The sequence below is a fragment of the Ahaetulla prasina genome, chromosome 2, assembly GCF_028640845.1.
Source record: "Ahaetulla prasina isolate Xishuangbanna chromosome 2, ASM2864084v1, whole genome shotgun sequence".
In the NCBI taxonomy this organism is placed as follows: Eukaryota; Metazoa; Chordata; class Lepidosauria; order Squamata; family Colubridae; genus Ahaetulla; species Ahaetulla prasina.
Window position 1 is genome coordinate 18,281,679 of NC_080540.1, and position 72,089 is coordinate 18,353,767.

Sequence of the window (72,089 nt, forward strand, 5' to 3'; positions counted from 1 at the left end):
AGGGGCTGCGCACAGTGGAAGCACATTTAAAAAAACGTAGAGTGGTTGCACAAAGCAGTGGTACTTTGCAGTGGCTGCGCTGTAAAAAAACCTGTGGAGCAGCTGTGCATAGCAGCGGCGCTTTAAAAAAAAACTTGGAGAGTGGCTACTACACCAGATGTGTAAAACTCAATTTCATTGAGGGCCGCATTAGGTTTGTGTCAGGGGGGTCCATCCGGGGGGGCCAAGGTGGGCATGGCCAGCTCAACATCACTCATGAAGGGGGTGCCTGTGGCGGCCAGAGTGCTCTGCCAGAGAAAATGGGCTCCCAAGCTCCCTCTTCGGCTGCAACAGCCTCCTGTAACCCCTTTTTGCTGTTGTGAAAACGGAGCTTGGGAGCCATCTTATTAGAGAGTAATATAAACAGGAAATGGATCACAAGAACAATGGAGATGAATCCTAGAGTGGCAATGTGATACAGGAAACAACTACAATAGAGAGGAATGACAGAGCAGCATATAAGGTAGACCTTTATTTTTATTTAATTATTTATTCTGTCACATCATACAAAAAGATTATATAGTATATAAACATATATATGAGTAGGTGTTAGGAGGTATAAGCATATATATATATATATAGGAAGAAGAAAAGAAAAACAATAGGACAGGAACGGGGGTGGTGGGTCGCACACCCATAATTCTATACGCCCCGCCCCCGTGCATGATCCCCCCGCTCCCCCTCTCGCTCTTGGCACGTGATGGCCCGGTAGGCCCATTTTTCTCTCCCACCTGGCTCCAGAGCCTCTCTATGAGTCCGGGGAGGGTGAAAACAGCATTCCCCATCACCCCCCCCCGGCCCTCCTATAATAATAACTTTATAAAAGATGCCCTGTATAAAAAGTGGGCAGTACAAAATAGAGCTTTACAAGCCATAGCAGAAGGAAAAAGAAACACAGGTTCAAAGACTGACAGATACAAAGTTATGGAGCAGCCTATTTAGAGCCTGTTCCAAAAACTGAGTGGGCCTCTAGTAATAAAAGAAGTGCATCTCAAAGTGAAGCAACCAGGTTTAGCGTGAGCAATCTTGCAGACTAAGGTGAAGAATCTGAGTTTCCATAAGGCACCTGGAGCAAAGCAAACAAAAACATTCATAGAGTCAGTGAAGATATTAACAGTTTTGTCTCTGGCAATACATCAAACATGAATTAAGGCAGTGAATTAAACTGCTTGGGCTCCCAAGAAAAATAGCTGCCTATCAACTGATTTTTGCTGGGGCACATTTTGTTTAAGTAAAGTAAAGGCATCACTTTACTTAAGGCTAAGAAGCAGAATTTGATTTTTCGAGAAAAACACAATAAACAGCAAATCATGTAAGTCTGAGGTTTAATGGATTATACCCTTCTTCTATAAATTTGCTAGGAAATATTTCTTCCTTGTAGTTTTTAATTTTTGTCAGGCTCCATTATTCCAACTGCTTTCAAAGGATTCACACTGTGCCTTTTACTTTCAAAGGAAGAAACCTGAAGAGATATCTCCCATTGGATCAATATACCTGCCCATGGAATCATTTATTTATTGAACAAATGTATACAGCCACCAAACATACAGATAGTTGACTCCAGGTGGCTTACAACATAAAACATAAAAAAAAAACCTACCTTACCCCCAAGATTCAAATAATTTAACAACCAGTTCTTTGCCCTAATGACCGGCTGGGGCACTTGTGATGGTTTAGGGGTTGAGGGGCACTTGTGATGGTTTAGAGAAGGCTGGGAGGGGTGATCCAGTGTGAGCACCTGGGTGGTGCTGGGACACGGGGGGCAGCCAAACTGCCTCTTCAGTTTTAGGCTGGAGTCCAGGAACAGAGGCAAGAGAGAGGTCAAAATGGGAAGCCCCTGCCCACTGCTGCCTTCTCATTGCCCTGCAGTGGCGTCCCATTTTCACATACCCCCTCGCTGTTGCAGTTCATGCAATTCTAACCCTAGGTCCTCGAAATAACACCAGGGTCACTACATCCACTCTTAATTTCCTAAGGCAGTCCAGAAATTACTCAGAAGGACCCAAAGTAAGTTAATAGCAATCAGGGGTGTTCAGTGCTATAGAATGCTGGGGAAATGTGGAGGGGGGGGGAGTTGGGGAACATAGGATTCTCTTACAGAAAATGTTTGGATCAATTTTTTTTGCAGATGTAGCGGTGTTTATTGGTGCAGCTCCCTGCGTTGGCCGTGGCACCACCATCCCAATACGCACAGTCTGCTCCATTTCCCGTGACTTTCAACCTGCAACCGAAGCAGAAAGTAGGCAGTGGGGAGTATTTCTCACCTAGCAGCACCAAAGGGGTTCTGAGCTTACGGTTCATCTAGCTGAGCCTTCCCTTCCAAAGATGATTTTATTTATTTATTTATTTTTATTTATAACTTAATTTCTATACCGCCCTTCTCCCCAAGGACTCAGGGCCATATTAAAATACAGAAAATAAATAACAAATTTAAAAAGAATTTAAAAACCAATATTTAGTAGGCCAAATCAACTAAAACGGTCTTAGACCGACATAAAACCCCTTAAAATTACAATTAAAATACACTTAGGCTAGTCCCGCTCAATGAAATAGTGCTAGTCCCACTCAATGAAATAGTAAAGTCTTCAGTTCCCGTTTGAAGGTCCGGAGGTCGTGGAGTTGGCGTAACCCCGGAGGCAGCTCATTCCAAAGGGCCAGTGCTGCCACAGAGAGTGTTGTGTCTCGCTCGCTCCCCCCTCTTAAGGGAGTCCCTCTTAAGGGACTCCCCCCTCTTAAGGGAGTCCCTCTTAACTCCTGCCGAACGCTGAGGAATGTCCTGGCATGTCTCCAGCCCCCAGTCCTGGCACCATGCCCCGACAGGCCGAGCAAGACGAATGGCCTGACATGCCTCCAGCCCTGGCTCCATGCCCAGACAAACGGAGCAATTAGACCCATCCCCCTCCCCCACAGCATGTGAAGCTGAGGAATGTGAATTGCCAACAGCTGGAGCCTGGAGAGATCCACGCTTCTGGAGAATGGAGAGGCGATGTCAGCAAAAGGAAGGGAGGGGCAGGCCTGGATAAGTGCTGAGTCATGGAGCCACACCCCATGGCCTATATAAAGGATCTGTTTTCTGGCATTCTCTGAGTCAGGCAAAGTCTAACTTGGATTGCTGAAGTCACATCCTGGTCTCCTGCCTGCCCTGAGAACTCTGACAGAACTTTGGCAAAGCTGCAGAGGCTTTGCAGCCACGCTTGATATGGACTTCCCCGACCCGGCCGTCAGAGGAGTGGGACACGACAGAGAAGGCTGTCCCCCTGGGGGCCGCCAACTGACATTGTTTGGTCAACGGCACCCTGAGAAGGCCCCGTCTGTGGGAGCGCACAGGTCGTTGGGAGGCTGTCGGTGGCAGAAGGCGGTCTCGTAGATATCCCGGTCCTAAACCATGGAGCGCTTTAAAGGTGGTCACTAACACCTTGAAGTGCACCCGGAAGGCTACTGGCAGCCAGTGCAGGCCACGCAGGATAGGTGTTATATGGGAGCAACGCAGTGCTCCCTCTATCACCCGTGCAGCCGCATTCTGGACTAGCTGGAGCCTCCTGGTGCTCTTCAAGGGGAGCCCCATGTAGAGAGCATTGCAATAGTCCAGGTGGGAAGTAACAAGGGCGTGAGTGACCGTGCGTAAGGAGACCGGTCAAGGAAGGGGCGCAACTGGCGAATCAGGTGAACCTGATAAAATGCTCCCCTGGCGACGGCCGTCAAATGTTCTTCTAAAGACAGCCGATCGTCCAGGAGAATGCCCAAGTTGCGCACCCTCCCCTTGGGGGCCAATACTTCACCCCCAACAGTCAGCGAAGGCGTAAGCTGACTGTACCGGGACACCGGAACTCACAGCCACTCTGTCTTGGAGGGGTTGAGCTGGAGCCTGTTCCTCCCCATCCAGACCCGCACGGCTTCAAGACACCGGACCATCACCTCGACGGCTTCGTTGGGGTGGTTCGGGGTGGAAATGTACAGCCGAGTATCGTCAGCGTACAGATGGTATTCCACTCCGAAACCACGGATAACCTCACCCAGCGGGTTCATATAGATGTTGAACAGGAGAGGCGAGAGAACCGACCCCTGAGGCACCCCACAAGTGAGGCACCTTGAGGTCGATCTCTGCCCCCCAGCCAACACCGTCTACGAACGGTCAGAGAGATAGAAGGAGAACCACCGATAAACGGTGCCCCTCACTCCCAATCCCTCCAACCGCCGCAGCAGGATACCATGGTCGATGGTATCAAAAGCCGCCGAGAGATCTAAAAGAACCAGGACAGAGGAACATCCCCTGTCCAGAGCTCTTTTTTGCAGATTGCCTCCCAATTCCTCTATTTGGAAATGTTGACTGTACAGTATATCTACATCCCAGGAGCTCAGCATTCAGGACTCAGTTCCAAAGGGAATTCTGACTATGCTCCTTGTACAGGAAGTCCTTGACTTGCAACCACAATTTGGACTGGAATGTCCATTGCTAAGCAAAGCAGTTCTTAAGAGAGTGGTGCTCAATTTTATAACCTTTTCTTGCCACTGTTGTTAAGTGAATCATTGTATTTGTTACGTGAATCAAATTATTTTAAGTGTATCCAGCTTTCCTTGTTGACTTTGCTTCTTGGAAAGGTCACAAATAGCAATCGCATGATCCCAGGAGGCTGCAACCATTGTAGCTGCTTTGCCAGCTAACGTGGGCCCCGCCAGGGTGATATAGAAGCCATCAACTGGTGGGTTTGATTTTTGCCACTAGGGAGGTCAAGGTTTATTGGGTTTAGTATTGTTTTATTTCTGTAAACTGCCCAGACTCACCATGAGGGGTGGCCACATACTTTTTCCAAATCATTAAATACATGCCGACTGCCAAGCACCCAAATTTTGATCAGGTGATCATGGAGATTCCCTGATGGCTTAACTGCAAAGATTGATTGTAAGTCATTTTTTTCACTTCCATCGTAACTCTGAACAGTCGATTAACCAATGGTTGTAAATTGAGGAGTACCCACAATGCATTTTGAGTTACACTAGCAGGGCCAAATCTTTTTAGAGGGCAACGCCTGAATGGTGGCAGACAGGAGGCTCTTCCTAAGATCAGTCCTGAGTGGGGAGATCCTCAATGGAGGCATTTAAAATTTCATTCAGCTCTTGCTAGCTGAAAGGAAAAGAGGAAGACTCACGTGGAATTTTCTCCATCTAGCCATTTCCAGAGCTGATCCAGTTCTTTCTTGAGGCCGATCCAAAAGACACCGCCTCTTATGAACTTCTTCACAAAATCCTTTAAAAGCAAAAACTGTGCCTGTTAGAACCTTGCATTGCTAGTTTCCCATCTGAATTTCTGAACTTACACACACGCTGAAGAGACTAAAACTATCGTTCGAAAAGTAATTATCCCTAATAAAACATAGCCAGTAGTTCCTTTGGCGTGGGGCAAAATGGGAGACCTTAATGTTTTTTTAAAGTAAAATTTAAACCTTTTGTAGAAGGTAAAATTCTGGTTTTCCTAGAATGGATCTTGACAATGGTTACAATTTTACCGTTGGCTTCCTGATTCTATCTCTCTTCTGAAATTCACATCTATTAAGCATTTGGGGATAGTTATCGGATGTTTCTAAGTTTCTAACCAGGAAAAAACGAAAGAAGCAGATGACAGTGACATTTATTTCAATGATAGTCTTGGATTTTTAATTTTCTGCTTTGTGAAACTGGCAGTTTTGGGGAACTGGAAAAAATTAAAAGGATTTTGATGTTTTTGTTCAGAAAGGCATCTAAGGAGATTTTTTTTTAATAATATAAGGAGAAAATCCTGCCACTTTTTCATGTTGCATGCACCATCAATAAAGCAACATTACTTCTATGGTGGCCAGTTACATTACTCACCATCTCCTCCTCTGTAATTTTGGCCAGAGAAGCATTATGTGACATACAGATGTTCTGACTCTCATTCCAGTTCTTTTCCTCGTCTGAAAATTTGTAGCAGTGTCCCTGGTGTCCAATCCAATCAGGTGGACATTTAATGGCATCCTTTTGGCAGTTTAACCTAGAAACTAAGGTTCCTAGAAAAAAGAGAAAGATGGAAAGAGTAAACATTATTTTTTATCAAGTCACGTTCTTATCGGTAGGATGGGATCCTCTTGCTGAATTAAAATCTGATAGTGAGTTCTAAGAAAACCCATCTGGATAAGAAACCCCAGGTTCTAGCAGTTTTAATGGCCTCCATCCTGTAATCCTCTGATTAAGAGAAATAATGGATCTGAGCAGCGATTTGCATGCTGGATTTGAATCCAAGAAACCAGATGCAAAGCCACCTATTCAGCCATGAATCCCTTTGTAGGATTTTCCATTAATTTGGTCAACCTGTCTCACATTTGGTCCACCTACTTCACATTTTCTGCTTCTGGCGGGAAATCGTTACATAAAGAAATGCATGTTTATTTGATTTTTCAAACACCAAGACTTGCTCCAAACGTAGGAACTGAGTTACGTGTATTGGATGAAACAGGATTACAGTACCTAAAAACCAGGGCAAGGCCAACTCTGTTTCTGAGCCAATTGCAGAAGTCCTTCAGTTTCATGAAGTCACGTGAGGAGAAACAGCATTTCAAGGGGACAGTATTAGGGTCGGGATTACTTACCCAGGCCAAAGGCAGAGCAAAAGACGAGGCCAGAAAAGACAATTCCAATTATTGCCTTTTTGCCTTGACAGGAAGCTGGCAATAATCTCTGTTTGATTGTCTTGAAAGGTACTGCATAAAAGAAAAAAAGAAGAGAAAGATTTATCAGCATTCATCAATCTGATGAAAGGAAACTGAGCTACAATGTTCTCATTGAGGAAATAAAACTGCTTAGGGAGTTCTTACCTCGAATCCTTCCTTTCTTCCTCCTTCTTCTCCCTCTCCGTGATGGATCTGAAGGAATTCTTGTAGGTAAAGATGATGCTCCAGAGCATACTTGTGTTTCATCTGGTTCAATTAAGAACAGAAGGTTGAAACATAAAACAAAGTCAGGTCTGGTGAAGCAGGATGGGGTATGCTACACTTCCCATCAGCTAAAAAGTGTGACTGGCAGGAAGTAGAAGAGGGGCTTTCTCTCCTGTAGCCCCTGCCTTGTGGGCTATTCTCCCTCAGAGATTACAATGGTCCCAACCCGGTTCTCCTTTCACAGGACATGAAAAAGTTGGCCCCATTTTGTTGGCTTTCCTGTTTTATTAGTTCTTGACTGCTGTTTGCATTTATTTTCTGGATGTTTCTACTCTTTTTCTTTTAATGGTTCTATAATTTTAGAATTATAATCCACCCAGAGTCACTTGATTGCTATAAAAATTTAATAAATTAATAAAATTGATGGTGCAGCAGAAAAACTACATGAATGTCTGCACAAAGGGTGGGATAAAACCGGCCTGACATTCAACTGCTTAAGACAAATTGCACACAGTCCAGGAAGCAAATAAATTTTCCTCTTCTCCTTTTTGGAGCATCCTGGACAAGGAATATTCCGAGAGTTCATAAGTAAAATCTGTATTTTTTGCATGTTTGGAGCAAGACTTCCTGCTCTCTCCTGTCTCCCGCTCTCTACAATACATTTATTGTAAATGATGTCTTAAAGCTTACTAGGGTGACTCCATAGGTCTAAAATCACATTTGCTTCTTTATTTCTGTCTCTTGAAACATTAAAATTCAGAGTTTTTCAAAGTTTTCGTATAACTTACCATCAGCGATGCGCTCAAGTTGGCAGAAATGATCTGAACAGTGACTTACAACCCACCTGGCAGCAATTACTTTTAAAAGTTTTATAAATAGTTCAAGTTTTATAAGCATTATACCTTTTCCAAGTTTTTCATATAATGCAAATACAAGCAATGGAATACAATCCAAGCAGTGTCTTAAGCTTTAAAAGAGCTGATTTTAACAAGCTCAGAGAAAGCCTGAGAAAAATTCCAGGGATGAAAATCCTACAGGGGAAAAAAGTCAGGAAGCTTGAGAAACTCTGAATAAATATGATCATAAAAGCCCAGTCCAACACAATACCACTCAAAAAGAAAAAGAAGAAATCCAAGAATAACAGCATGATTGCGCAAAGATCTCCCCAATAAACTGAAAGACAAAAAAGGACAAGTACAACGAATGGAAAGGACACATATCTACGGCAGAATATCAGCAGATACCCCGAATCTGCAAAGATTAAGTCAGGAAAGATAAGGCTCTGAATGAACAAAGACTTGCCACAAAAGTCAAAGATAATTTTAAAAAAGTTCTTTCAACATACAAATAACAAGAAAACAGTCAGTCCACTAAGGAGTGAGGAGGGCAAGGAATTAACAGGCAGTAGAAAGAAAGCAGACCTGGTAAACTCATTCTTTGCATCAGTCTTCATAAAAAAGAAACTATAATCCAACCTACCAAAAACGTAACTGTAAAAGACAGACTAGAAATGAAACGGTAAGATCATGTCTGATCTTGATGAATATAAATCACTAGGACCTGATGGATTACATCCCAGAGTTCTGCAGGAGCTGGCTGATGTTATCTCAGAACCATTGTATCATATCTTTCAAAAATCCTGGAGCACAGGGGAAGTACCCAAGGAGTGGAAAAGGTCTGATGTGGTTCCCATCTTCAAAAAAGGGGAAAAAAACAGACGCAGGAAACTACAGACCAATATCAATACCTCAGAAGAGAGTGGAAAATTAATAATTATAATAAAAAAAATAGATCTGCGAACATTTAGAAACAAAGTTATAACTATGAGCCAGCAAGGGTTTGTTAAAAACAAATCATGGCAAACCAATCTTATTTCTTTCTTTAACAAAGTGACTAAATTACCAATAGTAAACCAGTTAAATGCTGTGGAGATAGTATAGACTTCAGCAAGGCATTCGACAAAGTAAGCCGCAACCTATTTATTGGTAAGCTAGAGAAATGTGGGATAGATGGCATCACCATCAGGACGGATTTGTAACTGGCTGACAAATCATACTCAATGAATACTCCTTAATGGGTCTACGTCTACATGGAGGGAGGTAAGCAGTGGGATACCTCAAGGTTCTGTCTTAGGGCCGGTACTCTTCAATACATTGACTTAGATGAGGGGAAGAAGGGGAACTCATCTAAGTTGCAGATAACACTAAGCTGGCAGAATAGTCAACACCACAGAAGACAAGCCCAGGATCCCAAAAGATCTTGACGGACTTGAACAATGGGCCCGATCTGACAACATGAAATGTGGAGAAAAGCAAGGTTTTGCACCTGGGCAGGAAAAACCAAAGGTACAAGTACAGATTAGGCAAAACCTATTGCCTTATACACTGTAAGCCGCCCTGAGTCTTCGGAGAAGGGCGGGATATAAATGTAAATAAATATAAAACAACAACCCTGGCTCAAAAACCAAACCTGTGAGGAGAACCTTGGTGTCTTAGTGAATGATCACTTAAATATGAACCAGCAGGATGCTAAAAAAACCTAATACAATCCTTGGTTGTATAAACAGGGTCAAAATTATAGAGCCTTAGTAAGACCACACCAGGAACACAGCATCCAGTTTTGGTCAACACAAAAAAGATGTTGAGACTTTGGAAAAAGTGCAAGGAAGAGCAACTAAGAAGAGTCTGGAAACAAAACATGAAGAACAGTTGCAGGAATTGAGCATGGCCAGTCTAGCGAAAAGAAGGACCAAGAGTGACAGGATAGCAGTATTCCAATATTTGAGGGGCTGTCACAAAGAAGAAGGGGTCTACTTATTTTCCAAACCACCAGAGGGCAGGACAAGAATCAATGGATGGAAACTGAACAAAGGAAGAAGCAATCTGGAATTAAGGAGAAGCTTCCTAATAGTGAAGACAATTAACCAGTGGAACAGCTTGCTTTCAGAAGTTGTAAATGCTTCATCACTTTTTAAGAAAAGACTGGACAGCCACCTGTCTGAAATGGTATAGGGCTTCCTGTTTGAGCTGGGGGTTGGACTAGAAGACCTCTAAAATCCCTTCCAGTTCTATTCTGATGCTTATTCTGAAAGTCCAGTTAGGGACAGGACATATGTTTTGGATTGCTCCGTATACTCTGGTGGTCGTGGCTTGGATATTTCAATCCCTCATTTGGGTGAGTGGCTTCCAGATCTTGATTTTGTTATTAATACCTGGTTCTTTTTCCTGTTCAGATGCAGATCCATTGGGACGAAGGAGCACCGATTGATTCTCTACATCCATATTCAGCATTCCTGGAGTTGTATGATCTGGAATTGGAAACGGGACTGTCACAAGAAGGAAGCCCAAGATGCTTACAGAAGCTGGCAAATCATTACTAATTTCAAAGAATCTCTTTTTATATGTAGGACACAGCCACTTAAAAAGCATGCAGCAGAAAATAATTTGGAAATAAAAAAAACTTTGCATGACATCAGTGGGCAATCTTTTGGTAGAGAAGCAACAAAATGAAGATCTTGATATTGTTATTAATACCTGGTCCTTTTTCCTGTTCAGATGCAGATCCATTGGGAAGAGGGGGCACCAATTGATTTTCTACATCCATATTCAGCATTCCTGGAGTTGTATAATCTGGAATTGGAATTGGAAATAGAATAGAATAGAATTCTTTATTGGCCAAGTGTGATTGGACACACAAGGAATCTGTCTTGGTGTGTATGCTCTCAGTGTACATAAAAAGACAAGATACATTCGTCAAAAATCATAAGGTATAACACTTAATAATAGTCACAGGGTACAAATAAGCAATCAGGAAACAATCAATATCAATATAAATCGTAAGGATAAAAGCAACAAAGTTACTCATGCAGTCATAAGTGGGAGAAGATGGGTGATAGGAACGATGAGAACACTAATAGCAATAGTATCACTGGACTACTGGAAATGTAGACAGACCCAAGGAATGTATTATCATATGTGATGGACATGTGCAGTAGCAAAAAAATATTGGATAAGAATAAGGAAGTGGCTTGAGGAGATAACCCAACAACAAATAGAACTGAAACCGGAATTATTCCTATTAGGCATACTCACAGAAAATTATGATAAAAAAATGCAATACTTAATATTACATGTCATAACTGCAGCCAGAATTATGTATGCACAAAACCAGAAAAATAATACTATACCATGAGAGGAAAGTGTGATAGGAAAAGTGCTAGAGTGCTTTGAGATGGATAGACTGACAAAAGAAATAAAAGATAAAGGAGAAACGGATTATTATTTGGTATGTAACGAATGGTATAAATAGCTAGGTGATAGATGCAAAAGCTAAGAAAATATCAAAGAAAGAAAACTTAGGAGTTAGAAAATAGTAATAAATCTATATAAATATATACGACACAAAATGTATGTTTATAAATTAATATATTAATATGTTAATATGTATAAAGGATAAAGGAACCACATGTATAGATATATAGATGTAAGAGGGAAAAATGGATACACAGTGGATGTATAACGATGCGGAAATGTTGCAAAGAGGAAAATGGTAAAAAAAAATTAAAAACTGTTTAATAAAAATTATGTTAAAAAATTATATAAAAAAAAGAACGCGAGATCTAAAGAAAACAGCTTCACACCAACATCTTTAGCTCTGGAGATCTTCCAAAGTGAGTGATTGGTGATGGGTGGGGAGGAGCATGCAGTGGCCTACCAAAGCAGGCAGCCCTCCCCCCAATGGAAGAATGAGGGGTGGGAATAGGCAAGGAGCAGTTTGCAGGTTGGTCATAAAGCCAAACAACTACTGTGATGCTTTGGGACCTGTTCTAAGTACTTTTGGCAGGGATGTCATAACTTTGAACGGTCACTGTGAACTGTTATATACAGGTAGGCCTGTAGTTTATACTATATAATCTTTTTGTATGATGTTGTGACAAAATAAATAAATAAAATAAATAAATAAATAGTTACATTACTATGCCAATTTCTATTACTATTATCAGGTAGATTTTATAAAAACAGTAAGAAATATAGTTTTCCCTAAAACAACTAATATGGAAGGCCGCATAGCCCGTTTCAACAGCGTCCTCCACTCAAATCTTCCGATACAAAGAAATCCTTAGCCTGAATTGCTTACTAGAAACTGGAGTCCTTTCCCAAATAATAATTGCACTCCTCCAAAGTTGCAAAGGTTGAGTAAGGAGCAGCCATTCCCTGCTCCCTCCGCTCCGATCACCAGGCTGCAAGGGAGGGAAGAAACCCACCTGCTCTCCGCTTCCTCCCCAGCCCCAAATACTCTACCTGGAGAGCTCTAGGCCAGCCCCAGCTGCTCTTCACCCCAACAATTACCACCCTTTTCTTCCGCTCAACTAGTTGGCCAAACGTCTCATAAAATCTGTTTTCAGATCATGAAAACAGCAGAGATGGTGGAGTGGCTATCTTTTACAAAAAAATCACTGAACCTAAAAAATATTCAAGTTGCACATAAACTTTCTCTTCCTGAAACTATTGTATGCGACCTGTCCATTAACACCACACTTGGATTCTTACTATGCTACAGAGCCTCTGACTATACATCGCTCACGCAAATATGTTAACCTCACTGCTAACATGGGCTACCTCTTGCCCATATCCTCTCATCTTCCTGGGTGACCTAAATCTACCTTTTATTAACTGGATAACAAATGAATGTACAACTGAACCAATCCATACTACACTATATACAATGCTGTTACAGACCTAGGTCTTGAACAACTAGTAACTAACAATACAAGACTCAACAACTGCCTTAACATCTTTTTCAATAACGCAAACTCAATTTATGGACTACAAATAAAAGAACCCTTTTCCAACACTGACCACTGCATGATAGACTTTTGTCTCAATATAAGCCCTCACATAAATCGTCATAATAATAGTACTCCTAACTACAATTTCAAAAAAGCCAACTATGACCTTACAAACAACGACCTCTCATCTCTTGATTGGCAAAATCTGTTCTCAACCTGTATCACTGCTGAAGACCACTATAGGGTTTTCCTACTTGAAATCAATAGAATCATCAAACTATACGTACCACAAATCACCACCAAAATAAAATAAAAAAATTACCCATATCAATAAAAAAGCTTCAATAAAAAAAAATCCCTCTGGAGAAGAAACAAAAAGGGCCGTGTAACAAACTTCAAAAACCGCTACAGAAATATTTGCAACCAAATAAAAATTGAATGCACCATTTACCACACAAAACAAGATGACGACTTTCTGCGCACAAATTCCAATCGTGCTTTTTATATAATTTTGTGAACAATAAACTTAAAGAATCAAGATCCATCCCACCACTAAAAGAATCTAACGGCAAAGAATGTAATGATGAAACAGTTAAAGAAACCTCTTTAACACATTCTTTGGCTCAGTCTTAGTTAACAGTGATGGCACATATCCGACATTCCCCAATCGTATGAACAATGATTACAACGACTTAACACATATAGACTTCACAGACGATAATGTTGAAAAAGCTCTTTGCAAACTGAAACCATCTTTATATATTGGGCCTGATGGACTATGTGCATACTTCTTAAAAAAACTTTCCACTAATATAGCAGAACCCCTAAGCATAATCTTTGATAAAGCTTTCACAACTGGTTCCCTTCCCAAACTTTGGTCTCTAGCCAGTCATCCCTATCTTCAAAAAAGGAGATCCCAGCCTAGTTGAAAATTACAGACCAATCTCTCTATGCTGCGTCACCTGCAAAGTAATAGAATCTATCATCAACCAATCCATTACCCTCCACCTAGAAACAAACAACCTACTATCTAATAAACAATTTGGTTTCAGAAAAAAATTATCATGTAACTTATAACTTCTCCACTGCAAAAACATATGGACTACTAATCTTGATCAAAGCAAAGCAATAGATGCAATCTGCATAGACTTCTGCAAAGCTTTTGACTCAGTAGTACACGATAAACTTCTCCCAAAACTAAAATCCTACGGCATTTCAGGGCCTCTTCACAATTGGATAACTGCTTTCCTATCAAACAGACAACAAGTGGTCAAAATTGGCAATGCTCTATCAAATCCTGTTCCTGTCAAAAGTGGCATTCCTCAAGGCAGCGTTCTTGGACCAACACTCTTCATACTATACATAAATGATCTCTGTGACCATATCTCAAGTTATTGTGTTTTCTTTGCTGACAATGTCAAACTATTTAACACCACCACCAATACTACTACCCTTCAAAAAGACCTTGACTTTGTATCCGATTGGTCTAAAACTTGGCAACTCCAAATCTCAACCAGCAAATGCTCAGTCTTACATATTGGAAAAAAGAACCTAAATACTAAGTACAAGCTTGATGGACATTACTTTACTGATGACCCCCACCCTGTAAAAGACCTTGGAGTTTTCATATCAAATCATCTAAGTGCCAAAGCCCACTGCAACTACATAGCAAAAAAGGCTCTAAGAGTTGTAAACCTAATTTTGCGTAGCTTCTTTTCCAAAAACTCTACACTACTAACCAGAGCATACAAAACATTTGCCAGGCCTATTCTTGAATACAGCTCGCCTGTCTGGAACCCATACCAGATCTCTGACATTAATACAATTGAACGCATCCAGAAATATTTTACAAGAAGGGTTCTCCGCTCCTCTGAAAATAACAAAATACCTTATACCACCAGACTTGAAATCCTGGGATTAGAAAATTTAGAACTCTGCCGACTCCGACAAGACCTGTGTTTTACACACAGAATCATCTATTGCAATGTCCTTCCTGTTAAAGACTACTTCAGCTTCAATTGCAATAATACAAGAGCAAACAATAGATTCAAACTTAATGTTAACCGCTTCAATCTTGATTGCAGAAAATATGACTTCAGTAACAGAGTTGTTAATCCTTGGAATAAACTACCTGACTCTGTGGTCTCTTCCCAAAATCCCCAAAGCTTTAACCAAAAACTGTCTACCATTGACCTCACCTCATTCCTAAGAGGACCTCACCCCATTCCTAAGAGGACTATAAGGGGCATGCGTAAGTGCACAAAAGTGCCTACCGTTCCTGTCCTATTGCTTTCTTTCATTATATGTGCTTGTATATAATGTTGTGACAAAAATAAATAAATAAAAAAAAGATGGGCTTTAATGGAAGTGGCCTATGGCTTTAAGCACAGCAATTGCTTTCAGGAGAGAAGAGGAAGGGGGGCAAGGGGGAGGGACAGAGACCACCTGGGCTTTTTTTCTTTACTATCTACACTTACAGGGACTTGGATGGAAAGACACCTGCTACTTCTACCAGTGTCCTAACTTTCCAGCAAAGAGTTTCTTTATCTCCTCTCTTGAAAGTCTGTCACAAATGGCACACAGCAGTGATGGCGAACCATTTAAGCAGAGGGCCCAAACCAGAAGGGGCACACATGCACACCAGAAACCCGACGACCAGCTGGCTGTGCTGGGGAGACGGCGCCTGTGCCCACAGAGGGGGGGGGTCTGTGTGCCACCTCTGGCATGCCTGCCATAGGTTCACCATCACGGGTATAGTTTCCTGCTTGAGCAGGAGGTTGGACTAGATGACCTACAAGGTCCCTTCTAACTTTGTTATTCTAATGCTAAGGCTCCACTTTTCTTGACTTCTCTCCAGTAGTGGGATTCTGCTGGTTCTAGGCGGTTCGGTCGAACCATTTGTTAAATTGCTGGCTCGCCCCGCCCCTCACCCCTTACTGGCCTCAGAGCACACCAAACCGAACCATTTGTTAAACCGAAACATTTGCCCCCCCCATCCCTCCCACCCACCCCACATCCCACGGCTGGCTTGCTTACCATGCTTTGCCACCAACACCATTTCCGTGCTTCCTGGAGCTTCCCGCTTGCCTCTGAATGCAGGCTGAGAAGCCACATGGCCATGCTAGCTGGGAGAGCACTGTCTCCCCCCTGGCCGGGAACCACACAGCCATGTGGTTCCTGGCCAGGGGGGAAGAGAGCTGTCGTGTCCCACTCCTCCGCTGACGGCCGGGTCGGGGAAGTCCATATCAAGCGTGCCTCTGCAGCTCTGCCAAAGTCCTTTCAGATTTCTCAGGCAGGCAGGAATCCAAGGTGTGACTTCAGCAATCCAGATTAGACTTTGCCTGACTCAGAGAATGCCAGAAAGCAGATCCTTTATATAGGCCATGGGGTTTGGCTCCATGACTCAGCACTTATCCAGGCCTGCCCCTCCCTTCCTTTTGCTGACGTCGCCTCTCCATTCTCCAGAAGCGTGGATCTCTCCAGCCTCCAGCTGTTGGTAATTCCAGCCCAGCTGTTGGTAATTCCAGCTCGTGACTGGCTTCATATTCCTCAGGCTCACATGCTGTGGGGGAGGGGTTTAATTGCTCCGCTTGTCCGGGCATGGTGCCAGGACTGGAGGCTGGAGGCATGCCAGGACATTCCTCTGTAATAGCAGTGTCTGGCAGGAGGTGAGAAGGGCCCGGCTGTGGAGAAGGGGGCGAGCGAGGCACAACAAGAGCACTCTCCCAGCTAGCACGGCCCCACTAGTAGGACATGTACCCCACTGGTCAGGAGGCTACTCACCTGCCTGGCCAGTGTCAGAAGTGAAGCAGGAAGAAAAATTTCAGGCAAGTATTCTCCTCCTTCTCAACTTCAAGCAAACAGGCACATGCACCTCATGGCGCCAGGATCTTCTGCGAGGAGGGAACGCACCATCTCCTCCCAGAAGATCCCGGCACTGTGAGATGTGTGCATGTTCTCTGTGTGTTTCAGGCTGAGAAGGAGACAACTTGTGTTGTGACTCCAGCCCCCGAACCTAGCCCCATGCCCAAAAGTGACTCCGAGTGAGGGGCAAGGGCCAGTAAGGCTTACCTCGGGAGCTCTGATTCCTTTAGCCCGGCTCCAGGAGCCAGAACCAGACCAGTCGGAGGACGTAATGACGTCATCCCGATTCCTCCCTTCCCCAGGCTACGCCTTCAGACCCAGCTGATAATAATAATAATCAAGCTTGGATCGACCCGCGCTTCAGAAGATTAGAGAAGCGGCGTCCACAGGATATATAAGGAGCTTTGGGACTTTTTGTGTCCTCCTCGCCTCCGTCTGAATGATGGCTCAATTAGCCGGCTCTTATCAGCTCTGGCAGCAAAAGAATCAGTGTCTGCCAAGAGCCCTCGATAGCTGCCAAGACGCTGGTGAGTCACAACCTTCAGCTCTAGTCAATCCGTGGATTTGCCTGATACAAAGAGACACACCAGCTCTTGCTGTCTTTTATATCCTGTGGGGTGTGGCTCCATGACTCAGCACTTCCTAGGCCTGCCCCTCCCCTGTTTCTGTCGTTCCCTTCTCTCCTGCCTACGAAACCTGGGATTGAGCCAAGCCTGATTGCTGTCAGCTGGGTCTGCAGGTGTGGCCTGGGGGGGGAGAAGTGTCAGGAGAAGGAGGCCTCGCTATCTCTTTCACTTGGCCTGCTTCTGGCTCCTGGAGCTGATCCAGGGAGGCCGGTGCTTCCGAGGTAAGTCCTGACGGCCCTTCTCCCTCACTGTCCAAATCACTTTCTGGCAGTAGGCCTGGCTCTGAGTCACTTTCTGGCAGCAGGCCTGGCTCCAAGACACTCTCGGGCATGGGGCCAGGTTCGGGGGCGGGAGCCACAACAGGACTGCTCTCATTCCACGGGAAGCAAAAATTAGCTGAACTGTTTCAAAGAGAGCTGAAAGTCTTACTCTCATTTGTTTGAACTTTGGCAGGCAGTTGCGATTTCTCTGCCAGGACTGATAAGAGCCATGAATCCACTAGCTGAAGGCCAGCTCCTTGCTCCAAAGTGGGAAGGAGACAGAACAACTTGCCTGAATTTTTCCTGCCTTGGAAGCCACCCTTAAATAGCAAGGACAGGCTGTGGCAGCTGACTTCTGAGCAGCTTCGACCGGCCCGAAAAACAAGTTAGTGACGTCGGCGACGGGTCAGGAGAATGGTGGGACATGTCAGGACAGCGCCAGCCTGAAGCTCGTCAGCAGGCTGGGTCTGACTGTGAGCGGCAATGAGTTGCCAGCAGCTAGCAAAGATTTGGAGATTCATACAGATTGCTGGCTTCTTGTATTATCTTTCTGGCTCAATATCCTAAATATTCTGCATCAAAAGCGAGGTTAGTCGCCCAGCATTCTGGTCAGAGATTTTTTGGGATGGGCTTCAAAAACAGCTTTCTTTTTACCGTCATAACTAAGAACGGCAATGGCACCGGCACCACACCAGCAAGCAATGGGGTGCACAGTCACCGGAAGTCCCATCTTGATCTTCACCCTGGTTGGCGGCCGCGTGGCCAGCGAATAGCTTGAATCGGGTGGGCAGCGAGGCGTGTGTCAATCGCCTCAGCCTGCCGCCCACCCAGCAGGACTGTCCTGCAGCCGCCTCCCACCCATGCAGTGCCAGCCTACCCTACCCCATCTGGAGAAAGAGTGATTAGGGCAAAGAAGCTATGTCACATGACCACCTGGCCATGCCCACCTGGTCACATGAAAGAGGGAGTCAGAAAATGATGAAGGAGAGGAAGAGAGATGAAGGATGGAAGGGGGAGAAAGATGAAGAGAAAGGGGGGATGAAAGATGGAGAAAGGGAGGGAAGGCGAAAGAGATTAAGGAGAGAAAGATGGAGAGAAAGATGAAGGAGAGAAAGAGAGATGAAGGATAGAAGGGGGAGAAAGATGAAGAAGAGAAAGGGCGAGAAGGAGAGAAAGAGGGGGGAGAAAGATGGAGAGAAAGAGAGGGAAGGAGAAAGAGATTAAGGAGAGAAAGAGAGAAAGGGGGAGAAAAATGAAGGAGAAAAAGAGAGGGAGGGAGAAAGATTAAGGAGAGAAAGAGAGAAAGGGGGAGAAAGAGATGGAGAGAAAGAGAGGGAGAAAGATGAAGGAGAGAAAGAGGGAGGGAAATGGATTTGTTCTGGTAATTGGTTTAACAAGCATGGCACTGAAAAAGTGACTTATGACTGTTTTTCACACTTACGAACATTGCAGCAAACTGTCATTAGGGCAAAGAAGCTATGTCATATGACCACCTGGCCACGCCCACCTAGTCACATGAAGCACCGCAGTTGTGAAATGAGTGACATAGTTATTAAAAATGCTGCAATGGGCATAAATGATGACCGGTCATAAGTGTGAGGACTGGTCAAAAGTGCGAGAACCTGTCAGAAATCCCTTTTTTAGCCCTCTCGATAGTCCCTATGTGCATAGGGACTACCCAGAGGGCTGAAAAAAAAGATTTCTGACAGGTTCTCACACTTTTGACCAGACCTCGCATTTATGACCATCTTCACATTTATGCCCATTGCAGCATTCTTAATCGTGTCACTCATTTCACAACTGCTTCTCTTCCCCACGGTTACAACATAGGGTGCAAACATAGGGATTACCTGGCCCACGACTCGACTGAAGAGCTAGTTGCGGCCTGGGAACGGGCCGCGGCCGGAGCTTTGGACCGTGTCGTGCCTTTGCGGCCTCTGACCCGGCGTCGGTCTCAACCAGCTCCTTGGTTCTCCGAGGAGCTGAGGGAGATGAAGCGCCGGAGAAGACGCCTAGAGAGTGCCTGGAGATCCAGCCGCTCTGAGGCTGACCGGACACTAGTTAGGTCCTATAGTAGGACCTACCTAGTGGCAATGAGGGCTGGCGTTCCTACGTTTCCTCCCTCATTGCGTCGGCAGATAACCGCCCGGCCGCCCTGTTTCGGGTGACCCGCTCGCTCCTTCAACAGGAGGGGTGGGAGGACCCCCTACAAGGGCATGCCGAGGAGTTTAACGGTTATCTATACGACAAAATCGTTCAGCTTCGGGACGGATTGGATCAAAATTGGGTAGATCCAGGCGAGGGTTCCGAGACCCGTCTTGTTGAGGTGGTTTGGGATGACTTTGATCCTGTGACTCCCGAGGACATGGACAGGTTGCTGGGTAGGCTGAACGCCACCACATGTTTACTGGATCCGTGCCCCTCCTGGTTAGTACTGGCTACTCAGGAGGTGACACGAGGCTGGCTCCAGGGGATTACAAATGCTTCTTTGCGGGAGGGGTCTTTCCGGCCTTGAAAGAGGCGGTGGTGAGACCCTCCTCAAGAAGCCTTCCTGGACCCAGCTGTTTTAGGAACTACCGGCCAGTCTCCAATCTTCGCTTCACGGCGAAGGTTGTAGAGAGTGTGGTGGCATGTCAGCTACCCCAGTACCTGGATGAAGCTGTCTATCTAGACCTGCTCCAGTCCGGCTTCCAGCCCGGATACAGTACGGAGACAGCTTTGGTCGCACTGGTGGATGATCTCTGGAGGGCCAGGATAGGGGTTATTCCTCTGCCCTGGTCCTATTAGACCTCTCAGCGGCTTTTGATACCATCGACCATGGTATCCTGCTGCGCCGGTTGGAGGGGTTGGGAGTGGAGGCACCGTTTATCGGTGGTTCTCCTCCTACCTCTCTGATCGGACGAGACGGTGTTGACAGGGGGCAGAGATCGACCCAAGGTGCCTCATGTGTGGGGTGCCGCAGGGGTCGATTCTCTCACCCCTCCTGTTCAACATCTATATGAAGCCGCTGGGTGAGATCATCAGTGGCTTTGGAGTGAGATACCAACTGTACGCTGATGATACCCAGCTGTACTTTTCCACCCCGGGCCACCCCAGTGAAGCTGTCGAAGTGCTGTCCCGGTGTCTGGAAGCCGTACGGGTCTGGATGGGGAGGAACAGGCTCAAACTTAATCCCTCCAAGACGGAGTGGCTGTGGATGCCGGCACCTCGGTACAGTCAGCTGCAGATGCGGCTGTCTGTCGGGGGTGAATTATTGGCCCCGATGGAGAAGGTGCGCAACTTGGGCGTGCTCCTGGATGGTCGGTTGTCCTTTGAAGACCATTTGGCGACCGTCTCCAGGAGAGCATTTTATCAGGGTCGCCTGATCCGCCAGTTGCGCCCTTCCTGGACCGGGATGCCTTATGCACAGTCACTCATGCTCTCGTTACCTCTCGCCTGGACTACTGCAATGCTCTCTACATGGGGCTCCCTTGAAGAGCACCGGAGACTTCAGCTAGTTCAGAAGCGGCTCGCGGGTTATTGAGGGAGCGCCTCGGAGCTCCCACATAACACCTATCCTCGCAGACTGCACTGGCTACCTGTTGTTTTCCGGTGCGCTTCAAGGTATTGGTTACCACCTTTAAAGCGCCCATGGCTTAGGACCGGCTATCTACGGGACCGTCTACTGCCGGCTTCTATCTCCCATCGTCCGATGCGTTCCCACAGAGAGGGACTCTCAGGGTGCCGTCAGCCAAACAGTGTCGACTGGCGGCCCCAGGGGAGGGCCTTCTCTGTGGGGCTCCACCCTGTGGAACGAACTTCCCCTCGGACTTCGACAATTACCTGACCTTAGGACCTTTCGCCGCGAACTTAAAACTTATTTATTTCGTATGGCTGGACTAGCCTGATTTTTATTTTTATTGGATGGGTTTTTAAAATTTTGTGATTTTATGGGGGAGTATGTTTTTTAACATTTTGGGCATTTAAATTAGTTTTTTAAGGGATGTTTTTAATTATTGTGTGTATTTATATTTTATCTGCCTGTTCACCGCCCTGAGTCCTTCGGGAGAAGGGCAGTATACAAATTAAAATATTATTATTATTATTATTATTAAAATGTAAAATGTGAGGACAGTTGTAAGTCTCTCAAAAGTGCAAGGACAAGTCAAAAATAACTTTTTCAGCCCTCTGAGTAGTTCCTCTGCACATAGGGACTATCGAGAGGGCTAAAAAAAGGGATTTCTGACAGGTTCTCGTACTTTTGACCAGTCCTCATATTTATGACCGGTCATCATTTATGCCTGTTGCAGCATTTTGTGCATAGGGACTACTCAGTGGGCTGAAAAAGTTGTTTTTGACCTGTCCTCACACTTTTGAGCAGTCCTCACACCTACAACTGTCTTCACATTTTACATTTTGCGCCCTATCTTGTAACCGTGGTGAAGAGAAGCAGTTGTGAAATGAGTGACATGGTTGTTAAAAATGCTGCAACGGGCATAAATGTGAGGATGGTCATAAGTGCGAGGACCGGTCATAAGTGCGAGGACTGCTCAGAAATGACTTTTTTAGCCCTCTGAGTAGTTTTTGTGCCCATAGCTATGGCTACCCAGTCACATGACCATCGAGCCACGCCCACAAAATAAGCCACGCCCACAGAACCGGTAGCAAAAAAATTAGAACCCACCCCTGCCCTGCACACACCGATTGCTCCCATCACCGATTGCTGACTTACCTTTCTAAGAGCACCAGAGCTTAAGAGGTCGTGCACTGCTGGACTGCGCGGCAGAAGCGGCCGTCTTTTGTTGGGAGACTCTGGTAACGCTCGATAAAGAAACACGAAAACTCGATAAAGAAACACGAAAACTCGATAAAGAAACACGAAACACAAACCTCCGTATGACTCTCGGCTTCCTGTCCTTTCTGAGCAGCCGGAGGGAAGCGGCCTAGCGGAACGAACTTCTGCCGGCTTCTGGCAGGTTGCTTCCAAGCCTCTCCCTCTACAGCGTCATAACACGCCCCTGTTCCTTTCCTGGGCGGGAGCTCTGGATCCGATTTCAGCCGGGGAAGCGCTTCGGTTGCCATTTCCCCCGCCTCCTCCTGCATTATAAATCGTAACACTGCCAAGTTTTCCTCTGTAGCGATATGGCCGGCAGGGGTAGAACGAGAGAGAGAGAATACAGAATTTTTCTGAAGAATCGTTTAAGACCCTGGCTTTTTCCCCCCTTTCTTCCCTACGTACAAGTATATTTATGGAGATTTAGCTGGGAACAACAGCTACTGGGTAAAGCCCCCAGTAGAAAGCTTCTTTTTTCCTCCTGTCTTAAAAGTCTCCATTTTCCTTCTTCCTTCTCCACCGCCACCCGCTCCAGCCTTTCCTCCACCCCCTGCTGCCCTTCCTCCCTTCCCTTCCTCCAGCCTTTCCCCGAGAGAGAGGGAAGAAGAGGAGAGGAAGATGGGGAGACCCTCGTGCAGAGAGAAGCGCCCTTCCTTCTGCCCCACTGGGGCACCCCGTCTCTCTCTTCCTGGCCCCTTGGCCGGCCACCGACTCCCGTCTTACCTTTTCCCGAGACCTCCGGAGCTCAGGATGTCGTTTCCTCCCCACCCCCCCGAGAAGACAGCGAAGTTGGTTCCCTTTCCTCTCTCCAGCGAAAAACTTTCCCTGCCTTCCTAAGGACGTGGGAGAAATAGTTGCTCTCGCTGCGTGGATACTTGCTTTCCAGCCGACCGTCTCTGCTGCTTCTTTAGAGCGCCACCCGCCTTTCTGGGCCGTGGTGAAAATATTCATGAGTTTGTGGGGAAAGTGGGGGACGAACAAGAGCGGATAATTACTAACCCAACGCTCAGTTTAGGTTGCCTTCAGCTATTTTCCCCGCCTCCTTCCGGCTGCTTCTACCCTCGCCTCTTGTTTGTAAAGCTGGGCTACCTGTAAGCTTCATAGCTTTAGGGTCTGCCTGACTTGGGTGGATTAAAAACCACTAAGCACAGAATCCTACAGGAGATTTGCTTCAGTGGCAGAGCTTGTGCCTTTAAAGAGAGAGAATGCACACCAAAGGGTTTTTCTTTCTCTCTTTAACTATGAACAGGTATATTTATAGGGCTTTAGAGAGAAAAACAACCACCATTTATTTTATACCAGCGTGTCCAAACTTCCCAGGAGAAAACTTTTCTTTGTCCTGTTTCTCAAGGTCTCCCAATTACCTCTTCCCCCCAGAGCTATTTTTCTGGCACCCCAAATCCTTCCTTCCTCCTTTTCCCTTCCTCTCTTCTGTAGAAAGTTAGCACCCAGGCCCCTCCTAAAAGAATGAAATATTTTAGGAAATATTAAAAAGGCAGAATATTATATTTCCCTATGTAGGAATTTAGCACCCACCCCCTCCTAGAAGAATGAAATATTTTAGAAAATATTTAAAAGGCAGAATATATTTCCCTGGATGAGAAATGGAGAAACATGTTTTAAAGACAAAGCAACTCCCCCCCCACCTTTGTCAATGGGCCATTAAGGCCTGAGCCAGTCCATTGTCTACATGACAAAGATAGGATTAGCCCCTACCCATCTAGCAACAGAATCTTACCACATGGCAAGGCTCAGGCAAGCTTGAGGGACAACCTACAAGGCTAGCTAAGACTCCCACCCCCTGGGAGTCTGACAACCAATCAGGATACTCTTCCTGTGCCCCAGAAAGTTCAAAGCTCAGAAAAAGCATAAAACCAGGGAGCACACAGGATCTCATCCCTTTTTTCTGTTCAGGATCTTGTTGGAAGAAATATCCATCTGGGTTCAGTTCCAAGTGGGGACAAAGACACTGGAAACATGGAGGCTGCTTGGAAAGATGGTTTAATGGTGGTCAGGATCACATGGCTTGAGTTCCTGAACAGAAAAGGCCGAGATCCTGTGTGCTCCCTGGTTTTATGCTTTTTCTGAGCTTTGAACTTTCTGGGGCACAGGAAGAGTACCCTGATTGGCTGTCAGACTCCCAGGGGGTGGGGGTCTTAGCTAGCCTTGTAGGTTGTCCCTCAAGCTTGCCTGAGCCTTGCCATGTGGTGAGTTTCTGTTTTATTGTGTTGCAAATGACGGTCATTGACAAAGGTGGGGGGATTGAGTGAGCTTGGCTGAAGCCTTAATTGCCCATTGACAAAGGTGGGGAGAATGAGTTTCTACCTCTGACCCATTGACAAAAGTGGAGGTTGGCAGGAAGTTGCAGGGAGCTGCTTTGTCTTTAAAACATGTTTCTCCATTTCTCATCCAGGGAAATATATTCTGCCTTTTAAAATATTTTCTAAAATATTTCATTCTTCTAGGAGGGGGGTGGGTGCTAAATTCCTACAATCTCAAGCCATGTGATCCTGACCACCATTAAACCATCTTTCCCAGCAGCCTCCATGTTTCCAGTGTCTTTGTCCCCACTTGGAACTGAACCCAGATGGATATTTCTTCCAACACCTACATGAGAAAAGAGAGACATGTTTTAAAGACAAAGCCGCTCCCTGTCCCCCCTCTTCAGCTCCAGGGTGATGAGATTAAGACATGGCCTTCAGGACATTATGGGATTAGCCCTCTACCCATGTAGCAACAGAACTCACCACATGGCAGCTTCTCTCCCTCCCTCTTGTGCAAACGTTCATGTATTTTTTTTCTGCTGCACTGTCTATTTTATTTATTTCTTCAATTCCTATAGTTGCCCTACTCAATCAAGTGACTCTAAAATTAACTCTAAAATTATAGAACCATTAAAATAATTAGAAACAATAAAACCTCCAGAAAATAAATAGAAACAGCAGTCAAGATAGTTAATCAACTAATAGAAAAGTCAGGAAATGGAGCCCTTAACCTATTCTGAGCTCCAGGCTGAGTTACCTAGCCAGATTTTAATGCCTTGTGAAAGGCCAACAGAGTTGAGGCCATTCTAATTTAGGTGCAAGAATAGCCACAAGGCAGGGATTACAGCAGAGAAAGTCTATCTTCTAGTGGCTGATGGGAAGTACAGCATACCCAATCGTGGTTGCCCAGACTTGACTTTATTTTAAGTTTTAATCTTCTGTTTAACTGTACCAGATGAATTGCAAATATAGTCTGGAACATTACCTTTATTTACATAAATGCCTCCAGATCCATCATGGACATTGAGGAATAAAAAAAAACATATGGATCCAAACATCATTGAAATAAGTCATCTGCTTCTTTCATTTTTTACTGCTTAGACACTTGAAATCGTAACAATCCCCAAATGTTTAAACCATGTGAATTTCAGAGGCTAGAATCAGGAACCCAAAAGTAAAATTTTAGTCATTTTAGCTTATATGTAAATTCAGATATTCAGCTGGGAATCTTAACAATGCAACATTCTAACATGCAGCATTTTTTAAAGGCTATTGTGATGATGTTCACAAGACATCACATCTTTTGGATCAGCCTCAAGAGAGAACCAGATCAGCCCTGGAAGTGGCTAGAAGGAGAAAACTCAACGTGAGTCTTCCTCTTTTCCTTTCAGTGACAACAGTGGAAAGTAAAATGCTTCCACTGAAGCTCTTCCCCAGCTCAGGACTGATCTTAGAAAGAGCCTCCTGGCTGCCAGCATTCAGGCGTTTCCCCCTAAAAAGATTTGGCCCTGCTAATGTAACTCAAAATGCATTATGTGTAGTCCTCAACTTACAGCAATTCATGTAGCAATGATTTAAAATTTTAACACACTGAAAAAAATGACTTTTGATTGATCTTCCCCGTACAACCATTACAACATTCCCATAATTACATGATCAAAATTTGGGTACTTGGCAACTGGCATGTATTTATTTATTTCTTCAATTCCTATAGTTGCCCTACTCAATCAAGTGACTCTAAAATTATAGAACCATTAAAATAATTAGAAACAATAAAACCTCCAGAAAATAAATAGAAACAGCAGTCAAGATAGTTAATCAACTAATAGAAAAGTCTGGAAATGGAGCCCTTAACCTATTCTGAGCTCCAGGCTGAGTCGGACGGTGAGGAGAGGAAGGAGTCTTCCACACGGGAGGCCGGAGAAAGAAGACCGGGGTGACTGCGAGTTGTGGAGGGCAACACCAACGACAACAATGCAAATTTAAGGATGCGGTGTCGGTGCGAAAGGAAGGGCACATAGCACAGGCCTGTCGAGCACCCCAACCTTCCCGCCAAAATTCAAACCGGCCAATCAGGCGGAAGCGGCAGACGGCCCCGATTGGTCAGTTTAAAAAGGCGCGAAGTTGAATCAGACTGTCGTGAGAGTGGGTCACGCATCAACACGCCTAGAAAAAAATCTTTACAAAGGCAAAGATTGAGGGGTGCCGTGCCGATTGGAGGTGGACACGGCTCATCGATCACGATCATGTCCTGGGACACTCTCGTGAGCCTTACCCGCCATCATAAGCGCAAGCTGCAACCACAGAAATTAAAGGTACAAGACTACCAAGGAATCGCATCCCTGTTCGAGGGGTAACGTCCGTCACGTCGAGTATGGACAATACAAGAAAACTCTGCCCATCACCATCGTCGATGGGACCCTGCCAAGCTTATTGGGACTGGACTGGTTCCGAGCATTGGGCATGGGGTGACTGGAATCTTCAGAAACGAAGTCAACCTCAAAGACGCACTCATGAAGGAGTTTGGGGACGTTTTCAAAGACTGCCTGGGCAAGTACAAGGGACCCCTATCTCATTTAACTTAGACCCACAAGTTGCCCCTATCCATTTAAAGGCTAGGAGGGTCCCGTTAGCCCTAAAGCCCAGGATTGACCGGGAACTGGACAACTAGTAAACCAGGGAATTCTAGTGCCAGTTGACCATGCTAATGGGAGACCCTATAGTCACCCCAGTCAAACCGGATGGGTCGGTCCGGATTTGCGCTGACTACAAGGCAACGCCAACAAAGCGTTGCAAAGAGTCTTACCCGTTCGGTGGTACAGCACTTACTGCACTCAATGGGGCAAGGGCAAGTTTTGCCAAGCTAGACTTGGCCCAAGCCTATCAACAGCTGCCGTAGATAGCAGCACAGCGAGCGCAGACAATTGTGACTCACAGAGGGCTTTTAAGTGTACCCGGTTACAGTTTGGGGTTAGTGTGGCTCCAGGGTTATTTCAGAACCTAATGGAGCGCTATTGCAGGACTACCAGGGTGGTACCATACTTTGACGATGTACTGGTATCCGCTGAGAATCTAGAGGAATTAGGGTAAGGCTGCGAAAAGTTTTGGGCATTTTCCGGTCTGCCGGTCTCACAGTTAAACTGAACAAATGCCAGATCGGGGTTGAATCTGTGGAATTCTGGGCTACGGATAGACAGGGAAGGATTCACCCACTGAAAGCAAGGTACGGGCCATCAGGAAGGCCCCGGTTCCAAAGAACAAAAACCGGAGTTACAGGCATTCTTAGGTCTGGTCAACTTCTGTGTATTCTTAAAAATAAGGCAACAAGCGAACCGCTGCATAAATTACTAGCAAAGACGGCTGCATGGTCTTGGGGAAAGGCGGAAGCTAGGGCATTGAAGGGTAAAGAATCTCCTATCTATGATAGCCTCCTTATCAATACAATGGCACGCTATTAGTAGTGTTAAGCTACGATGCATCTCCCTATGGGTGGGGCTGTGCTCAGCCACAGGTTGCCAAATGGCACAGAAGCCCCTATTGCATACTACTCCCGAACCATGTCATCAACTGAAAGGAATTATAGCCAGCTTGATAAGGAAGCCTTGGCTATAGTCTCAGTAAAGAAATTCCATGAATATGTATTTGGTCGTGATTTTGAAATCATCACGGACCATAGACCTTTCTAGGCCTGTTGGCAGGCGACCATGCGCCCGTGGCACTTTCGCCCAGACTGACCCGATGGACTATCTTCCTGGCAGCGTATTACAAATTACTACACCGGCCGGGAAGGAATTAGGCATGCAGGCGCCTGAGCAGATGCCCGTTACCAGAGACTATCGAAGACCCCACTCCGGGATACCAGTTCTGCTAATTGACTCTTTGGACTCTGGCCCAGTCACATCCAAGGAGGTGGCTCGGGCTTCGACAAGGACATTACAATAAGGACTGTAATTGGTTGGGTACACAGGTTGGCCCTGCGCCGGAGCGTTTCAAAGAATTTAAAAAAACGGGGAACTCTCAGCCCAAGGGGTGCCTGCTATGGGGGATCGAGTGGTGATCCCGGAGAAATTGAGGAAAAGGTATTGGAACTCCTTCACGAAGGCCACCCAGGGATCGTCAGAATGAAGGTTTAGCGAGAAGCTATGTGTGGTGGCCATTAATGGACACGGAAATTGCTGAAAGGGTAGGAAATGCCAGGCCTGCCAGGAATCCAGACCACTACCCCCAACGGCCCCGATTCGGGAGTGGAGAGACCCCAGGGCCCTTGGTCTAGGATCCATATCGATTTTGCCGTCCTTCACGGCCAAACCTTTCTGGTAGTAGTCGATGCCTACTCCAAATGGCTGGAAATCATCTCATGAGATCCATGACAGCCGAGGCCATGATTTCAGTCCCACGGCACCTATTGTAACGCACGGGCTGCCCGACACGTTAGTCTCTGATAATGGCCCGCAATTCAAACCCAGTTTGAAGGATATTTGGCAGAAGAGGGCATCCGGCATGTCCTCTCGGCGCCTTTCCACCCTGCACGAATGGCCTTGCAGAACGTTCCGTTCGAGCGCAAAGAAGCATTGTCCAGAATCAGGCCAGGCGATTGGCAAACAAAATCGATACCTTCCTGGCAGTCCAACACAGAACCCCTGTGTCACAACTGGCAGAAGCCCGGCAGAGCTATTAATGGGTCGGAAGCTCAGGTGCCCACTAGACCGCTTAAACCCAAACTACACACCAGACGGTTACAAAGGGGTACAAGGTAAAACAAGAGGGATGGCAGTAGGCAACCTAGTGTGGGCACACAACTACAGCGAGGGTCCGACCTGGGTAACAGGAAAATCCTAGAGATAACAGGACCAAAATCATATCTAGTTGAGATAGAGGATGGCCGGTATGGAAGCGCCACATAGACCAGATAAGGAAACGCATAACCGTAAATCAGAAACAGGCCCTGACTACCCATGTTTGAATCCACAGCTGACTCAAACCCGTGGCAAACGCGAGACTTATCTGAGTTCCAGAAGGTCCAGCGACACCAACCGCCCATCCTGAAGACAGCGGGGACGACTCTACAATAATCCAGGGCGGATGGCTAGAGGAGGAGCTGAGAGGAACAAACAGTCCCTCCGGTCAGCTCGACTCACTCCCAGAAAGTGAATTGCGCAGGTCCGAAAGAGTCAGGAGACGCCCAGTCTACCTGCGTGATTACGTAGAAAAATAAGATGCTAATTTTATGCAAATATTGGTAAAGTGTTTTCTGGGAGGGAAGGAGTGTAATGTATCTTTAAAAGTTTTGGCGGAAAATAGCACGTTGCTGATTGGTTGAAGCCTCCGGCTAAACTGTATATAAAGAGAGGTTCTTCCCAGCACTGGCTGCTGGGTTCACCATATAGTAAAGAGCTGTTGTCACTATCCTGGTCTCCTGCCTCGTTATTGCCCGAATCTAACAGAGGCCATTCTAATTTAGGTGCAAGAATAGCCACAAGGCAGGGATTACAGCAGAGAAAGTCTATCTTCTAGTGGCTGATGGGAAGTACAGCATACCCAATCGTGGTTGCCCAGACTTGACTTTATTTTAAGTTTTAATCTTCTGTTTAACTGTACCAGATGAATTGCAAATATAGTCTGGAACATTACCTTTATTTACATAAATGCCTCCAGATCCATCATGGACATTGAGGAATAAAAAAAAACATATGGATCCAAACATCATTGAAATAAGTCATCTGCTTCTTTCATTTTTTACTGCTTAGACACTTGAAATCGTAACAATCCCCAAATGTTTAAACCATGTGAATTTCAGAGGCTAGAATCAGGAACCCAAAAGTAAAATTTTAGTCATTGCCTAGATTCTTTTAAGGAAAATTAGGGATTTACTTTTGCATAAAAGGTTTAAATTTTACTTCAAAAAACTTAACAAAGATCTCCCATTTTGCCCCTCCTTAAAGGAACTACTAGCTATATGTTTTATTAGGATTAATTAGTGTTCAAAAGATAGTTTTAGTCATTTTAGCTTATATGTAAATTCAGATATTCAGCTGGGAATCTTAACAATGCAACATTCTAACATGCAGCATTTTTTAAAGGCTATTGTGATGATGTTCACAAGACATCACGTCTTTTGGATCAGCCTCAAGAGAGAACCAGATCAGCCCTGGAAGTGGCTAGAAGAAGAAAACTCAACGTGAGTCTTCCTCTTTTCCTTTCAGTGACAACAGTGGAAAGTAAAATGCTTCCACTGAAGCTCTTCCCCAGCTCAGGACTGATCTTAGAAAGAGCCTCCTGGCTGCCAGCATTCAGGCGTTTCCCCCTAAAAAGATTTGGCCCTGCTAATGTAACTCAAAATGCATTATGTGTAGTCCTCAACTTACAGCAATTCATGTAGCAATGATTTTAAATTTTAACACACTGAAAAAAATGACTTTTGATTGATCTTCCCCGTACAACCAAAAGCCAACATGGGTTTGTCAAAAACAGATCATGCCAGACTAATCTTATCGCATTCTTTGACAAAATGACAAAATTAGTAGACCAGAGGAATGCTGTTGATATAATTTACTTGGACTTCAGTAAAGCATTTGATAAAGTAGACCATAACCTACTACTAGATAAAGTAGAAAAATGTGGGTTAGACAGCACCACCACCAGATGGATTCGTAACTGGCTGACCAACCGCACTCAACGTGTAGTCCTCAACGGAACTACATCCACATGGAGGGAAGTATGCAGTGGAGTACCCCAAGGCTCTGTTTTAGGCCCAGTACTCTTCAACATCTTCATCAATGACTTGGGCGAGGGGATAGATGGGGAACTCATCAAATTTGCAGATGACACCAAGCTGGCAGGAATAGCCAACACTCCAGAAGATAGGCTCAAGTTACAGAAAGATCTTGACAGACTTGAACATTGGGCGCTATCTAACAAAATGAAATTCAACAGTGAAAAAAGTAAGGTTCTACATTTAGGCCAAAAAAACAAAATGCACCAGTACCGTATATGTGGTACCTTGCTCAATAGTAGTACCTGTGAGAGGGATCTTGGAGTCCTAGTGGATAACCATCTAGATATGAGCCAGCAGTGCAGCAGCTGTTAAAAAGCCAACACAATTCTGGGCTGCATAAACAGAGGATAGAATCAAGATCACGTGAAGTGCTAGTACCACTTTATAATGCCTTGGTAAGGCCACACTTGGAATATTGCATCCAGTTTTGGTCGCCACGATGTAAAAAAGATGTTGAGACTCTAGAAAGAGTGCAGAGAAGAGCAACAAAGATGATTAGGGGACTGGAGGATAAAACATATGAAGAACGGTTGCAGGAACTGGGTATGTCTAGTTTAACAAAAAGAAGGACCAGGGGAGACATGATAGCAGTGTTCCAATATCTCAGGGGCTGCCACAGAGAAGTGGGAGTCGGGCTGTTCTCCAGAGCACCTGAGGGTAGAACAAGAAGCAATGGGTGGAAACTGATCAAGGAAAGAAGCAACTTAGAACTAAGGAGAAATTTCCTGACAGTTAGAACAATTAATAAGTGGAACAACTTGCCTTCAGAAGTTGTGAATGCTCCAACACTGGAAATTTTTAAGAAAATGTTGGATAACCATCTGACTGAGATGGTGTAGGGTTTCCTGCCTGGGCAGGGGGTTGGACTAGAAGGCCTCCAAGGTCCCTTCCAACTCTGATGTTATGTTATGTTATGTTAACCATTACAACATTCCCATAATTACATGATCAAAATTTGGGTACTTGGCAACTGGCATGTATTTATTTATTTGGAAATATTATGTGGCACTCATGGTGATTCTGGCAGTTTACAGAAATAAAACAATACTAAACCCAATAAACCCCCACCCTCCTAGTGACCACAATCAAACCAACCACATGATCAGCTCCATATCACCCTGGGAAGTCCCAGGTCTCTTGACAAAATAGTTAACAATGGTTGCAGCCTCCTGGGATTTATGTGATTGTCATTTGCAACCTTCCCAAGAAGCAAAGTCAACAAAGAAAGTTGGGTATTCTTAAAATCATTTGATTCATGCAACAACTGCAGTGATTCACTTGACAACTATAGTTAGAAAAGGGGTTATAAAATTGGACACAACAATTCCTTTTCTTAGCAATGGAAATTCCAGTCCAAATTGTGGTTGCAAGTCAAGGACTGCCTGTATAAGTAGCATGGTTAGAATTCCACGTGGGACTGAGTCCGGAATGCTGAGCTGCTGGGATGCAGATGTACTGTACACTCAACACTTCCAAATAGACAAATTGGGAAACAAACTGCAGAATCATCTTTGAGAAGGCAAGGCTCACTTAGATGAACTGTAAGCTCAGGAACCCTTTGGTACTGCTAGGTGGGAGATACTCCCCATTGCCTAATTTCTGCTTCTTTTGCAGGTTGGAAATCATGGGAAATGCAGGAGACTGCATTTTTGAACGATGATGCCACAACCGGCTCAGGGAGATGCAACACTGAACACCGCTACATCTGCAAAAAAAATTGATCCAAGGATATAATGTAAGAGAATCCAACTCCCCCCATCCACACTTCACCAGCATTCTATAGAGTAGACACTGAACACTGATTCTGTTAATATTTTGGATCCTTCTGAGTAACCTTTGGACTGCCTTAGGAGATTAAGAGTTGGTGTTCTTCCGGTAGCTTTTATTATTCTTTTACATAAAGAAAAGTCTAGAAGTTAAGAACTCAGTCTGAGCTAGCCTGCCTGTGTTTCACTCACTTTCTGCAGGAGAAAAGGGAAGGATCTTCATGTCATTTCAAAGCTGAAAAAGTTTCAGACTTTTGCACCCAGAGTCATGTGCCAGCCAATCAAGGTCAGGTCTTGCCATCTCCTGATCATAGCAGGGCTATGATGTCAGAATGCCATGTTCCAATCAAAACTTAGGAGTTGTGTGTGTGCTTGTGGGAGCTTCTAGACAGAACTTCACATTAGATAGCTGCTACTATGTTAGGAGAAGTTTGATAGCTTTTCTTGAGGAGACCAAGGCAGAGAAAGCAATAGTTTGCTTACTGCTGTTGCTTTCCATTTCAGTTTTCACCAACAATCTCACAGTTTTCCAACAAGGGTTCAGCATCGGCTGTGATGCAGGACCATTGGAAGAAAGAAAGAGAGAAAGAGGGAAGGGGGGAAGAGAGGAGAGAAGGGAGGAGAGACTGAGCCTAGCCCTAGAAGAAAGAAAATTGAAGTGGCAGGCACTTCTATCTATGTCAGCAATAAGAGGGAATCTAGAGTAAGATTAGTGAGGGGATGAATAAAAGTCCCAAATGATGAGCAGGAAAGCTAAATGTGATTTGAATGGAAGAGACAGGAACATTGTTATTGATAAATGTAAGTGATCCAGAAAGAAAGAAAGGAGAGATAGCTCCCTTTGTTTTAGTTTTTAAATACTATGTGGATTATAGAAGTTTTTTGGGTTTCGTTTGTCTCAATATGGTAGACAATGAATAAAATGGGGAAAAAATAAATTTAACACAAGGTTTGGTAGAGCCTCCATGGACTGGCATGGTCTATATCTGGGGAAAAAAAATCTTAAAATAGCTTTGGCTATGGAAGCAGTTCAAGTACTAAATATACATAAATCTTGTTCCCAGCTTTACAAGTTTTCATTTTGGGAAATAATGCAAATTCTTTGCGATTGAATTATCACCTTTAATGAACTACCTGGACTGGGGCCAGATTACTTGAAGGACTGTTTCTCCCAGACCACCGCAACAGGAAGGCAGGGCACATTATGGGTCCCATGGATTGGCATGCGGTGGGACCACCTAAAGGCCCTTCTCGGCGGCGGCAGCCCCTTCTTCATGGAACCTCATTCTCCCTGAAGTATGGTTTGCCCCCCTTCCCTCTTGGTTTTCCAAAAGACCCTAAAACTATGGATTTGTCAGTGGGGCTGATGACCCCAAATGGAAATGGAGATCAAGTGGCTCATTTGATGCTGTTGTTGCTGAGGGTGTTGGAAGAAATATCCATCTGGGTTCAGTTCCAAGTGGGGACAAAGACACTGGAAACGTGGAGGCTGCTTGGAAAGATGGTTTAATGGTGGCCAGGATCACATGGCTTGAGATCTTGAACAGAAAAGGGGCTGAGATCCTGTGTGCTCCCTGGTTTTATGATTTTTCTGAGCTTTGACCTTTCTGGGGCACAGGAAGAGTATCCTGATTGGTTGTCAGACTCCCAGGGGGTGGGGGTCTTAGCTAGCCTTGCTGGCTGTCTCTCAAGCTTGCTTGAGCCTTGCCATGTGGATGAGTTTAGGTGCCATGTGGTGAGATGAGTGAGCTAATCATTGACAAAGGTGGGGGTCCTGAGGACCATGTCTTAATCCCATTGGAGCTGAAGGTCTTCTGTAAAATATGTTTCTCCATTTCTCATCCAGGAAGGTATAATATTCTGCTTTTAAAATATTTCCTAGAATATTTCATTCTTCTAGGAGGGGTGGGTGCTAAATTCCTACAATCCCTACTTTTTTTTTTCAAAACGTGAGTTTTGAAACATGCTCTTGGCAAAAATTAAAATTGATCAAATCAGTGGGTGCTTTTAATTTTCCTGATGCAAAGGAAGCCATTGATAGAGACAACAGAAAAAAAGATTCCTTCAGTGGCTCCCAAAAGCTTTCAACCATGAAGGTCTAGCAGCCAGGGGAAAAGTTCTGGTAAGAATTTTACAGTATCCAATTTTCTATGCCAATTAATTTCAGCTGTTAGATATCACTTTCTGAGAGCTTCCAGTCAGGTCAAGCAAGCACATATCCCAAAATTTTCACAGCCATGGCTTTCCTTTAAATTACAGGCTGCCCATTTCCAAGGGTTGGTTACTGAACCTGCCCTAGCTCTTACTTAAGTCTATCCAAGATTTTTTTTTCCAGTCCAAATTGAGGTTAATCAGTGTGCAATCCAGGCTTTTTCCTTTCTTAACAAAATAAATTACACAATGAGCCCTGGGACTTCTACTCATGAGACCACCAGTGCAACATATCTTGCTTTACTGGGCAGCATCATTTGTGAGTCATTCAGGGCTTGGGTTTTGGATATCACTTTTTCTGCTATCTCTTCAAGAGAGGAATTGCCTGAGGGGGATGCCCCTCCCCCATGGAATTAGCAGGGAGATCTGACTCCTTGGGCTTTTAGTGCCACAGAGCAAAAATCAACCTAGAAGTCTTGTGTGGAGGTAAGTGAAGGGAATAGTTTCAGTCTAATTCTCAATGGTGTGTCTCTCTGTGTGTGCCTGTGTATGCAGCTACTTTTACAATACAGGCAATACAAACATGCTGGACAAATTTCCCTACCATTAGACAGAAATCTCAGGTGTTGAGAACTAACTGTGGCAGCCACTCAAATACAATCCTTACATGGGTACTTTAGACTGATTACAATGTAAATGAGACAAGAAAGAAAACCTTCACAGAGGATGCAAGATCCAGCTGTGATTGGGAAAAGGGCTCTCTCATTCACACACATGCAGGCATACACATATTTCCCATGCTTTTCCATGCTTAAAATTAAAATTTAGAGGTACTCACCTTCTTTCCAAGCAGTCTTTGAGCTCAACACTCAAAACCCCTTTAAAACCTAGTTCCAAATGGCCAAGGTCCAGGAAAACTTACCCACAGACTCAATGGGTCTGTTGCTAGCAAGGGAGGCTTACCTGGGCCAGGTCCATTGGTTAGGTTAGCTTCGAGTCCCATCTGGGGTGCCAATTGTTGGAAGAAATATCCATCTGGGTTCAGTTCCAAGTGGGGACAAAGACACTGGAAACGTGGAGGCTGCTTGGAAAGATGGTTTAATGGTGGCCAGGATCACATGGCTTGAGATCCTGAACAGAAAAGGGGCTGAGATCCTGTGTGCTCCCTGGTTTTATGATTTTTCTGAGCTTTGACCTTTCTGGGGCACAGGAAGAGTATCCTGATTGGTTGTCAGACTCCCAGGGGGTGGGGGTCTTAGCTAGCCTTGCTGGCTGTCTCTCAAGCTTGCTTGAGCCTTGCCATGTGGTGAGTTTCAGTTGTATTGTGTTGCAAATCATGGGGGGATTGAGTGAGCTTGGTTGAAGCCTTAATTGCCCATTGACAAAGGTGGGGAGAATGAGTGAGCTTAGCTGAGGCTTTTAATGGCCCATTGACAAAGGTGGGGGGGAGTCAGGAAGTTGCAGGGAGCTCCTTTGTCTTTAAAATATGTTTCTCCATTTCTCATCCAGGAAGGTATAATATTCTGCTTTTTAAAATATTTCCTAGAATATTTCATTCTTCTAGGAGGGGGGTGGGTGCTAAATTCCTACAAGGGTAAAGGTGGTTTTTAAAAAAATGTTTTATATTGTAAGCCACCCAGAGTCTACTATGTACAAGTTTGATGGCTATATAAATTTGTTCAATAAATAAGAAAGGATTCAGTGGGCAAGTACATTGATCCAATGGGAGATCTCTTTTCAGGTTTCTTCCTTTGAAAATAAAAGAATATAATAGATAGAATAGAATCTATCCAAGTATGAATGGACACACAAGGAATTTGTCTTTGGTGCATATGCTCTCAGTGTATATAAAAAGAAAATACATCCGTTAAGAATCATAAGGTACAACACTTAATGATAGAGATAGGGTTCAAATAAGCAATCAAATCATACTAGGAAACAATCAATATAAATCTTAAGGATACAGCAACAAGTTACAGTCAAAAGTGGGAGGAAATGGGTGATGGGAATGATGAGAAGATTAATAGTAGTGCAGATTTAGTAACTAGTTTGACAATGTTGAGGGAATTATTTGTTTAGCAGAGTAGAATAGAATAGAATTTTATTTATTGGCCAAGTGTGATTGGACACACAAGGAATTTGTCTTGGTGCATATGCTCTCAGTGTACATAAAAGAAAAGATACGTTCATCAAGGTACAACATTTACAACACAATTGATGATCAATATATCAATATAAATCATAAGGATTGCCAGCAACAAGTTATAGTCATACAGTCATAAGTGGAAAGAGATTGGTGATGGGAACTATGAAACGATTAATAGTAGTGCAGATTCAGTAAATAGTCTGACAGTGTTGATGGAATTATTTGTTTAGCAGAGTGATGGCCTTCGGGGAAAAACTGTTCTTGTGTCTAGTTGTTCTGGTGTGCAGTGCTCTATAGCGTTGTTTTGAGGGTAGGAGTAATGGCGTTGGGGAAGAAACTGTAGGAATTTAGCACCCACCCCCCTCCTAGAAGAATGAAATATTTTAGAAAATATTTCAAAAGGCAGAATATATTTCCCTGGATGAGAAATGGAGAAACATGTTTTAAAGACAAAGCAACTTCCTGACTCCCCCCCCCACCTTTGTCAATGGGCCATTAAGGCTTGAGCCAGTCCATTGTCTACATGACAAAGATAGGATTAGCCCCTACCCATCTAGCAACAGAATCTTACCACATGGCAAGGCTCAGGCAAGCTTGAGGGACAACCTACAATGTTAGCTAAGACCCCCACCCCCTGGGAGTTTGACAACCAATCAGGATACTCTTCCTGTGCCCCAGAAAGTTCAAAGCTCAGAAAAAGCATAAAGCCACGGAGCACACAGGATCTCAGCCCTTTTCTGTTCAGGATCTCAAGCCATGTGATCCTGGTCACCATTAAACCATCTTTCCAAGCAGCCTCCAGTTTCCAGTGTCTTTGTCCCCACTTGGAACTGAACCCAGATGGATATTTCTTCCAACAAAACCATTCTTGTGTCTAGTTGTTCTGGTGTGCAGTGTTTTATAGTGTCATTTTGAGAGTAGGAGTTGAAATAATTTATGTCCAGGATGCAAGGGGTCTGTAAATATTTTCACAGCCCTCTTTTTGACTTGTGCAGTATGCAGGTCCTCAATGGAAGGGAGGTTGGTAGTAATTGTTTGTTCTGCAATTCTAATTATCCACTGAAGTCTGTGACTGTCTTGTTGGGTTGCAGAACCTAACCAGTTATAGAGGTGCAGATGACAGACTCAATAATTCCTCTGTAGAACTGTGTTAGCAGCTCCTTGGGCAATTTTAGCGTCCTGAGTTGGCGCAGAAAGAACAATCTTTGTTGTGCTTTTTTGATTATGTTTTTGATGTTAGGTATCCATTTTAGGTCTTGAGATATAATAGAACTTAGAAATTTGAAGGTCTCTACTGTTGAGACTGTGTTGTCTAGTACTGTAAGAGGTGGTAGTATGGAAGGGTTTCTTCTAAAGTCTACCACCATTTCTACAGCTTTGAGTGTGTTCAGTTCCAGATTGTTCCGGTTGCACCACGAGATAGGCAGTTTGAATCCTCTGAAAGCAGCTGGAATAGTTGAGCATGACAAAATTTATAAACCACAAGGATGAAATAATTCCAAGCAGATTTATAGAAGACAATAATCCATTAAACTTCAGACTTACATGATTCCCTGTTTATTGTGTTTCATCTCAGAAAATTAAATTCTGCTTCTTAGCCTTTACTTATACAAGATGCGCCCCAGCAAAAATCAGTTGCCAGGCAGCCAAAATAATCTCCAAAAAAATAAAGCCACACCTGGAATCTGTTTTAGAGCTCTGTTCCTGCAGCCACCCTCCATCCTCTCCACCTGCAATCTTCCCTGACAGCTTCTCTCTTTCTGGGGAAGGTGGCAGAGATTACAATGGCAATCACATGATCACAGGGCATTTGGCAACCAGCTGGAAATACAAGCTGGTGTGCTTATTGTGTGTGATTGGATAGCGCAATGATTTATAGTGACCAGAGGTGACTTCCTGAGGCCATTGTGATTTTAAATGGCCACTGATCAGATTTATATCAGAGTGACCATGATCATATATTGATCAGAGCAATCACAATCAAATCTTAGCCAGAGCAATCATTGTCTTTCCTGTTCAAAACACAAAAGACTTGTTATGGGTTTGCCATTAACTTTGTTGTTGTTTCTCAAGAACAAATTGTGTTTGACTCCTTGAATGTCAAGTCTTTGCATATCAGATCTCAGCTGCTTTTGAAGCAAAGCTTCTAACCACTCCAAATGTTCCTTTGAAGTGATTTACAATTTTGAATCCTGCAACTCTGCTTCCTGAGACTAGAGATGAAGTTGACAGCATAACCGTTTGCAAATCGAATATCTAGTAGAGAAACCTCACTGAAATCTTACTCATGTGCCTCTGACTTCGGACTCTTTGGATGGGTCCTCTTTTCTGGGAAATGAAATCCATTTAACAGGGGCTACTTTTTAATATTTTAATCTGCTGGGTGAAACCCTTGCATCTTCTTTGGAAGCCCAAGCAGTTGAATTCACTGCCTTAATTTGTTTGATGTATTGCCAGAGTCAAAACTGTTAATACCTTCACTGACTCTATGAATGTTTTTGTTTGCTTTGCTCCAGATGCCTTATGGAAGCTGAAAAAATTACCTCAGGCTGCCAGATTACTTACAGACTTGATTGTTTTACTGTGAGACGCACTTTTGGGGCACTGTTTTCCTGAACAAGCTGCTTAATAAAGTTGCATCTTTTCAGTCTTTGAATCGGTGTTTCTTTTCCCTTCTGCTGTGGCTTCTCAGGCTATGTTTTGTATTGACTACTTTTTAATACATCTTTTATAATGTTATAATAAAAATATAAAAAATAAGAGAAGTTTGTTATTTATATACACTATACTGCATCTCCAATGATCCATCTGTTAAGCTACTGAAGTTTGCAGATGACACAACAGTGATTGGTCTCATTCGAGACAATGACGAATCCGCATATAGACAAGAGGTCGAACGACTAGCCTTGTGGTGCAACCAAAACAATCTGGAACTGAACACACTCAAAACCGTAGAAATGGTGGTAGACTTTAGGAGAAACCCTTCCATACTTCCACCTCTCACAATACTTGACAACACAGTATCAACAGTAGAAACCTTCAAATTTCTGGGTTCTATCATATCGCAAGATCTCAAATGGACAGCTAACATCAAAAACATCATTAAAAAGGACAACCAGAATGTTCTTTCTCGCCAACTCAGTAGCTCAAACTGCCCAAGGAGCTGCTGATCCAATTCTACAGAGGAATTATTGAGTCTGTCATTTGCACCTCTATAACTGTCTGGTTCGGTTCTGCAACCCAACAAGAAAAACACAGACTTCAGAGGATAATTAGAACTGCAGAAAAAATAATTGCTACCAACCTGCCTTCCATTGAGGACCTGTATACTGCACGAATCAAGAAGAGGGCCGTGAAAATATTTGCAGATCCCTCGCATCCTGGACATAAACTGTTTCAACTCCTACCCTCAAAACGACGCTATAGAGCACTGCAGTGTCAAGGTTCCAGAAAAACCTCTTCTGCATAAAGAAAACTCAGAAGCCGTTGTCTTTAAGAGTTCTTTACTATGTGGCAGCGTCTGGAAACCTAAAGTCTAGTATGGTTTCCAGGCCTGACATGCACACCAGAACAACTAGACACAAGAACAGTTTTTTCCCGAAGGCCATCACTCTGCTAAACAAATAATTCCATCAACACTGTCAGACTATTTACTGAATCTGCACTACTATTAATCGTTTCATAGTTCCCATCACCAATCTCTTTCCACTTATGACTGTATGACTATAACTTGTTGCTGGCAATCCTTATGATTTATATTGATATATTGACCATCAATTGTATTGTAAATGTTGTACCTTAATGAACGTATCTTTTCTTTTATGTACACTGAGAGCATATGCACCAAGACAAATTCCTTGTGTGTCCAATCACACTTGGCCAATAAATAAAATTCTATTCTATTCTATATGGGCCAAGACTCAGTATGGCCCAGGCAAGCCAAAATCTAGACACCCTTGGTTTAGAAGATCAGCCAGAATACAATCACACTTGGCCAATAAAGAAGTCTGTTCTATTCTATTCTGTTCTGTTCTGTTCTGTTTTGTTTACAAACTTGTCAGGTAAACAAAAAGCATACAGGTACTTTAAGAACAACCAATATTTAGTGCAGAGATTTACTCAACATCAAATCCATTTTTCTCCATGTCAATTATCCTTGTCAGTAGCTGCAATTCAGAGTCGGTTTCCAGGGGTACAGCCAACAAAGAACCAGAATTTCTGCGTCAATCAAATACCTGCAATAGTTCCCCTCAATTTATAATGTAGCATAAGGCTCACCTCTTATATTAGAACATTGTCGACAAATTTCTAGCTTCCTTAAGTAGTTCTTTTTCCTTCCCATATACTCATGCAGTTTTTATTTATTTATTTATTTATTTATTTGATTTTTATATCGCCCTTCTCCCGAAGGACTCAGGGCGGTGTACAGGCAAAAATAAAACAGACAGTACAATACACAATTTAAAATGCAATTAAAAACTTATTTTAAAATTGGCCTGAAAAGTAAAAATATACAATGAACTAAAAACCCCATTTAAAATTAGTTAATAAGAAATTTAAAATTTAATAAAATTCAATTTAAGCCAGCCCCGCGCAAATAAAAAGATGTGTCTTCAGTTCGCGACGGAATGTCCGAAGGTCAGGTATTTGGCATAAACCCGGGGGAAGTTCGTTCCAGAGTGTGGGAGCCCCCACAGAGAAGGACCTTCCCCTGGGGGCCGCCAGCCGACAGTTAACAAGACTAATACAGTAGAGGAGCTGGCTGTACAGAACAGAATAACAGAATTGGAAGGGACCTTGTTGGTCTTCTAGTCTAACTCCCTGCTCAAGCAGGAAATCCTATACTTCAGACAAATGGTTGTTCAATGTCTTTTTAAAAAACCTCCAGTGTTGGAGCGCCCACTTGTGGAGGCAAGTCGTTCCAGTGATTGTTTTAACTGTCAGGACATTTTCCAGTAGTTCTAGGTTGCTTCTCTCCTTGATTAGTTTCCACCCATTGGCTCTTGTCCTACCTTCAGGTTCATTGGTGAATAAATTGACCCCCTTCTTTGTGGCAGTCCCTGAGATATTGAAACACTGCTATCATGTCTCCCCTATTCCTTCTTTTCCTTAAACTATTGAAAACTAAATCCCAACATTTAGGGTCAGAAAACAAATGCAGATCCCTTTGCCTTGCTCTATTAGCACACCTCCCCCATTTCTCTTTTCTACATGTAGTCTCATCTTCACTTTTTAAGAAAAGAGGGAAAAGAAAAATGCTGTTTTCAAAGAGAAATGATCAGATAAGAAAAAGGAAGAAACAGAAGTGAATGCTTACATATCTGGGAAAGTTCTGCAAAAATGTCTGTAGAAAGGCTTAATGTTTTGCAAGCACATCAAATGAATTCTGTCAAAGGTTGACTTATTTCAGTGTGAGAGATGGAACTCTTCTATCAGTCATAATGAACAGAGAATTCAAAATGTACTTACGGCAAGACTGATTTATTGTTCAATAATTTTTTTCCAAACCCATAAATCACTTCTGAGGGAAAAATCTAGTGAGCTAGGTAGCTAGGCAATCAGTTAAAATGAAGTAAAATTAATTAGAAATAAGAAATAAGCATCTAACACGCACAAACTAGTGGCAAGTTTACTAAATTGACAGCTATACCCCAGTTTAACCTCCTAATTAAAGAGTAGAGATGAAAATTAATGTACAGGTATTATTTCTGATCGTTTTGGGGGAAGTTAGGAACTGATGAGAATTGTATAATTGATTTGGGAGAAGAACTTTCTCTTTACAATTCAAAACACTTTCACAACATTACATGCACAAACAAATCTGCACAAATACCAACAAACACACTTACAGTGCCAAACCCTACCATCTGTAACATACACACCCTTTGGAGAAGCAGCTATAATCTGCTCAGGCGGACCAGGTCAGGTATTTGAGAAGGTGCTCCTCATTTCTAAGTTTTATCCTGTCGACTGCTTTTTTTTTTTTAAAATGAAGTGATGCTGGGTCAATTCGGTGGTCAAATCTGGCCCCGGATTCTGCCTTTTCCAATAAACAACCGAGTCACAAGATTATTTAAAAGCAGTTTAATAAAGTAATAAAGTGGGACCTCCCTATCAAAAGAGACCCATCTTACATTCCCTTTTATAGTTAAGACGTCAAAAAAATGCAAGAGAAAAAAATAATCAACTAAATTATCTTCCGATGGACAATAAATTAGGTCCATTACATTTTCTTTGACTGCTTCTCTGACATTGCAATATTTTATGTCAATGTATTTGCTTGTTTTTTTTCCTCTCATCCGTTGCCATCTGTATAAATGTTGTTAACTTAAAACAGTAATACAGCTCCTTTCACTTCAATATCCAAATCCTTTAACAATTGTATAATTTCTTCTTTTGACAATGTCAGCTGAAAACATAAAAAACATTGTGGATTCGATTTAAATCAAGTCAAAATCACAATTTAATTCATGATTTAAATCACTAGTAAAAAGGCTTGATTTAAATCATAATTTTTAAAGAGCAACTGTCATCTTTGTCCTGCAGTCCTTGTCTGACAGTCCCATTCACTTTAATGGGATGGCTGGTGGTGCGCCAATGGCACCGCAAGATGAGGGACTTGGCAGGCAGCAGGTGAGTGGATGCTCGATACAGGAACTGGCATGATGGATCTGAAATGACAAGTGCTCTTTAAATGTAATCACTCATTCTTGCTGGTAGTTAGAATCTTATTTGCAAACAAAATGAAAGTTTCTTATTTAGCTTGCAGAGCTTGGATTCAATGAATGAGTTTACCAAAAATATAAATATTGCAGAATATAGAGCCTCATGTTACATAACTAAGCTTCATTTCATGCTGAATAAATTAAATTAATTATCTTAAATAGAAAACTATCTTTAGATATAACTTTACTCCAAAAACATTTTATTAAAATAAACTTAATAAAAATAAAAAAAATCTGATTTAAATAGAAAAATCTGATTTTTAATTTTTTTTTTTTAAAAATCGATTTTTATCCACCCAATTGACTATGTCCTTATATGTAAAAAGCATAGAACTCAGATAGGGTGTATTTTCCTTTTCACCCAACTGTATAAAAATGATGAACATTGTTGTTCTTTTGAATGGTCATTAAAGACATTTCAGGATCTCATAAAATCATTTTTTTTGCAGATGTAGCGGTGTTCAGTGGTGCATCTCCCTGAGCTGGCAGTAGCATCATCAACCAAATATGCACAGTCTCCTCCATCTCCCCTGACTTTCAACCTGCAACAGAGGCAGAAATTAGGCAGTGGAGAGTATTTCCCACCTAGCAGCACCAAAGGACTTCTGAGTTTACAGTTCATCTAGCTGAGCCTTGCCTTCTCAAGGAAGATTCTGCAGATTGTTCCTCAGTTCATCTATTTGGAAGTGTTGACTGTACAATACATCTACATCCCAGGAGCTCAGCATTCTGGACTCAGTTCCAAGGGGAATTCTGAGCACACTATTTGTACAGGTAGTCCTTGAGTTACAACCACAATTAGGACTGGAATTTCCATTACTTCCATTGGTCGATTTGATTGTTATCACTGTGGGGGTGAGGGGAGTTTATTTGGTTTAGTATTGTTGTTTTAATTCTGTAAGCTACCCAGTCACTATGAGTGAGTTGGGTGGCCATATAAATTTTCCTGACAAATTAATATGGGATACTTGCCAAATTTTGATCATGGGGATTCTAATGATAATTGTAACAGTGTGGATCTATCACAAGTCATTTCTTTTTCATGCCATTATAACTTTCAATGCTTGCTAAATGAATGGCCGTAAGTCAAGGCTTACCCATAATGCATTTTGAGTTACATTAGCAGGGCCAAATCTTTTAGGGAGCAACACCTGAATCCTGGCAACCAGGAAGCTCTTTCTAGGATCAGTCCTGAGCTGGCGAAGAGCTTTAGTGGAAGCATTTTACTTTCCGCTCTGCCAACTGAAAGGAAAAGGAGAAGACTCACATTGCGTTTTCTCCATCTAGCCACTTCCAGGGCTGATCTGGTTCTCTCTTGAGGCCGATCCAAAAGATGTAGTTTCTTGTGAGATTTGTCACAAAATCCTTTTTTAAAAAAGAAACAAAAACTGTGCATCTTAGAACCTTCCACTGCTAGATTCCCAGCTGAATTTCTGAACTTATTAAAGTTATGTTTTGAACAGTAATTAATCCTAATAAAACATACCTAGTACTTCTTTGGTGAGCGGCAAAACAGTAGACCCTAATTAACTTTTTAAAAGTAAATTTAAACCTTAAAAGGCAAAACTCTGATTTTCCTAGAATGGATCTTGGCAATGTCTAGTTTTACTGTTCACTTTCTGATTCTATCTCTGTTCTGAAATTCACATCTATTAAGCATTTGGGGATAGTTATCAGGTATTTCTAAGCAGGAAAAAAAGAAAGAAGCAGATGACAGCAACTTATTTCAATGATATTCTTGGATTTTTAATTTTCTGCTTTGTAAAACTGGCAGTTTTTGGAAACTGGAAAAGATCAAAATGCTTTTGAAGCTTTTATTCAGAAAGGCATCTAAGGAGATTTTTTTAGTAATATTAGGAGAAAATCTTCACTTTTTCTTTTTTTAAAAATAATTTTTATTAAACAGATTTTTTTTAAAAAAAGACAAAAACAAAAAAGAAATATTAACTTTCTTCTTTCCAACAGTTTCATGTCGGTGATCAATACTTATACATTTTATCTCTCTTATCCTAATGTATCTTTTATACATATATTTCTAATATACGTATATCACTATAATATATAATTCTAATTATTTTATTTACATATATACTTAGATATACGTTCAATTTCCTTTCCACAATTTGTTTCTTCCTATTTGTTCTTCTATTTCTACTCCTAGTTTATCCGTTATTTAATCTTTCCTTGCACTTTTCCCCCCCTTTTCCTCCAACCCTTTATACCATCTCTCCCATACTAAATAATATTGTTTCCTCTTTTTCTTGTATCTCCTTTGTAAGCTTATCAATTTCTGCACATTCCATGATTTTTCTAATTACATTGTCTTCAGATGGTATATTGTTATTTTTCCAGTTCTGTGCGTAGATTATTCGCGCTGCTGTAACTATGTGGATCATTAAATACCATATTTCTTTTTCATATGACCCTGGAATTATTCCCAGTAAAAATGTTTCTGGCCTCCTTTCTATATGTTGATTTATAATTTCTTCTATTTGTAATTTAATTTTTTGCCAATATTGTTTCACTTTTTGACAGGACCACTACATATAATACGTTCCCTTTTCTTGTTTACATTTCCAACATAGTGGTGAAGTATTGGGGAACATCTTTGCCAATCTAGCTGGTGCCAGGTGCCACCTATAAAACATTTTATATATGTTTTCTTTATAGGGTACAGACATTGTTAATTTATAATTTGTATTCCATAATTTCTCCCACTTATCTAATTCAATATTATAGCCGAATTTTTTTGCCCAAATTATGGTTTTTTTGACTACTTCTTTCAATTTGTATCTTAATAAATAATTGTAAATTTTTTTAATCAATTTGTCTTCTGTACCTTGAAGAATTTTGTCTAATTCATATGCTTCCTTTTGGAATCAAATTACAAATCTGTCTTGTATCTGGATTTTATTTGCATATAGGACCAATCAATGTCTGTACTTGTTCTTTTAATTCCTGCCTTGTTTTTACTTCCCTTGATATTTAACAATTTTTTATCTTTTCATTTTAACAACTTTACAACAACAACAGAGTTGGAAGGACCTTGAGGTCTTCTTCCAACCCCTGCCCAGGCAGGAAACCTACCTACACCATTTCAGACAAATGGTTATCAACATTTTCTTAAAATTTCCAGTGTTGCAACATTCACTTCTGCAGGCAAGTTGTTCCACTTATTGATTGTTCTAACTGTCAGAAATTTCTCTTTAGTTCTAAGTTGCTTCTCTCCTTGAAACAACTTTTACCAATGTCTAATCGTTTGGGTAAATTTGTACCTCCATTGTGGATAACCATTCCAGAATTTTATCATAGTGGTTCTTTTTATCCTTGCCATGTCTGTAACAGTGCTTCTTTAATTAAATGCCTTTGAAAATATCCATGTCTTCTCTTTCCTCCCACAGAAATGCATGCCACCTTCTTTGTAGATCGTACTCTTCTAATGCTAGAATTTTTATTTTTAATTCTATCAATCCTTGATCCATATCAATGATGTTGCTATAATAGGTTTCCCAATCTGGGAGTCCGAATCCTCCTCTTTCCCTGCTATCTTGTAAAGATGTTACTTTAATCCTTGGTTTCTTCCCCTGCCAAATATAATTTGCTATAAGTTTATTGAAGTCTTTAAAAAATTTCCTAATTTTATATGGGTATTACTTGGAATAAAATAATATTCTTGGTAACATTCATTTTGATTGATGCTATTTTCCTAGCAAAGATAGCTGTAATTTGCTCAAATTTCTAAGTCTAAAATTGTGTTAATTTATTGTAATTGTCTTCTCTGATTGATGAACCTTTATTTGTTAGCCAAATTTCTAGATATTTTTTTTTCTCATTTGTATACCCATTTTGTCTTATAATTCTTTCTGTTGTTTTGTAAGATTTTTCGTTAGTACCTTTGTTTTTAGCCTTTATTTTGAGTCCTGCTACCTTCCCATATTCTTCTATCTGTGATAGTAGTTTGGGTCCTGTTGATATCGGTTGCTTCCTGGATGAAGACCAAGTCATCAGCAAAGGCTTGAAGTTTGTATTCTTCTTTTTTTTACTTTCAGACCTTTTATTTCATTATCACTTCTAATTTTATTTAACAGTATCTCTAATGTTAGAATGAACAATAAAGGAGATAAAGGGCATCCCTGCCTCACTCCTTATGTTATTGTAAATTGTTCAGTCATATCTCTTTTTATTGCTACATTTCCTGTTTGGGTTGAGTATATCTTTATCATATTTACAAATTTATTGCCAAATTTTGTATTACTCTAATAAAACATACCTAAAACACACCATTCTTTGGTGAACAGCAAAACAGTAGATGGTAATTAACTTTTTAAAAGTAAATTTAAACCTTAAAAGGCAAAACTCTGATTTTCCTAGAATGGATCTTGGCAATGTCTAGTTTTACTGTTCACTTTCTGATTCTATCTCTGTTCTGAAATTCACATCTATTAATCATTTGGGGATAGTTATCAGGTATTTCTAAGCAGGAAAAAAAGAAAGAAGCAGATGACAGCAACTTATTTCAATGATATTCTTGGATTTTTAATTTTCTGCTTTGTAAAACTGGCAGTTTTTGGAAACTGGAAAAGATCAAAATGCTTTTGAAGCTTTTATTCAGAAAGGCATCTAAGGAGATTTTTTTAGTAATATTAGGAGAAAATCTTCACTTTTTCTTTTTTTAAAAATAATTATTAAACAGATTTTTTTTAAAAAAAGACAAAAACAAAAAAGAAATATTAACTTTCTTCTTTCCAACAGTTTCATGTCGGTGATCAATACTTATACATTTTCTCTCTCTTATCCTAATGTATCTTTTATACATATATTTCTAATATACGTATATCACTATAATATATTATTCTAATTATTTTATTTACATATATACTTAGATATACACGTGTACCCAATTTCCTTTCCACAATTTGTTTCTTCCTATTTGTTCTTCTATTTCTACTCCTAGTTTATCCGTTATTTAATCTTTCCTTGCACTTTTTCCCCCCTTTTCCTCCAACCCTTTATACCATCTCTCCCATACTAAATAATATTGTTTCCTCTTTTTCTTGTATCTCCTTTGTAAGCTTATCAATTTCTGCACATTCCATGATTTTTCTAATTACATTGTCTTCAGATGGTATATTGTTATTTTTCCAGTTCTGTGCGTAGACTATTCGCGCTGCTGTAACTATGTGGATCATTAAATACCATATTTCTTTTTCATATGACCCTGGAATTATTCCCAGTAAAAATGTTTCTGGCCTCCTTTCTATATGTTGATTTATAATTTCTTCTATTTGTAATTTAATTTTTTGCCAATATTGTTTCACTTTTTGACAGGACCACTACATATAATACGTTCCCTTTTCTTGTTTACATTTCCAACATAGTGGTGAAGTATTGGGGAACATCTTTGCCAATCTAGCTGGTGCCAGGTGCCACCTATAAAACATTTTATACATGTTTTCTTTATAGGGTACAGACATTGTTAATTTATAATTTGTATTCCATAATTTCTCCCACTTATCTAATTCAATATTATAGCCGAATTTTTTTGCCCAAATTATGGTTTTTTTGACTACTTCTTTCAATTTGTATCTTAATAAATAATTGTAAATTTTTTTAATCAATTTGTCTTCTGTACCTTGAAGAATTTTGTCTAATTCATATGCTTCCTTTTGGAATCCAAATTGTATCAAATCTGTCTTGTATCTGGATTTTATTTGCATATAAGGCCACCAATCAATGTCTGTACCTTGTTCTTTTAATTCCTGCCTTGTTTTTACTTCCCCTTGATTATTTAACAATTTTTTTTATCTTTTCATTTTAACAACTTTAACAACAACAACAACAGAGTTGGAAGGGACCTTGGAGGTCTTCTAGTCCAACCCCCTGCCCAGGCAGGAAACCCTACACCATTTCAGACAAATGGTTATCCAACATTTTCTTAAAAATTTCCAGTGTTGCAACATTCACTTCTGCAGGCAAGTTGTTCCACTTATTGATTGTTCTAACTGTCAGGAAATTTCTCCTTAGTTCGAAGTTGCTTCTCTCCTTGAAACAACTTTTTACCAATGTCTAATGCGTTTGGGTAAATTTGTACCTCCAATGTGGATAACCATTCCAGAATTTTATCATAGTGGTTCTTTTTTATCCCTTGCCATGTCTGTAACAGTGCTTCTTTAATTAAATGCCTTTGAAAATATCCATGTTGTCTACTTTTTCCCTCCCACAGAAATGCATGCCACCTTCTTTGTAGATCGTACTCTTCTAATGCTAGAATTCTTTTATTTTTTAATTCTATCCAATCCTTGATCCATATCAATGATGTTGCTTTATAATAGGTTTCCCAATCTGGGAGTCCGAATCCTCCTCTTTCCCTGCTATCTTGTAAAGATGTTACTTTAATCCTTGGTTTCTTCCCCTGCCAAATATAATTTGCTATAAGTTTATTGAAGTCTTTAAAAAAAAAATCCCTAATTTTATGGGTATTACTTGGAATAAAAATAATATTCTTGGTAACACATTCATTTTGATTGATGCTATTTTCCCTAGCAAAGATAGCTGTAATTTGCTCCAAATTTCTAAGTCTAAGAATTGTTGTGTTAATTTATTGTAATTGTTTTCTCTGATCGACGGACCTTTATTTGTTAGCCAAATTCCTAGATATTTTTTTTTTGTCATTTGTATACCCATTTTGTCTTCTAATTCCTTCTGTTGTTTTGTAAGATTTTTCGTTAGTGCCTTTATTTTTAGCCTGTTTATTTTGAGTCTTGCTACCTTCCCATATTCTTCTATTTGTGATAGTAGTTTGGGTCCTGTCGATATCGGTTGCTCCAGGATGAAGACCAAGTCATCAGCAAAGTCTTGAAGTTTGTATTCTTCTTTTTTTACTTTCAGTCCTTTTATTTCATTATCACTTCTAATTTTATTTAACAGTATCTCTAATGTTAGAATGAACAATAAAGGAGATAAAGGGCATCCCTGCCTCACTCCTTTTGTTATTGTAAATTGTTCAGTCATATCTCTATTTATTGCTACCTTTGCTGTTTGGGTTGAGTATATCTTTATCATATTTACAAATTTATTGCCAAATTTTGTATTACTCTAATAAAACATACCTAAAACACACCATTCTTTGGTGAACAGCAAAACAGTAGATGGTAATTAACTTTTTAAAAGTAAATTTAAACCTTAAAAGGCAAAACCCTGATTTTCCTAAAATGGATCTTGGCAATGTTTACTGTGTCAGCTTTGGAAGCCATACTAGGTCGAAGGCTTCCATGCGCTGCCACAATTCTCCTCTGTGGGAAAGGAGGGGAGGAAAGTGGTAGTGCAAGGGATGATTAGACATAATAACATTTTCTGCCGGTCAAGATCAAGCTGGGTTCGCATCTGTAGAAGGAGTGGCTGGAGTGAGGCTTCGACATGGGACAGTTGAGGATTGGAACGTGTGACCGGCAGAGGGGTCATGAGGGTGGAAATTTTGGGGTTTGTATTACTGAGGGAGGACCCGGAACCCCCAGTTTCGGTTTTCCTCCAACTGTGCCAGTTTACCTATGCTAGTAAAAAACTTTGAAAGATGTTGGTTTCGGAGTTTTTCTGCAGGAGGGGTTTTCTGGAACAGTGGCATACTGTTCACTTCCTGTTTAAAAGGATTTTGAAGTTTTTATTCAGAAAAGCATTTAAGGATATTTTTTAAATTAATATTAGGAAAAAGTCCTTTAACTTTTTCATGTTGTAGAAGTGTGTGCACCATCAATGAAGCAACAATACTTCTATGGCGTCCAGTTACATTACTCACCATTTCCTCCTTTGTAATTTTGGCCAGAGAAGCATTATGTAACATACAAAATTTCTGGCTCTCATTCCAGTTTTTTTCGTCTCTTGAAAGGTTATAGCAGTGTCTCTGGTGTCCAATCCAATCAGATGGGCATGTAACAGATGGACATTTAATGGCCTCCTTTTGGCAGTTTAATGGCACTGAGGTTCCTAGAACAGAGAAAGAGGGGAAGAATAGACATTAATTAATAAACATAGAATAGACATAAATTAATAATTATTAAGACATTAATAAACCGTCCTGAGTCCTTCAGGAGAAGGGCGGTATACAAATCTAATAAATAATAATTATTAATAATAATAATAATAATTCTTGTGGGTAGGATGGGACACCCCCCCAACTCAGAACCTGTGAGTTATGATAAAACCCAATCTAGATGAGAAGCCCCATGTTCTGGCAGTTGTAATGACCTCCGTCTTGCAGTCCTCAGATTAATAGAGATTATGGAGCTGAGGAGTGATTTGCATGCTGGATTTAAATTCAAGAAACCAGATGCAAATCCACTTATTCAGCCATAAAACTATTTGTGGGATTTTCCATTAATTTGGCCAACCTATCGCACATTTGTCCACCTATTTCACATTTATTGCTTCTGGCAGGAAATCACTAAATAAATATACATTCCCCCCCCCAAACTTTTCAAATATCAAGACTTGTTCCAAACATTGGACCTGAATTTTCCTGTATTGGATGAAGTAGATTACAGTACCTAAAAACTGGGACTATGTCGAACTGCATTCAGCTTCATGAAGTGAAATAGCATTTCAAGGCAAAAGTATTAGGGTCAGGATTCCTTACCCAGGAAAAAGAGGAAAATGCCGAAAATGAGGTGAGAAATGACAATTCCAATTATTGCCTTTTTATTGCAAGCTAATCTCTGTTTGATTGTCTTGACATATTCTACACAAAGAAAAAAAGAAGATAAAAAAGGTAGGTAAGAGAGAAATCTGGATACTGATGGTTCTCCTTGAGCTGAAAACCCTGAATAAATTATTATACACATTTCTAAGTTGGTATTTTTTGCTTTTTAATTTCCAAACCCAACAGTTCTCCTTTTGAGGCAACTAAAAGGTCAGCCTTAATCTGAGGAAAAAAAACCGAGCTACAATGTTCTTCTCACTGAGGAAATAAAACTGCTTAGGAGTTTTTACCGCTTATCCTTCTGTCCTTCCTTCCTCCCTCTCTCCCTCCCCATGATGGATCTGGAGGCATTTTTGTAAATAAAGATGATGTTCCAGACTATACTTGTGTTTCATCTGGTTCTTTTAAACAGAAGATAGAAACATAAAAGTCAGGTCTTCTGAAGCAGGATTGGGTATGCTACACTTCCCATCAGCCAAAAAAGAGTGACGGAAGGAACTAGAAAACAGGCTTTCTCTGCTGTAGCCCCTGCCTTGTGGGCTATTCCCCCCTCAGAGATTACAATGGTCCCAACCCTGTTGGCTTTTCCCAAGGCATTAAAAGTTGGGCTAAGTACCTGGGCCTGGAGCTCGGAATGGGGAAAGGGCCCCATTTCTTGGCTTTACCATTAGTTTTTTTTTATTTTTTATTGAAAGAGTTTTAAAACAAAACATTTTCCCCTTTTCCCCTCCTCCCCCAAAAAAACCACCTCCCTCCCCACCCCCCGGGTCAATCACAAGGTAAAGTCCAATCCAAATAACCACATCCAAAGCTTTTCATCTCCAACCCCTCCCATTACATAAAATAACTTTCTAATTATTCAAAGGCAATCTGATATTTCTTAATCTGATATCTGTTTTGTAGATAATCAATCCATTTTTCCATTCAATTAAATATCTTTCCTGCGTATTGTCTTTTAAAACGCTGAGATTTTAGCCATCTCAGCCAAATTAATAACTTTCAATATCCATTCTTCTATTGTAGGTATCTCTTCTTCTTCCAGTATTGTCCAATCAACAGTCTTGCTGCTGTTATTAAGTTCAAAATCAATTTAGTCTCAATCCCTGTACAATCCATTATAATTCCCAAAAGGAAAAATTGTGGCAGGAACTTTATCTTCTTCTTCAGTACATTTTGAATAATCCACCAAATTCTTATCCAAAAGACCTTAATTTTCTTGCAAGTCCACCAAATATGAAAATATGTAGCATCATCACAATCACACCTCCAACATTTCGCTTGGATATTAGGATACATACATGATAATTTTTGGGATCTAAATGCCATCTATAAAACATCTTATAAAAATTTTCCTTAAATTCTGTGCTTGTGTAAACTTAACATTTCTAACCCAGATTTTCTCCCATGTTTCCAACATTATTGGTTCCTGAATATTCTGTGCCCATTTTATCATACAATCCTTTACCAAATCCTTTTCGAATCTATTTCAAGCAACACATTATACAATCTCTTTATATGCTCCTGGGTCTGATTTCTAATTTGCTTTATTAAATTTTCCTCCTTTGCATTATACCAATTTTTGATCTTCTTTCCATCTAGCACTTATTTGCCCATATTGAAACCAAGTATAATTCCTCCTTCTTCATTTTAATACCTGTAATGATTTTAATTGCAATCTACCTCCTTCAGCATACAAAAGTTCTTTATATGTAATCATTTCCTGTTTCTGTTCTATATTTATATTCTCTATTGCATGTCTAGGGCTCGCCCATATAGGAATCTTATAATCTAATTTATAGGAATATTTATTCCAGACCATAAAGAGCACTTCTCAACACATGATTCTTAAAAGCCCTATCCACTTTTTTCCATAAAATAAGTCGCATGCCATCCATATAACAAGTCATAACCTTCTATATTCAAAATTCTTTCCTCTGTTAAGTTAAACCAGTCACTTATTACTGAAAGGGTTACTGCTTCATAATATAGTTTAAAGTTAGGCATTCTTAAACCACCTCTTTCCCGTGAATCCTGTATTATTTTCATTTTAACCTCGCCTTTTTACCCTGCCATATAAATTTATTAATCCCACTCTGCCAATCTTCCAAATTTTTATCCTTTTTAATTATAGGTATCATCTGGAACAGAAACAAAATCTAGGTAACACATTCATTTTAATAGCAATCCTTCCCAATAGGGATAACTGCAATTTCTTCCAGCCACTCATATCATTCTGAACTTTTGCCATAGCAAGTCATAATTATTCTTATAAAGTTTCTTGTTCGATGAGCTAATATAGACCCTAAATATTTAACCTTTTTACTACCTCAAATCCTGTCATTTCCTCTAGTTTTTGTTTCTGTTGTATAGACATATTTTTAATTATCACTTTTGTTTTTTTCTGATTTATTTTAAATCCTGATACCTTTCCATATTTATCAATTACTTCCAACAAAAATCTACTTGAATTTATAGGATTCATTAACGTAACCACTACATCATCTGCAAAAGCTCTAACTTTGTACTCATATTGTCTAATCTTAATTCCCTCTATTTTCATTAATTCTCGTATTTTATCTAATAATGGTTCCAGGGTCAAAACAAACAATAATGGTGATAAGGGACATCCCTGTCTTGTTCCTTTCGCAATCTTAATAACTTCTGTCAAACTACCATTTACTATAATCTGTGCTGTTTGCTCTCCATAAATCGCTTTAATTATTCTAATAAAACAGTCTCCAAATTGCATTTTCTCTATTAATTTAAATAAAAAATCCCAATGCAATCGATCAAAGGCTTTCTCTGCAACCAAAAAAATAAGTGCCGCTGAAGTATTCTTCTTTTCCAAATATTCCAATATATTAATAATCTGTCTAACATTATTCCTCATCTGCCTCCCTTTTATAAAACCAGATTGATCAGTATGAATTCTTTGTTGTAAAACTAACATTAATCTATTTGCTATTATTTTACAAAATCTTATAATCATTATTTAAAAGTGAAATCGGCCTATAGTTACCAGGTTTAGAGCAGTCTTGCTCCTCTTTCGTATCAGTGAAATAAAAGATGTTTTCCATGACGGGGTATTCCACTCCTAATTGTATCTGATTAAATAATTCTTTAAGTGGGCCTAATATTTCATCCTGTGTTTTTATAATAAGTTGCTGTAAGACCATCTGTACCAGGGTTTTCCCATTTTAATTGTTTAATTGCCTCCACTATTTCTCCAGTAGCTATCGGCGGTTCAGCTCCTCCCTCTGTTCTAATGTTAGAATATTCACCTTATAATCTTTCAAATAATCATAAATGTCCCTATCAATATTTTGTCTTTTGCATATAGTGCAGTATAAAATTCTGAGAATGCCTTTTAATTTTATCCTGTTGGTATATCTCTTTACCTTTATATTCTATTTTTTGTATCAGACGTGGTTTCTGTTTCTTCCTTTAATTATATGCCAACCATCTCCCATGTTTATTTGCATTACAAAAGGTATTATGTTTAGCATATTGTATATTCGTTGCCACCTGGTCTGCCATTAACATATTAAATTGACTCTGTAATATTTTTATAGCCTCTTTAAGTTTATGATCTTGTGGGTTTTGAATTAATAACTGTTGCTTCCTTTGAATTTCTTCTTCCAAATATCTACGCTGCCTTTGTTTATTAATGCTTTGCCTGATGTCCAAATAAAATCAATATCCTCTAATAAACGCTTTGCTCGCTTCCACACAGTTCCTATAGGTGTCCCTTTGTACATATTAAAATCAAAAATTCTTTAACTGTTTCTTACAATAAGTTACATTATCCTCATATCTAAACAGATTTTCATTCAACCTCCATGTTCTACCACCTTTTTTCCCTTGTAATAATTCCATCCATACTGGGCTATGGTCAGTTAAACACCTCGGAAATATCTTCGTTTTCTTCACCCTAGAAAGCAAGTCATTAGAAATTAAAATAAAATCAATGCGTGAAAAAGATTGATGCCTATCAGAAAAAAAAGTAAAATCTCTCTCATCTGGATTCCGTAACCTCCATATATCTCTAAACTCAAAGTCTTCCATCATTTCAAAAAGGATTTGGTAATTCAATTGAGAATCCAAGTTGATCTTGGCTAATCTTAAAAAGCTAAGATGAGACCTTATCGGAGAACCTGAAGGCTAGAGTAACTGAAAAACTTTTCATACAGCAATACTCACAAATACAAACACAACACAGGAGGAACAGATCTCTTAAATTTCTCATAATTTCAGCAGAAAAAAACTCTAGTGGAGACCCAGGCAGGAGATGGTAGTTTATTTAATTTTTCTCTTATACACCAATGCCTTTTACTCATTTATATTTATCCAATTCAGTGACTTATCCAAAATCCTATATCCACAATTTCTCTTAATCTCCTAAAAACTCTCCTTAAATCTTTAGAAAAAAGGTAGCAGAACTTATAATTCTATTATTAATATTAACAAAGTAACTAAGAATGAATAGAATAGAATAGAATTTTTTATTGGCCAAGTGTGATTGGACACACAAGGAATTTGTCTTGGTGCATATGCTCTCAGTGTCCTTAAAAGAAAAGATACGTTCATCAAGGCACAACATTTACAACACAATTGATGGTCAGTATATCAATATAAATCATAAGGATTGCCAGCAACAAGTTACAGTCATACAGTCATAAGTGGAAAGAGATTGGTGATGGGAACTATGAGAAGATTAATAGTAGTGCAGATTCAGTAAATAGTTTGACAGTGTTGATGGAATTATTTGTTTAACAGAGTGATGGCCTTCGGGAAAAAACTGTTCTTGTGTCTAGTTGTTCTGGTGTGCAGTGCTCTATAGCGTCGTTTTGAGGGTAGGAGTTGAAACAGTTTATGTCCAGGATGCGAGGGGTCTGTAAATATTTTCAAGGCCCTCTTCTTGATTCGTGCAGTATACAGGTCCTCAATGGAAGGCAGGAAGGAAGAATGTGTTTTGCTGGACATGTATTCTGCATGAGTGAGCAATGTCCAGCAAGGACTGCAATCAAACAGACAGCACCACATTGTCAGAGAAAAAGAGGAGGGCCAAAGAAAACCTGACACCAAGCATTACAGGAATATCTGAAAAACATCACTCTTAAATGGAAGGATGTGGAGACTGTAGTTGTGGACCAAGAACGATGAAAAATGCTTGTAGCTCAGGATGTGACATTATTATTAACTATGTGAGAAGTTTGATATGCAAATGTATTTTATTCTTTATACTGTTTCTATCTTCCCTAGAATCTACACTGGTCTGAGAATCAGTGTCTCCACTAGGTAATTTACAGTCAAGCTGAAACTAAATTAATCAAGTAAAATTGGTAAACTTCCTCAAACCCCCAAATAAGTTACCCAGACATAATCCACATATCAAAGGATAAGATCTGCAAACACAGAATCTATAAGGTCTCCCAGAGGAACTGCATATTCATAAGAATAAACATACATACACACATACAGGTAATCCTCAATTTACAACAGTTCAGTTAGTGACTGTTTGAAGTTACAACGGCACTGAAAAAAATTACTTATGACCATTTTTCACACTTGTGACCTTTGCAGCAGCCCCGTGATCATGTGATGAAATTTCAGATGCTTGGCAACGGGTTCATACTTATGACCGTTGCAGTGTTCAAAGGTTACGTGATCCCTTGCAACCTTCTGACAAGCAAAGTCAATCGGAAACCCGATTTACCTAATTGTGTCACTAACTTAACAACTGCAGTGATTCATTTAACAAATTTGGCAAGAAACATTGTAAAATGGGCAAAACTCACTTAACAATATTGCAAACTAGGAAGGCAAATACAAATAAGGAGGGGAGGAAGAGACAAGGAGAAAAAAAGGAAGAAAAAAATGCAAAGCTAAAGGACTATATTGGGACTAAGAGAAGATGGAGGAAGAGGGGAGGAGAGCAGATGGAAATATAGGACAAAGAAACAGAGCAGAGAACTTTAAGAGAAAAAAAAGAAAAACAGAGAAGAGAAAAAGAGAAAAAATAAAAAAAATGATTGAGAATATAGTAATTGGTTAAAGCACTAATAATGAACCTTGAAAGCACAAAAATGAGCTGACAATTTATCAAATAGAATAGAATAGAATAGAATTTTTTATTGGCCAAGTGTGATTGGACACACAAGGAATTTGTCTTGGTGCATATGCTCTCAGTGTACATAAAAGAAAAGATACGTTCATCAAGGTACTTAAATGACTTAAAAGTTAATGGAACCTGAAGTTATAAAGTGATTAAAGGTTACTATGGAATTTACTAAAAGTCTTGGAAATGATACTATGAAGAAAAACTGGGTTTTTCTTTTCTTTCTTTTTTTGACTATGGTTAATATTATATGAATTGTCATTGAATTGCAAATATAAGATTGATCTTGATGTCTGATAAGTAGAATATATAAAAGGTTACAAATATTTAATGGGAATAAAAGAGTGTAATATAATGGGAGTAAGAAGGGGGGAAAAGAGAAAACCATAAAATGACAGAAAATATAATAATGAAAACATGTAAGATGTGTTGGAAGAGAACTAAAAGTTGTATGAATATGAAACCTGGCCAATATTCTGTTCAGAAAAATTGCATCATATGTTCGTGTTTGTGTGTTAAAAGAATAAAAAACTTTATTTTTAAAAAAAAAGGTCCCTTCCAACTTTGTTATTCTAATGCTAAGGGGCTCCAATTTTCTCAACTTCTATCCTAGAGCTGCTTTGTCAGTCTGTCAGAAATCATATAGAGCAGTGACGGCGAACCTTGTAAGCCAGGGGTGTCCAACTGCAGCCTGCGGGTCAGTTTTTATTGGCCCGCAGCAAATTCTGAAAATATAATTGAATATGGCCCGCACATGGCGCTTGAGCTCAACTCTGTTGCACTTCTGAGTTTCAATACTAGATGGAGCCAGTCACAGAAAAGGTGCTTCTCCACTAAACAAAATTAAGCAAAGAAAAATATTTACCACGAGTCACCAGAAATGGCAGCACCGAAGAAACGCAAGATAGCAAGTGAGTGTAGAAGATTTCAAACACGGTGGGAAAATGAATATTTCTTTAAAGAAATCAACGGAAAGTGTGTGGCCCGGGCCTTTGCTTATTTTTCTGTATTTGGCCCTCACCAAAAAAACTTTGGACACCCCTGTTGTAAGCACAGAGTGCGGAAACCGGAATGTGCACACCAATGAAACCCAATGATTGATTGGCTGGCTGGCTGGGGCGTTGGTGCCGGTGTCCACCGAGAGGGTTCTGTGTGCCACCTCTGGCATGCCTGCCATAGGTTTACTATCACGGGTATAGCGTTTCCTGCTTGAGCAGGGGGTTGGATTAGATCCAACTTCGTTATTCTAACGCTAAGGCTCCACTTTTCTCAACCTCTATCCCAGAGCTGCTTTCTAGCATTGCTCCAGTCTGTTCGCTACCAATTCCTACCCTTCTCCACCCCCTCAGCTTTTCATTAAGAGAGAGAAGGGAGAAGGGAATGGGGGTGCTTCAGGTTTGGGGGGGGGGGCTACTGCATGCACAACTGCTCTTCGAGCCCACCCCCTGCACACACCGATTGCTCCCATCACCGATTGCTGCCTTACCTTTCCAAGCGCACCAGAGTTCAAGGAGGTCGTGTAGGGAAGGAGCGGCCCCTGCACTGCTGGACGGCCTGGCAGAAGCGGCCGTCTTTCGCTGGAGCCTCTGTTTTCCTTGCCTCGCTAGTGTTCCTCCTCCAGCCAAGGAAAGCCGGCAAGTAAGAGAAAGCCAATCCCACCCCCGCACACGCTTGTCTTGCTGACGTTTTGTTGTGGGAGGAAACGGCCGTATGCGAAAGAAACGTCCCTCCCTCCCTCCGGCTCTTCGCGGGTTTTTCCCCAGGCCCGCCTCTTTGGCCTCTTAAAAAGGCCTTTTTTCCTCTTGCTCCTGGGCGGAGCAGAAGCTCTGGATCCGAGAAGAAGGGAACAAGAGGCAACGTTTTACCCTTTCGCTCCCTTTCAGCCATTTTCTTGTCTCCTTCTGGACACCTTTGTCTCCGCCACTCCTTGGCAGCGAGTGAACCTGCAATGGGGAGGGAGAGAGAAATATAAGTTTTTCTGTGACCCCGACGAAGCTGTTTTCCTTTCCTCGCTAGACCAGGGCTTTTTCCCCCCCCCCGCCCTTTCCAATTTACAGGTTTATATTTATGGAGCTTTAGATAGGAACAACAGCCATTGTTTATCCCACTAGAAAACTTCTTTCTTCCCTCCTCTCTTAAAAGTCTCAATTTTTCTCTACCTCTGCACCACCTGTCCACAGCCTGTCTTCCACCACCTCTTGCCCTTCCTCTCCAGCCTTTTCCCGAGGGAGGGAAGAAGAAGAGAGGAATATGGGGAGACCCTCGTGCAAGGAGAAGCGCCCTTCCCTCCGGCCTCCGTCGCCCCACTGGGGCACCCCGTTTCTCTTCCTGGCCCTTTGGCCACCCACCCTCGTCTTACCTTTTCCCGAGACCTCCGGAGCTCAGGATGTCGGCTACGGAAGGAGGGGAGGCCCCTCCGTTGGGGGACCGCATGGCGGAATGCCAAATGTGGTCGTTTCCCACCCCCCCGCCCGAGAAGACAGCGAAGTTGGTTCCCTTTCCTCTCCTCTCCTCCGGCGAAAAACTTTCCCTGCCTTCCTAAGGACGTGGGAGAAATAGTTGCTCTCGCTGCGTGGATACTTGCTTTCCAGCCGACCGTCTCTGCTGCTTCTTTAGAGCCTTTCTGGGTCGTGGTAAAATCATTCATGAGGTTGAGGGGAAAGTGGGGGGCGAACAAGAACGGATAACTACTAACCCAACGCTCAGTTTCGGTTGCTTTCAGCTATTTTCCCCGCCTCCTTCCGGCTGCTTCTACCCTCCCCTGTTATTTGCAAAACTGGGCTACCTGTAAGCTTCATAGCTTTAGGGTCTGCCTGACTTGGGTGGGTTAAAAACCACCAAGCACAGAATGCTAAAGGAGATTTGCTTCAGTGGCAGAGCTTGTGCCTTTAAAGAGAGAGAATGCACACCAAAGGAGCTTTTCTTTCTTTTACTATGAACAGGTATATTTATGGGGCTTTAGAGAGAAAAACAATCACCATCTATTTTATACCAGTGTGTCCAAACTTCCCAGGAGAAAACTTTTCTTTGTCCTGTTCTCCAAAAGTCTCCCAACTACCTCTTCCTCCAGAGCTATTTTCCAGCTATTTTCCCCAAATCGTCCCCAAATCTTCCCTTTCTCCTCTTCCCTTCCTCTCTGCCTTTCACTAAGAGAAGCAAGAAGGGAATAGGCTCAATGAATATTTTAGCCTAGTCTTAGGCCTTGTTTGCACATTTTCAGACCTGGCCAGTCTCCCCTTTAAGTTGACATTGTGGGATGTGCGTCCCTCTGAGCTTGGGGCTCATCTCTTCCCAGTGTGAGATACAATGTAATAAGTTGTAATTTTCCATAATGTAGACTAGCATATAGCTTATGAATGACATACTATACCATTTATATAAGGTTTATATTCTTTGTTCAAATTATCCAGTGTTAGTATTTTAAAGTATAGCCTCACTCCTATATATCCAAGGCACAGCCCTGTTTGTCCAATGCCAGGCACTGCACAGTACAGAAGAACAAGAAGGGGATGAGTGTTTAGTATGGGCTTGATTAACTTTAAACATTTAGGTATAATGAATTATAGGTGGACTGTTAGCATGGGACTAACTTGGACCTATCAACTGGGCCTGGGAAGGACGGACAAGCAGCCGGTGATACGTATATATAACATATGCTTAGATGTGTAACCAGGTGTTGTGTCTTAACTGTGTGCATTGAGATCCACCAGTCTTTGCAAGGGCTTCAATCAAACTGTTTTGTATTCTAAGAACTTTGGAATTGAGATTCTACTTCTCACTTCAGGCTGGGGCTTTTGGGAGGAGGAGTCCAAGGTCTATTTGCAGCCAGCTGTCTCTGTTCCCATCTGCCTTGGCTTTTGCATGAAGTACATGCCTCAGCCTGGGTCTTTGCCTCTAGCATGAATACATTCCAATGGCATGACAAAACCTGAGCCACAGCATCTCAAAGGATGGCCCCACCCAGGTCTTCCTGTACACCTCTGGAGAGATTTGTTTCTCCAGTCACCACCTTTCTGCACAGTGACTCCAAAAGAGAGGTAGATCCTTGGGGCTCTCTAAGCTTGGTAGTTTCCTTGCAGACTTTACATTACCCAATAGAAATTAAGAAACTTCTGCAAACATTTTTTGAGACATGGGCAGTTTAGAAATGTAAGACAAAAACAAAGATCAGAGAGCCTGAAGGACCCCACAGTTCAACCCTGAGCTACAAATATCATATTCTATTGGCATACCAAAGGCATTCACTGCCTTGACAGCCTCAGAGCTACAGAAGCTCAAATAAAGTAACTCACCTCTCCCTTTCTCCCACCCTCCCTCCACCACAGTTTAAAACAGCAGTAATTGTATTCTTTGGCAAAGTAAATACACATACCAGCTTGCATTCATGACTGGTTCCAAGTGCCCTGTGGTCATGGAATTGCCATTTGTAACCACATCTGGATTCTCCAGGAAAGTCAAAGGCAAGCTAACAGGGAAGGTTGCAAGTGGAGAGGGTGGAGAGGAGACCTGATGGATTACATCCCAGAGTTCTGAAGGAGCTGGCAGATGTTATCTCAGAACCATTGTATCATATCTTTAAAAAATCTTGGAGCACTGGAGAACTACCAGAGGATTGGAAAAGAGCTGATGTGGTTCCCATCTTCAAAAACGGGGAAAATAACAGACCCAGGAAGAAACTACAGAAGAAATCAGCCTAGCATCAAGACCTGGGAAGAAACTGTTAAGTCCTCGCTGTTACGACCCGAGCCACACTCCTCTGTTGCTAGCCGCCGCTGATTGGTTAAGCCGCGGCTAGCAGAAGAGCGGGAGCCGGCAACAGTTCTGATTGGTTGTTCTGGTTTGACAGTTAACTATTTAAGCAGCTGTCAAGCGAGGTCTCGCTGAGGCGATTCAGCAGAGGCTTTCCATCAGTTAGTGTTGTTAGTTATGAGTTAATAAAGTTATTATTGCTACCAAGCCTTGGACCCGCCTTGTTTGTTCAAGAATAGAACACTGGCGACGAGGAGTGGTGAGGTGATGGTCAGTAATATTGCATACGGAAATGGCTACATCCCTTCCAAATTTTTCGCCCTTCGACCCTGCAAGCGAAGCCTGGGACGTTTACATAGAGCGCTTCAAGTGTTTCCTGCAGGCTAGCGGCTTGTCCGACCTCCCCGCTGACAGGAAGCGCGGCTATTTCTTAAGTTTATGTGGCCGAGAAACCTCTATAGCTAGGGCTCTGACTGCCCCCCTACAAGCATCTTCTGTGCCCTGGGACACCCTGTTACAAAAGCTACGAGCCCATTACTCACCAACCCCCTCTCGCATTGCTAGGCGACACGCTTTTAGACAGCGTATGCAGAAGGAAGGGGAATCCATTAATGATTATATGGCATCCCTACGGGTCGCTGCACTGCATTGCGAGTTTGCTGATTTGGACGACATGCTGTTAGATCAGCTGGTTACAGGGGTCAAGGACTTACGGCTACAACGCCGCTTGCTGGCTCGCACTGACGTCACGTTTCAGATAGCTATGGACGAAGCTCAAGCCGCAGAGATGTCTGAGAAATCGTCAGCGGAGCTTCAGCGGTTTCACGTAGGAACCGCTCCTGCCCATACACCCCAAACATCATGAAGATTCAGAGCCTGACATGCCGTCCGATGAAGAGGGCGAAGTAAGCCGCCTTAAGGTGACTCACGGGTGAGCGGAACAGGAATGCCAAATTCCCTCAAGCTGGGTGTCTTGGATGCGGAGAAAACCACCATCGCTCTAATTGCAGATTTAAATCGGCAATTTGCCGCCGCTGCGGAAAAAGGGGACATCTGTCAAGGGTCTGCCGCGCCGCGATGCCTGCCTCGGCAAGACCCCAGTCCCCTGTCAATACCAAGAGAGGGACCAAGAACCTGCCGCGTATCCGAGAGGACTGCCACTCCCTGGCCCGGGAGGAAGACATCGCTGCAGTCGCTGTCAATCACGCCTCTACCGGCGTGATTGCTAATAAGATCTACCTCAAAGTGAACCTGGAAGGAGTTCCACTCACCATGGAGGTTGACACCGGCTCTTCGAAATCGCTCATCTCTTGGCCTATGTTGCGACGCCTATTGCCTACGTTTACCAAACAGCAGCTTCAACCTTGCCCTGTCAAGTTACGTGACTGTCAGGGCAACCTGATCCCAACTTTGGGCTGTGCCACCTTTAATGTTTCTCATGACTCCTTTTCAGGTTGTCTGCCTCTCATCGTGGTCAAAAACAACCTTCCAAGCCTTCTGGGCTTGGACTGGTTTGCAGTTCTAAATCTTGACATAGCGGGCATACATGCCATTGCACCGGAAGAACCTGCCCAGCTGTTCACCGAATTCGCTGATGTGTTTGATGGGTGTTTGGGTAAATATACAGGGCGGCCCATTTCCTTCAATCTGGACCCCCAGGTGGCACCTATTCGGCTTAAACCGAGAAGGGTGCCTTTAGCGCTTCGCCCCAAAGTTGATAAAGAATTGGACAAACTAATTGCACAAGGGGTCCTAGAGCCTATTGACCATTCAAATTGGGAAACCCAATGATTGATTGGCTGGCTGGGGCGTTGGTGCCGGTGTCCACCGAGAGGGTTCTGTGTGCCACCTCTGGCATGCCTGCCATAGGTTTACTATCACGGGTATAGCGTTTCCTGCTTGAGCAGGGGTTGGATTAGATCCAACTTCGTTATTCTAACGCTAAGGCTCCACTTTTCTCAACCTCTATCCCAGAGCTGCTTTGTCAGTCTGTCAGAAATCATATAGAGCAGTGACGGCGAACCTTGTAAGCCAGGGGTGTCCAACTGCAGCCTGCGGGTCAGTTTTTATTGGCCCGCAGCAAATTCTGAAAATATAATTGGATATGGCCCGCACATGGCGCTTGGGCTCAACTCTGTTGCACTTCTGAGTTTCAATACTAGATGGAGCCAGTCACAGAAAAGGTGCTTCTCCACTAAACAAAATTAAGCAAAGAAAAATATTTACCACGAGTCACCAGAAATGGCAGCACCGAAGAAACGCAAGATAGCAAGTGAGTGTAGAAGATTTCAAACACGGTGGGAAAATGAATATTTCTTTAAAGAAATCAACGGAAAGTGTGTGGCCTGGCCTTTGCTTATTTTTCTGTATTTGGCCCTCACCAAAAAACTTTGACACCCTGTTGTAAGCACAGAGTGCGAAACCGGAATGTGCACACCAATGAAACCCAATGATTGATTGGCTGGCTGGGGCGTTGGTGCCGGTGTCCACCGAGAGGGTTCTGTGTGCCACCTCTGGCATGCCTGCCATAGGTTTACTATCACGGGTATAGCGTTTCCTGCTTGAGCAGGGGTTGGATTAGATCCAACTTCGTTATTCTAACGCTAAGGCTCCACTTTTCTCAACCTCTATCCCAGAGCTGCTTTGTCAGTCTGTCAGAAATCATATAGAGCAGTGACGGCGAACCTTGTAAGCCAGGGGTGTCCAACTGCAGCCTGCGGGTCAGTTTTATTGCCATCAATAAATTGGGCAACTTTTTATTAGAAGAGCAAAAAACAACAACAAAAAAACGCCAACATTCTGTTATTTACTTCATGTCTAAAGGGTTGAATTCAATTGAGAATCCAAGTTGATCTTGGCTAATATTAAAAAGCTAAGATGAGACCCTATCGGAGAACCTGAAGGCTAGAGTAACTGAAAAACTTTTCATACAGCAATACTCACAAATACAAACACAACACAGGAGGAACAGATCTCTTAAATTTCTCATAATTTCAGCAGAAAAAAACTCTAGTGGAGACCCAGGCAGGAGATGGTAGTTTATTTAATTTTTCTCTTATACACCAATGCCTTTTACTCATTTATATTTATCCAATTCAGTGACTTATCCAAAATCCTATATCCACAATTTCTCTTAATCTCCTAAAAACTCTCCTTAAATCTTTAGAAAAAAGGTAGCAGAACTTATAATTCTATTATTAATATTAACAAAGTAACTAAGAATGAATAGAATAGAATAGAATTTTTTATTGGCCAAGTGTGATTGGACACACAAGGAATTTGTCTTGGTGCATATGCTCTCAGTGTACATAAAAGAAAAGATACGTTCATCAAGGCACAACATTTACAACACAATTGATGGTCAGTATATCAATATAAATCATAAGGATTGCCAGCAACAAGTTACAGTCATACAGTCATAAGTGGAAAGAGATTGGTGATGGGAACTATGAGAAGATTAATAGTAGTGCAGATTCAGTAAATAGTTTGACAGTGTTGATGGAATTATTTGTTTAACAGAGTGATGGCCTTCGGGAAAAAACTGTTCTTGTGTCTAGTTGTTCTGGTGTGCAGTGCTCTATAGCGTCGTTTTGAGGGTAGGAGTTGAAACAGTTTATGTCCAGGATGCGAGGGGTCTGTAAATATTTTCAAGGCCCTCTTCTTGATTCGTGCAGTATACAGGTCCTCAATGGAAGGCAGGAAGGAAGAATGTGTTTTGCTTGACATGTATTCTGCATGAGTGAGCAATGTCCAGCAAGGACTGCAATCAAACAGACAGCACCACATTGTCAGAGAAAAAGAGGAGGGCCAAAGAAAACCTGACACCAAGCATTACAGGAATATCTGAAAAACATCACTCTTAAATGGAAGGATGTGGAGACTGTAGTTGTGGACCAAGAACGATGAAAAATGCTTGTAGCTCAGGATGTGACATTATTATTAACTATGTGAGAAGTTTGATATGCAAATGTATTTTATTCTTTATACTGTTTCTATCTTCCCTAGAATCTACACTGGTCTGAGAATCAGTGTCTCCACTAGGTAATTTACAGTCAAGCTGAAACTAAATTAATCAAGTAAAATTGGCAAACTTCCTCAAACCCCCAAATAAGTTACCCAGACATAATCCACATATCAAAGGATAAGGTCTGCAAACACAGAATCTATAAGGTCTCCCAGAGGAACTGCATATTCATAAGAATAAACATACATACACACATACAGGTAATCCTCAATTTACAACAGTTCAGTTAGTGACTGTTTGAAGTTACAACGGCACTGAAAAAAATTACTTATGACCATTTTTCACACTTGTGACCTTTGCAACATCCCCAGGATCATGTGATCAAAATTCAGATGCTTGGCAACTGGTTCATACTTATGACCGTTGCAGTGTTCAAAGGTTACGTGATCCCTTTTGCAACCTTCTGACAAGCAAAGTCAATCGGGAAACCCGATTTACCTAATTGTGTCACTAACTTAACAACTGCAGTGATTCATTTAACAAATTTGGCAAGAAACATTGTAAAATGGGCAAAACTCACTTAACAATATTGCAAACTAGGAAGGCAAATACAAATAAGGAGGGGAGGAAGAGACAAGGAGAAAAAAAGGAAGAAAAAAATGCAAAGCTAAAGGACTATATTGGGACTAAGAGAAGATGGAGGAAGAGGGGAGGAGAGCAGATGGAAATATAGGACAAAGAAACAGAGCAGAGAACTTTAAGAGAAAAAAAAGAAAAACAGAGAAGAGAAAAAGAGAAAAAATAAAAAAAATGATTGAGAATATAGTAATTGGTTAAAGCACTAATAATGAACCTTGAAAGCACAAAAATGAGCTGACAATTTATCAAATAGAATAGAATAGAATAGAATAGAATTTTTTATTGGCCAAGTGTGATTGGACACACAAGGAATTTGTCTTGGTGCATATGCTCTCAGTGTACATAAAAGAAAAGATACGTTCATCAAGGTCAGTGGTTCCCAACCGGTGTGCCGCGGCACTAAGGGGTGCCGTGAGATCTTTTGAGGGTGCCGCCAAAATTTCGGGGAAAAAATTGCATTCTCTCTTGGCGGGAGAGGGGGAGGGAGGGGACTACCGATGCACTCGGAAAAAGCATCGATCAAGGTTTGCTCTAACTCGCCCGGCTCTTTTTATTTTATTTTATTATTATTATTATTTTAAAAGAACCCCTTCTTCAATTCAGACTCGGCGCCAGCGAGACCAGAGGATCTCGTTACAAGGGCTGTGAAGTGACGCTATCCGATCAACGCATGCGCAAAAGGCGTCTCGAGGCAAGACACGCTCTCTGCGCATCGCCAAGCACTGACCTCAGGAAAATTTTGCTCCGAGAAACTGTGGGCGGAGAAATAAGAACTGCGGCCAAAAAACGCGTCGCCGCAGTTGCTGCACTTAACGCGTCTTTTTTTTTTTTTTTTTGCGCACCTCCGGCTTTTGGTTTCCTGGCAGCAGCGCGGGTTTGTGGAGAGCGAGGACGAGGTCAGAGCAGGTAAGGGAGGGTGAGGGGTCTCTCCTTTGCTATTCCTCCGAGGACCCTAACGGGAAGGAATACCGCCCGTTTGCAAGGCGTGCTTAGGCAGGGTTCTTTATTCCAGTCGGAATAAAAGCCACAGGCTAAAAGCCACAGGCTTAACGTCAAAAGAGTGGGTGCTGTTTGCATGCCCTCCTGGGAGGCGATTTTTCATTCTCTAGTTTATTTTCATTTATTTTCTTTTCCTACCAGCCTCGAGGGGTTGGCGTTGAGGTACCGTATCCGTATATACAGTACAGGTAGTCCTCGACTTACGACCCCAAAGGAGCCTTCCTCTCCCCAATTGATGTTGCTAAGGGAAAATGGATTAAGTGAGTTTTGCCTCACTTTGCAACCTTTCTGGTCCTGTTTGTTAAGTGGATCACTGCAGTTGTTAAGTTTGCGGTTGTTAGTAACGCAGGTTGTTAAGTGGATCTGGCTTTCCCCCATTGACTAGGTCACAAAAGGGGATCATGTGACCTCCAGGAAAACTGCAGCTGGCATAAATACAAACTGGTTGTTGTCAAGCATCCAAATGTAAAATCACGTCACCGAAAGAGATGCTGCAATGGTTGTAAGTGTGGAAAATGGTTGGGAGTCACTTTTTTTCAATGCCGTCGTAACTTTGACTGGGGCCTGTGGCCTATTTCCTTATAAGGGTGCCGGGAACTTTTGAAAGGCTTTCCAAGGGTGCCTCAAACAAGAAAAGGTTGGGAACCACTGATCAAGGTACTTAAATGACTTAAAAGTTAATGGAACCTGAAGTTATAAAGTGATTAAAGGTTACTATGGAATTTACTAAAAGTCTTGGAAATGATACTATGAAGAAAAACTGGGTTTTTCTTTTCTTTCTTTTTTTGACTATGGTTAATATTATATGAATTGTCATTGAATTGCAAATATAAGATTGATCTTGATGTCTGATAAGTAGAATATATAAAAGGTTACAAATATTTAATGGGAATAAAAGAGTGTAATATAATGGGAGTAAGAAGGGGGGAAAAGAGAAAACCATAAAATGACAGAAAATATAATAATGAAAACATGTAAGATGTGTTGGAAGAGAACTAAAAGTTGTATGAATATGAAACCTGGCCAATATTCTGTTCAGAAAAATTGCATCATATGTTCGTGTTTGTGTGTTAAAAGAATAAAAAACTTTATTTTTAAAAAAAAAGGTCCCTTCCAACTTTGTTATTCTAATGCTAAGGGGCTCCAATTTTCTCAACTTCTATCCTAGAGCTGCTTTGTCAGTCTGTCAGAAATCATATAGAGCAGTGACGGCGAACCTTGTAAGCCAGGGGTGTCCAACTGCGGCCCGCGGGTCAGTTTTTATTGGCCCGCAGCAAATTCTGAAAATATAATTGAATATGGCCCGCACATGGCGCTTGAGCTCAACTCTGTTGCACTTCTGAGTTTCAATACTAGATGGAGCCAGTCACAGAAAAGGTGCTTCTCCACTAAACAAAATTAAGCAAAGAAAAATATTTACCACGAGTCACCAGAAATGGCAGCACCGAAGAAACGCAAGATAGCAAGTGAGTGTAGAAGATTTCAAACACGGTGGGAAAATGAATATTTCTTTAAAGAAATCAACGGAAAGTGTGTGGCCCGGGCCTTTGCTTATTTTTCTGTATTTGGCCCTCATCAAAAAAACTTTGGACACCCCTGTTGTAAGCACAGAGTGCGGAAACCGGAATGTGCACACCAATGAAACCCAACGATTGGCTGGGGCGTTGGTGCCGGTGCCCACAGAGAGGGTTGTGTGTGCCACCTCTGGCATGCCTGCCATAGGTTTACTATCACGGGTATAGCGTTTCCTGCTTGAGCAGGGGGTTGGATTAGATCCAACTTCGTTATTCTAACGCTAAGGCTCCACTTTTCTCAACTTCTATCCCAGAGCTGCTTTCTAGCATTGCTCCAGTCTGTTCGCTACCAATTCCTACCCTTCTCCACCCCCTCAGCTTTTCATTAAGAGAGAGAGAGAGGAGAAGGGAATGGGGGTGCTTCAGGTTTGGGGGGGGGGCTACTGCATGCACAACTGCTCTTCGAGCCCACCCCCTGCACACACCGATTGCTCCCATCACCGATTGCTGCCTTACCTTTCCAAGCGCACCAGAGTTCAAGGAGGTCGTGTAGGGAAGGAGCGGCCCCTGCACTGCTGGACGGCCTGGCAGAAGCGGCCGTCTTTCGCTGGAGCCTCTGTTTTCCTTGCCTCGCTAGTGTTCCTCCTCCAGCCAAGGAAAGCCGGCAAGTAAGAGAAAGCCAATCCCACCCCCGCACACGCTTGTCTTGCTGACGTTTTGTTGTGGGAGGAAACGGCCGTATGCGAAAGAAACATCCCTCCCTCCCTCCGGCTCTTCGCGGGTTTTTTCCCAGGCCCGCCTCTTTGGCCTCTTAAAAAGGCCTTTTTTCCTCTTGCTCCTGGGCGGAGCAGAAGCTCTGGATCCGAGAAGAAGGGAACAAGAGGCAACGTTTCACTCTTTCGCTCCCTTTCAGCCATTTTCTTGTCTCCTTCTGGACACCTTTGTCTCCGCCACTCCTTGGCAGCGAGTGAACCTGCAATGGGGAGGGAGAGAGAAATATAAGTTTTTCTGTGACCCCGACGAAGCTGTTTTCCTTTCCTCGCTAGACCAGGGCTTCCCCCCCCCGCCCTTTCCAATTTACAGGTTTATATTTATGGAGCTTTAGATAGGAACAACAGCCACTGTTTATCCCACTAGAAAACTTCTTTCTTCCCTCCTCTCTTAAAAGTCTCAATTTTTCTCTACCTCTGCACCACCTGTCCACAGCCTGTCTTCCACTACCTCTTGCCCTTCCTCTCCAGCCTTTTCCCGAGAGAGGGAAGAAGAAGAGAGGAATATGGGGAGACCCTCGTGCAAGGAGAAGCGCCCTT

The 72,089-nt window shown here is 41.9% G+C and overlaps 2 protein-coding genes and 1 long non-coding RNA gene across 5 annotated transcripts; 1 reads left to right on the forward strand and 2 right to left on the reverse strand.

Moving 5' to 3' along the window:
• Positions 1–491: 491 nt before the first annotated feature.
• Positions 492–23,289, reverse strand: LOC131191685 (C-type lectin domain family 2 member D-like). 3 transcript variants are annotated; one of them, XM_058170080.1, is made up of 9 exons: positions 23,001–23,289; positions 22,334–22,575; positions 10,460–10,555; positions 10,138–10,233; positions 6,867–6,968; positions 6,642–6,752; positions 5,887–6,062; positions 5,187–5,284; positions 492–1,105 (listed from the first exon to the last, which is right to left on the reverse strand). In XM_058170080.1, exons 3-9 carry the CDS (start codon positions 10,536–10,538, stop codon positions 1,051–1,053), a joined length of 717 nt encoding a protein of 238 aa, XP_058026063.1. In that variant the 5' UTR covers positions 10,539–10,555; positions 22,334–22,575; positions 23,001–23,289; the 3' UTR covers positions 492–1,050. The 3 variants fall into 3 exon arrangements, with proteins under 3 accessions (XP_058026063.1, XP_058026062.1, XP_058026061.1); XM_058170079.1 differs by lacking the exons at positions 22,334–22,575; positions 23,001–23,289 and adding exons at positions 2,138–2,260; positions 22,176–22,312 and having other exon boundaries at positions 692–1,105; XM_058170078.1 differs by lacking the exon at positions 23,001–23,289 and adding an exon at positions 2,138–2,260 and having other exon boundaries at positions 693–1,105.
• A 6,795-nt stretch (positions 23,290–30,084) lies between these two features.
• Positions 30,085–40,064, forward strand: LOC131191698 (uncharacterized). Its single transcript, XR_009153560.1, has 3 exons — positions 30,085–30,719; positions 32,931–33,051; positions 39,896–40,064. It is a non-coding gene; the product is annotated as an uncharacterized LOC131191698 (long non-coding RNA).
• A 3,384-nt stretch (positions 40,065–43,448) lies between these two features.
• Positions 43,449–60,695, reverse strand: LOC131190399 (C-type lectin domain family 2 member D11-like; the record flags this gene model as incomplete). The annotated part of the gene is made up of 5 exons (XM_058167720.1): positions 43,449–44,646; positions 45,372–45,469; positions 51,897–52,084; positions 52,734–52,835; positions 60,401–60,695. Coding segments are annotated over 5 exons (807 nt in total), but the record flags the coding sequence as incomplete, so codon positions are not given.
• Between the last annotated feature and the right edge of the window lie 11,394 nt (positions 60,696–72,089).

Excerpts from the sequence above, each read along its gene's own strand:
- LOC131191685 (XM_058170079.1), bottom strand. The coding sequence starts at position 10,538 with ATGCTGAATATGGATGTAGAAAATCAATTGGTGCCCCCTCTTCCCAAT. Across the intron at positions 6,969-10,137 it reads TGAACAGGAAAAAGAACCAG|ATGAAACACAAGTATGCTCT; the intron begins GTATTAATAACA and ends TAATTGAACCAG. Across the intron at positions 2,261-5,186 it reads CTAGATGGAGAAAATTCCAC|GTTGAAAGTCACGGGAAATG; the intron begins GTGAGTCTTCCT and ends CTTCGGTTGCAG.